At 41.7% G+C, this 72,089-nt stretch overlaps 2 protein-coding genes across 2 annotated transcripts; both read right to left on the bottom strand.

Annotated features, from left to right (window-relative positions):
• Positions 1–14,843: 14,843 nt before the first annotated feature.
• On the bottom strand, positions 14,844–17,699 carry OLFML3 (olfactomedin like 3). Its single transcript, XM_036832253.1, has 3 exons — positions 17,431–17,699; positions 16,444–16,729; positions 14,844–16,132 (listed from the first exon to the last, which is right to left on the bottom strand). The coding sequence occupies exons 1-3, from the start codon at positions 17,542–17,544 to the stop codon at positions 15,312–15,314; spliced, it is 1,221 nt and encodes a 406-aa protein (XP_036688148.1). The 5' UTR covers positions 17,545–17,699; the 3' UTR covers positions 14,844–15,311.
• Positions 17,700–19,607: 1,908 nt separating this feature from the next.
• HIPK1 (homeodomain interacting protein kinase 1) lies at positions 19,608–58,997 on the bottom strand. Its single transcript, XM_036850454.1, is given in 16 exon segments — positions 19,608–24,400; positions 25,483–25,613; positions 27,283–27,524; positions 29,112–29,318; positions 29,811–29,993; positions 31,047–31,189; positions 33,828–33,962; positions 34,908–35,029; positions 38,865–39,090; positions 39,956–40,118; positions 40,463–40,647; positions 41,371–41,457; positions 42,237–42,356; positions 50,566–50,689; positions 57,921–58,969; positions 58,971–58,997. Coding segments are annotated over 16 exon segments (3,633 nt in total). The 3' UTR covers positions 19,608–23,911.
• Positions 58,998–72,089: the final 13,092 nt, after the last annotated feature.

Genomic DNA, 72,089 nt, shown 5'->3' with positions numbered 1-72,089 from the left:
TATGTTGGGAATTTTTTAAAAGCATTTTCCAAAACATTATTTCCACATATTGTCAATGATATAAAGATAGAGGAAAACAAAAATATGTACAAAAGAGGACTGGAGAGTTATGTTGTCGTGTGGTAGGTATATGGATAATTTTTTTTTCTTCTTTGTACTTCTCAATTTCTCCACAATTAACATGTATTATATTTTAATCAGGTGTAAAAAGCAATAAATTGTCCATCTTTCTAAAACACAGACACATAGTTTTACCTAATACACATATTTGTAGAGCAAACATCTTATCGTTTTGTCCGCTGAGAAAAGCCAGAGTTGGAAAGGGCAGAAGACACAGGGCAGGTGATGGATCAATGAAAGAATTACTGGTCGGTCGGTCTGGCTACATAATTTGTAGGGCCCAGTACAAAACGAAAGCGAGGGGGCTCCTTTTTCAAAATTAAGAATTTCAAGACAGCAATAGCAGAGCCTTAAACCAAACATGGGGCACTCTGTGACTGCAGGGGTCACACGCCCAGGAAACTGGCCCCGGTCATTAGCCTGGAGCAGGACACAATGGCGCAGCAGGTGAGGGCTTGCAGGTGGGCAGCAAGCCAGGAGGAGGTCCCACTGCTTCCTCACCTGTTGCTGAACGGATTTCATTCTTCATGAGTCCAGCTTCTCAGCGATCAACCTCTGGAACAGTGGCATACTTCATCACATACTTGCAAATCAGAAGCCAGCGAAGATGACTTGAACCCTGGATCATAACCTCTTTTTTTTTTTTTTTTTTTGAAGGTAACTGCTTATTTATTCCATTTTAAGGATACCAGAGGGACTTCCCTGGTGGCACAGTGGTTAAGAATCCGGTTAAGAATCCGACTGCCAATGCAGGGGACACAGGTTCGAGCCCTGGTCCGGAAAGATTCCACATGCCACAGAGCAACTAAGCGCATGCGCCACAACTACTGAGCCTGTGCTCTAAAGCCCGTGAGCCACAACTACTGAGCCCGTGAGCCACAACTACTGAGCCCGTGAGCCACAACTACTGAGCCCGTGAGCCACAACTACTGAGCCCGTGAGCCACAACTACTGAGCCCGTGAGCCACAACTACTGAGCCCGTGAGCCACAACTACTGAGCCCGTGAGCCACAACTACTGAGCCTGTGTGCCACAACTACTGAGCCCACGTGCCACAACTACTGAAGCCAGCACACCTAGTGCCCGTGCTCCGCAACAAGAGAAGCCAACACAATGAGAAGCCACCGCAACGAGAAGCCTGCACACCGCAACAGAGAGCAGCCCCCGCTCGCCTCAACTAGAGAAAGACCCGCACAGCAACGAAGACCCAACGCAGTCAAAAATAAAATATAAATAAACAAATTCATTAAAAAAAAAAAAGCATACCAGAAAGATGCCAAGCCGTCTTCTACCCTGAAATTAATGACAGTGCCTACTGAGAATAGAAAGTGGAATTTTTTAAATCAGCAATTTCTGATTGTTTTCTCTCCAGAATCATCAAGAACCCCTATTTGCACAGTTTCATGGTCTTTTTCTGGTCCAAGTCCACCCCCTTTTTTTTTCCCAATCCCTTTATTTTGAGAGCAGAGAGAAAATTCATTAACAAATTCACTACAGAGCATTATTCATTCCACATGTCTCACTCAGAGGTTTCTAATAACAGGAGTTACAGTAAATCACCTCTGAGTTGTGATCTCATGAATCTAACGAGGTGCACAGAGCAGCATCCCTGCTAATGACCAAGCGAAGGCAAGGTTGGAAGAAAGCGTGTTGATTCCCCTTCTGGGGCGGGGCGGGGGTGGGGCGGGGGAGCGGGCGGCGGGCAAACTCATTGGATTAAATTATGTGCAAAGCAAATCTCTCCCTCTGCAGTCAGTTGCAGCAGCCGCCCGCTGCAGAAATGCAAACAAATCAGATTCAAACCACAGCCAGACACCTGCCTGAGACAGAGCTTGTGAAAAATGGATGGGGAGCTGCTCAGGCAGAAAAGCACACACTAACTTCTTCCTCTAACTTCTCCAGGAGACTTCGCCAGGTCAGAGGTGGGTGGGGCGGGGCTTCAGTTCTACCCCTCGCCCCAGTGGCCAGAAGAACCCCTCTCATTTTCTAAGATATGGCACGTGGAGCTTTGACCCATGGCCAGCCATTCCAAGGCCTTTGAACCTCTTCCCTCATAACTTTTCTTCTTTTTTATCTTGCTGAAAACTGGAGCAAAATCTGAATGTTGGAAAATATTATGAGGAGCATCTATTCCACTCCTCTAACACTTGCATCCTCTGTAAAACCCCACCCAACATTCATCCAGACTTTGCTTGAACACCTCCAGAAACGGGGAGCTCACTACCACCACAGGTAACGCAAAACATTCTGGCAAAGGGCTGACTGTTCTTCCCTTTGTTAAGTGGAGCTCCCTCTCTTTGTGTAACTTACCTCACCTCTATTGAGAGCCTTGTTCTACATTTTAGGGCCGGATAAAACAACTATTATGACGACCTTTATGATGTTTGAAGAGAGTGTTCTTACTTCCCATAGGTCTTCTTTTCAGTGGGTGTTAACTACACCAGTTCCCACTGATCTTGGCCTGTGACAGCCTCTTGGAGCCTCAATTTTTTTGCTTGTAAAATGGAGATAATAACATCAACTTTTCAGGATTGTGGTTGGGATTAACAAAGAATGCATGCAAAGCATCTCACAGGAGGCTAGCACACAGTAAGTGCCTAACAAATAGTAGCAGCTCTAATTATCCTCTTCACCTAGGACCGAAAAGAACATTGCTTCTCGGACCTGACCACAGCAGAGCGGCCGGACTGTTTCCCCTCCTCTCCTGCTAACGCTGTGCTTCTCTTCATTCGGCCTAAGGAGTATCATCTTCGCGGGCAGCCATACCACACACACAGCACCTACTAACATAAACCTTATATCAACCAAAACCCTGAAGTCTTTTTGCTTTAAGCCTATCATGCAATTAAAGGTGGTTGTGAAATAGGAAGATGCCTGTCAAGTGCACAGAGTAAAGGATCAAAAAAAAAAGCGAGGAGCTGTGAGCTGTTAGCAGTGGACAAACATCGTCCAGGCGGAGGAGGATAAGGGGACGCTGGCCATGAGGCGACCCGCTGTGGACCCCGGCAGTTTCAGCTGGCCCTCACTTCCCAGCCATGTATCTCCGCCATCGCTCTCTGCCTTCATGCCAAATTCCCTTTAGCGCTGGCTATTTCCCCTCTTCTTCCTTCTCAAACTCGGAGCTGCTTCCCAGCCCGTCACCCTCACCTTCTCACCAAGGCGGGGATCCTTTCTAAAGCCAACTCTCTCCATGTCACTCGGTATCTCGTCTCCTTGCTCCTCTCCGAGAAGCCTTGTCCCTTCTCCTCCCCACACGTCTGTCCTCATCCTAAATAGGCTGGTTCTCTCTCTCCATCACACCGTCAGCCTCTGCCCGGACGCCTATCTTTCCCTTTCTGGAAGCAAACACTGAGGAGAATCAGGAATGGAGCAGCTACACCACACACACTGCTCACTTTGAGGAGTCCTAGCGCCCGGTGAAGCTGAAGACGGACGTACCGTGACGCACAGCTTGCTCCGCTTCCGGGCTCTGTCGAGGACCCTCGCGCGTGGGCACAGGGAGGCCTGAGCAAGGATGCCCCACGCTGTGTGTAAGAGTGAGAAGTGGAAACAACCCGCAGGAGGGGAGGGTCATGGCTTATGAATCCAGCGGTAGTTAAAATGAAGGAACCAGAGCTCTATGATCATCCTGGGCAGTCTCCAAAATAATGCTGGGGTTTTAAAAGATTGCATACATGTATTTATAGGAGATACCTTTTAGGCGAATTTTAAACCATACAGAAGAATTCTACAAGCTGCATTGGTACAGATATGTGCAATAAACATGTTGTTTTAAATGCAAGGGGATGATCCTACTGAAGGATGGTAATTACCTGTGAGGAGGGAAAGAGGCCAGTGAGGATGGCAAAGGGGAGGGTTAGCCAAATCTGTAAGCTTATATGTCTTTTTTTTTTTTTTTAAAGAAAGAAAGAAAGGTCTACAGCAAGCATCAGAAATGTTAACATTTTAAGTCTGAGCGGTGGTTCATGGTTGCCAATTATATTATTTTCTGTACATTCAAAATATTTCATAATTAAAAATACATTTAAAAAAAAAATCTTCCCCCCACCCTGCTTCTCTTTCTCCCTCCCGCCTCCTGCCCACCCCGGCTGCCTGTGGAGCACCCAGTTTCTTCAGTGAGCAGCTTTGTTTCATGGCCTCCCCTCCCCTCGCTGACTTGTGCTCCACGGCGAAAGCCTCCCAGCCCTGCTCCAGCTCTTTCCCTCGTCTTCCCGACCTCTCTGCATGTTTGAGGGTCCTGCCTGCCTCCTCCTTCTTGGTCCATCCTCCTCTCTCGGATTTAAAGATGAGGACTTTTCCTAGTTCTACTCAGTCTCTCTCCTACACTGGCTTCTCTTCATTCTCCCAGCCCCTGAGTATGCGGTGATGCCGCCTTGAACCTCAGAACTTTTCCATCTGTGCTGTCTCCCTCGTTAGTCTCATCCACTTTCATGCCATCACCTCAGTGACAAAGGTCAAGGGCATGACCTTTGGTACAAGAGCCAGACAGACTTTGATACAAGTTCTGGCTCTACCGCTTTCTAGGTGTGTGACCTTGGACAAATTGTGTATTTCAACCTCAGTTTCCTCATCTGTAAAATGGAGACATCAGTCCTAATCTGCAGGGTTGTTGTCCTGTTAGCTCAATAAATGTTAGCAATTACTTGCACAGCTTCAACAAGTTTACCTCGACTCAAAAGAGCTCCCTCAGCAATATGGCCTGATCGGGGTTTTTTAACTTTTATTTCCCTGTGCACCCCTAGGAGCAATTTACATTCTCATGAAACTAACCTAGTAGCTCTTTCCTGAATGCACTTGTACCTGACCATCTCCACACCTGGGGTCGTGCCAGTCCCCCTCCTGGAGCACCCTCTCAGTCCAGCCCTTCCTCTGAGGCCACCTCAAATGCTACCACTTGATGGCGCCTCTTCAAAGCCCCCTCCCTGGAGTATGACCGTTTCCTCCCTGGAATTCTCATGAAGCACCCCTCTCTTAAGGCACTTATCCTAAACTCCTCAGGCAGTGGGTAGTAGAGGGAAACCCATGCCTGTCTTATCACCCTACCCTTGGCCGCCTCCCACTGCCCCACCCCAACTAAGTAGCCAGTTTCTGAGGCACAGAAGTCATTACCATGTCTTCTCAGCCCCCAGCACAAAGCCTGGCTCTCATTAAATGCGTTGGGAATCATTGTTTTGAAGGCTGAAACCGCTGCATTTGTGCCGTGTAGGGTGAGTGCCAAAGGCTCCGTAAACAGTGCTGCTGTTTATTATTTCTGTGGGTAGCAGGGCCCGGAGGTGAGTGCCCTGCAGAGGCTGCAGCCCAAGGCGAAGGTGAATTCGAGGGAGAATCCAGTGAGACTTGCTCCAGGGCACGCAAAGCTGGCAACAAGCTCCTGTTCCCAGGAGGCTTGCAAAGAAAACTGTGTGCAAAAAAAAGGAGAACTGACCTGGGTTCTGGTGGCTGGCCGTCCCATGAGGGAAGCTGCTGCTTCGGGGAGAGCTTACCCCTGTGCAAACTCCCAGTGTCCGGGGCACTCGCCTCTCAAGCTCATGCAGAACGAGCCTGGAAGGAGAGGACAGCCCTGGACCCTCCTTCCTCACTTTGTGCCTTCCTGCCTTTTCCTCTCCCTGTTCTCAGACATCCTCAGACATCCACTGAACCCGAGAAGTAGGTACCAAAGCTATGAAGAGGAAGTCACTGTCTCCGTTCTCAAGGGGCTGAATCCCACCAGAAAGGGAGCGTTTCACAGTCTAGTCTGGGGAGATGGGTCCATTAACAAACAATGACATAGAGCGAGACATAATGACATGGGTGCTGGAGCCGGGAGAAACCCTGGGGCAAGGAGGTCAGTTGGGAGCCTCCTGCAGTGGTCCAGCTGAGTGATGATGACAGCGGTGGCAATGGTGTGCAGAGCGGTCCTGATGGGTGTCCCTCCAGCCAGGCTGAGGACCCTCCAGAAGCTGACCATCCCCCACTGCAGGAAAGGCTTGGGTAGAAGGTCCTGCTATAGCACAAGCCCTACCGCACTGCAGTGTGGTTCCTATTGATTCATCTTTTTAACCACCAGTCCAGGAGCTGTGAAGACATGTCCATGACTGTCTTATTCACTGTTGTGAAGAAGCACTTAGCACATAGTAAATACTTCACCAATATCCATTACATTTTTCATTAATCAATTGTCTGTCCAAGTTGACTTTGACGTTGAAGGGTCCCCACAGATGCTGCCTCTCACACAGGCTCCTTTCAGACTTCAACATCCCTCAGTGACCTTCCCAGACGCGGATGTGCGTCTCACCCCCAGATTTGCTTCCTGCTCTATAACTAGGCATTGGGTCTCATTCTACACAGTCATGGTGTTCTGACTTTGCAGTCTGAACACCATCTCTGACTTTGCATTTTCTGCCTGCTGATGACCACTCACAGCGATTCAATCCCATAACAGGGTCCAGGTTCCATAGGCGTCATATCCCCTTTTTGAGTCTGATATACCTACAAGTTCCTTTTGTTTGTAATCATCAACTTTCCTAATGATGACTTTTCATTTGTGCAGCATCCCTTTGCTCCTTCTTGTTGGACGGGCTCCTCAGCCTGTCCCATTCCTTGGCTGCCCGAAACCCAGCACATACACAAGACGCTCTACATTGACTCTTAACTGAGTAATCTGAGCAGTGAGTACTTGTGTGGCTTTGTGATTTACAAAACACTTTCACATGCATTATCTCATTTTAGTCATCACACTGCCCCTGTGAGGAAGATGTGAATATTGTTGTTCTCTTACAGATGAGGAAACTGAGATCACACAGGCAGAAAAGAGCTGAACTACAACTTGAACCTCAGATGTCTGCTCTGTGCCCTGCCACTGCCCTGTCCTCAGGGAGAGGGTAAGCCAGGCTGATCTTTTCCAGACCATGAATCAGTAAGTCTTGAGCTGCCTCCCTTGCCCTCGTTAAAAACTCACAGAACATAAAATCCCAATTTGTGGCTGATAATTTGTCTGCAGTTTACAGGCTTTCAAATGAATACTGAAGTCTGTTTAAATGAGATTACTCCTACCTCAATTTAAAATCCAGTGATAGGGGGCTTCCCAGGTGGCGCAGTGGTTGAGGATCTGCCTGCCAATGCGGGGGATATGGGTTCGAGCCCTGGTCTGGGAGGATCCCACATGCCGCGGAGCGGCTAGGCCCGTGAGCCACAACTGCTGAGCCTGCGCATTTGGAGCCTGTGCTCCGCAGCCGGAGAGGCCGCGATAGTGAGGGGCCCGCGCACCGCGATGAGGAGTGGCCCCCACTTGCCGCAACTGGAGAAAGCCCTCGCACAGCAACGAAGACCCAACACAGCAAAAATAAATAAATAAATTAATTAATTAATTAATTAAAAAAAATAGTGCTCCTTTAAAAAAAAAAAAAAAAATCCAGTGATAGGGACTTTCCTGGCGGTCCAGTGGTTAGGACTCTGCGCTTTCACTGCTGTGGGCCCAAGTTCAATCCCTGATCGGGAACTAAGATTCTGCAAGCCGCGAGGTGCGGCCAAAAAAAAAAAAAAAAAAAAATCCACTGATAAAACAAACATTTCCCCTATGTCTCCCCTTACCTACTTAATTATTAAGCTGGTGTTTCTAGTTTACATCTTTAAAGCTTCCCCTAGATAGCTAAACAGTATACAACAGTAAAAAGTATTTCACCTCCATCAGGACTAAGGAGGGCTGGAAAGGACAGAGAGAGGAAGAGAAGGGAATTTCTAGGTCATAATCAGGAATGAGAGGAGAAATCTACATCTGTGTGTTTACCTCCCCTCTGCTGGGAGGGAAAAATGCTCAAGAATCCAAGTCATTGGGTAGAGATTCCAGGGGGTAGAAAGCATTGAATCCTCAGTCACTGCCAGCATAAAACATGCACCTGCTTCACAAGTCACTGAGTAAACTGATCACACCATGCTAGAAGGCTCTGGAAGCGTACGGTGAGTTAGAAAATACTTGCATGACTTGAGGGTCCTAGACCAGATGACATTAAGGCCTCTTCCAGATTAAAATAGGCTATGCTTCTAGTCTGTGGAATACTCTGCCACACTCTTTGTGATGCCAGTAAAGGCACCTGGCCTGTGTGCCAGCTTTACATCTTTCAAAGCCCTTTAACTCTTGTTCTGTCCCAGCCTGAGTGGACAGCCAATTAGAAACAGTGAGGGAGATTTCTCAGAGTGGATCCAAAGGCTACAAGGTAAACTGACAGGTGACAGTGTGGGAGGAGAGAGGAGACACACAAAGAAGGAAAGGACCATAGCCACATCCTATACAGCATAATTGGTTCTGAAGGCATCAGGGCACAGAGGCACAGTACAGTAATTGATGTTGATAACCCTGAGTCATCGAGAGGTTAAATCATAGACATGTCACTGCGAGCTGACTGCTCAGCTCATTTACAAAATATCTGTTGGACACCCAGTATGTGCCTAACTCTGTCTGTATCCCCAGCATAGAAAGATGAATAAGGTATGGTCCCTGCCCTCAAAAGGCTCTCTGGACTTCTCTTTCTTCAATTGTAAAATGAGGGAGCTAAACTCAGTGATTCCTAAGATTCCTTCCTGGAGGTCCTAAAAGCTTTATGCATTACGACTTGAACTTCCACGGTCCTACGAGATGGTAATCCAGGTGACATAATCCTATTTTGCAAATGAGCACTGAGACTCAGAGAGGTTAGCCTCTGACTCAAGGTCACACAGTTAATGAGGAGCAAAGCCGGGACACTCAGCCACATGAACCAGTCACACTGAAATAGAAAGGTCTTCTTCCTCCCACCCCTGTGCTCTCTCCACACTGTCTTCCTTCCTCCAAAAGGGCAAGCAGACTAGATGGAGAACAGCTCATGCACTTGACAGCTGCCTGGATGTACAGGCCTGGAATACAATATTCAGCAGCCACAAAACAAAAATCATGTGCAATTGGACAGTAATAAATATCTGTAAAACCAAGTGCAACCAAAACGGCATCGAAGGATCTGGTAAAGTCAAGAGCAAGATCAACAGCAAGATAAATCCAAAAAGTCAGTAGCGATGGCTACTAGGGACACATGCTGAGCAACTAGAATATCTCTGCGAGAGAAAACGTGGTAGAAGGAAAGGCAGCTTGGGAGCACTATATTTTAAAAAAAAGGAAAGAAAGAAAACCAAACACACACATCACTGCTGGTGGAGTTGGTACAGGCACAGAGAAAAGGTGGGGATGTTCCCACCCAGCCTGCTTTCTTCCCTCACCCCTGGCACAGGACACCTGTCAACCCCGCTGTTACTGATAATGTACAGATTATGGTGGGAGACAGGTGTCCTGCCTTCTTGTAGACAATGTACAAGTGGAGAGAGAAGGCTGCCAGAGAGCCACTGGATCAAGACAGAGGGTTGATCACCAAACAGAGATGATCAGCAGCGTACTGTCCAATAGGAGACAGCAATCACAGTCCTGGGAATGAGCGTGTAGTGAGCAACTTTATTGCTCTGGATGCTCTGCTAGGTATTTTATACACACTAGTGCACCCATCCCTCACAACAAGTCTTTGACGCTCAGACTCTCAGAGAATTGGTTTGCCCGGGATTACCTGGCCAGCGAATGTCTGAGCAACGATTTGAACTCAGCTTGTGTTCAGAGCTCCAGCTCTTCCCGCTCCTCCACACGGCCTCCAAGACTAGGTTCTGACCCCACTACACTTATTAGCTCTGCAACCTTAGACGAATCATTAAATCTCTTATAATCCTCGGGTTCCTGAGAATTGCCTGTCTCACAGAATTGTTGTAAGGATCCGAGGAGATAAAAAGCATGAGCATTTCTTAATCTGAAAAGACTCCTGCAATCAAGATGATATTGATAACAATAACAATAATAATACTTACTGAGCACCTACTATGTGCCAGACACCAGTTTACTGCTTTACAGGGATTACCTCGCTTAATTCTCACAGCAATCTGGGGAATTGGTATTCTCTACATCATACATAGATGAAGAAACCGAGGCTCACAGAGAAGTAACTTGGTAGCAAGTGGCAGGGCCAGGGTGGGAACAGACTTAACTACTCCACAACCCCTGCTGTGAACCAGATGCTGAACAACAAAGGTCTTCCCACTGCCTTCCTTCCATAGTTTTATTGCCTTCCTCCCCCATGGCCACAGGGCTTAGCTGTGCTGGCCTACTTTGAGACGTTCCCCTTAGATGTAAGAGCTAGAAATGGTCACTGTGGGAAGGCCAACACGTTCTGCAGTTGAAGAGAGACTGCTTTCTGTTTTTATCTGTAGCTTGCCTTTGTCCAGCTGAATTGAAAAATGCCACCAAGAACATTTACTGCTTGCTGGTCTGAGTTAGGCCCTGAGTTAGGAGACAAATCTGCCCAGAGTTCCAAGGGTTCACAGTCTCCTGGGGGAGCACGATACAAGTATTTATTGAGTCCCGTCTCTGAGCCAGGCTCTGGGTTAGGCTCTGGGGACACAAAGAAGAGCAAGACGCAACACACTGTGGTACCGGCTCCAACTGGGATGCACACAGGGTAAATCAGGGCCCAGAGGAAAGGTCCCTGACCCTGCCAGGTGGGATTGAGAACAGCCAGAAAAGCCTCCCAGAGGAGGTGGGGCTTGAGAGCTACATTCTGATTGCCTGCACTGCTAAAGAGTTGGCATATACCATCTCTAATCCTCACAGCAACAATCCTGTTTGGCAGATATTATTACCTTATAGGTAAGGTATTAAGTAACTTGCTCAAGGTATCAGAGCAGTAAGTAGCAGAGGCAGACTCTCACCCCAGGAGCTCTGACTCCAAGCTTGCCAGACCGTAAAGTTATGTCAGGTTGCCTCAGAGGACAGTGTGCTACAAGCTGCAATGGAGAAAGAAACACCACACCACGAGGGGCCAGAACAGGAGAGGGTAACCGAGCTGCCATCTGTGAGGTGTCGTGGAGGAGGAATGGTGTGGCGGGCCGTGGTACAATGATTCAGGACAGGCCCGCACAGATTCTTCATTATTCTAGTGAGTCCTCTAGGTCATGGGCAGGGAGGAACACTCTAAAGGCTGAAGGCCATGTACCCAACCGTCCAGTGGATGGGGTGATTTTTTTGGTGGGAAGGTAAGGTGTAGATGAGGAGTTGGATTTGGGTTGTAGGAAACAGAAACCTACTCATATTAACTTGAGCAAAAAAAATAAACACAAACAAACAAGAAAAGGGAGTATTTAGTTTAAGGATTCAGGCATTTTGTGGAACCCAAGGGCTAGCAATGTACTGGGACCACAGGAGAGCTGGTTTGAGATCAGACATGCACACTGGCCCTGATCAGTCACCCCTCACTCGTCTCCTGTCTCTGCTTCTGTCTGGTGTCTCCTCATCCTTTTCCCTCTGCAGTCTGACTCTCACTCTCTCTCCGTAGCAGGGCAAAAGATGCTTCCAGACACTCTCTCAGACCTAACATCTCTGATCTGCAATTCTAAATCCCCAGGAGAGAGAATCTGATTTGTTCCCCTTGGGCCACACGGCTATGGATGGGAAGGAAGGGTGTCCATTCTCAGAGAAGGTGGAGCTGGGGAGGCTGGAGGTCATGACCCCAGAGGTCAGGCTGGAGTGTTCTGGAGATGTGTCCAACTCCAGATATCGTCAGACCCATGTTGTGGAGAGAGGGTGCTGAGAGGTCTTCGTTTTTACTTTCTCCTTCTGCCCTTTAAAGTAACACACTGGCTTCCACATTTATAATTCTTCTGTGGAGTTATTAAATCCATAAATAAAGATTTAATCTTTTAAGCTCTGCATTGTTGAGAGCAGAAGTTAAAGGGCAGGCAGAGGAAAGCTTACCAGCCTTGGTGGCCAGGGGTAGCAAAGGAAGACGCGTCCAGGCTGCTGGGGCAGAGGAGCAGGAGAGGCTGCAGCTGCAGAGAGGGGCTAAGGGCGGAAGGACGGCCCCTGCCCTCTGGCTGAAGGACGAAAGAGGCCCTCCTGGAGCAGAGGCCGCATTGCTGAGGCAGCCATAGAGAGGCTAAAGAGACCGATCCTGCAGGCTGGGAGAAATACCAGAACAGTCTCAAGAGCTCTCAAAATGGGCATGTTTTGACCTAAAGCAGGGAGAAAAATGAGGAGCAGTAGAAGGGGATGCTTCCAGGCGTCTCGGGGAAGGGCACCTGTACAAGGAGAGGGATGAGAAGGAATCCAGAAAATCTGAGACTGGAGGAGGAGGAAGAGGGAAAGGCCTCTGGTTCCTGTTTAGCTCAGAGCCCGATTCCAGAGGAAGCACTGACAGCTGAATCAACAACTTCATTCCTTATATATCTCTGCCCCTCTCCCTCCACCACCATCTGGGGCTCTGACAACCTTGGCTCAGGTTCCTTGATGAAAATGACAAGGTGAACACGTTCGTTTCTCTCATGGGCAGACACAAAGACCAACACCAGGGAGGAAAGGCTATTGAGAACAAGGAGGAGAGCTGGGAAGTTAGGGCGGGAAATTCTGAGGGCAGAGTAGGGGGTAAAGGGAGGCCTCTCAACCCTGCCTTGTGATAGAGAGGCAATGCCTGGACCAAAGATCTGGCAGACAGCTGTCCCCACAGCAGCGGCCCTTCCTGCTTCCTGACGCTATTCCCTACAACCCCATCCCTGGCTGTTTACTGTCTTAGGGCTGGGTGTTGCGGGCAGACGTGGAACTTCTCTTTGGACCCTTAGCGCCTTTTTACCCCATAGGGCCTCTGCTTCCCACTGTCCGCCCACTGTCAACTCAAACCAGAGGTCATAACCTGTTTCTGTCAAGTGACATGTTATGGAGGGTCTGAGAAGGAGCAGTGAGGCTGCTTTTTGATGATAGGATTCAGCCACGGAGGCTCTCTCCTTGAGCAGCAGATAATTAAGCTTAATGAATTTGGACAGTTCACTGGATCTGCCCACACAGTTCCACTCACCTTCTAAAACGCTTCCAAAATAGCACTAGTTATTGTACACAAGCCAAAAAGAAAAACAAAAAGGAAAAAGTAGTAAGTGACAAGGCCCCAGAGATTTCTGCCCTTTCAGAAAAGTCTGAGTGAACTTTTCCAAAGAAATTTTAAGCAAGAAAACAAACAAACAAACAAAAAAAAACCCCTGCGGTTTTCCCTCATTGAGGAACCAAGGGAAAAAAAGATGCCACAAAGACAGGCACACACGTTGTGAGGTGGAAGGACCCGGTGTTAGCACTCACTCCTCACACTGATGTCATCTACACACAGAGTCTCCGGAGCTATTCCCTCCTCAGGGTCGTCAAAAAGCCGTTTCTGGCAACTGGTGCTGGATCAAGATGCCTCTACAGACGGGCCCTCACCCTCTCACCCAGTGGTGTCACACTAAGGAGACGAGCTCCCCCCATGTGTGCACGCACCCACACACCCCTCCTCGGGGCCTGGCCCCCTCTTGCCCGGGCCTCCACCAAGAGCTCCCTCCCTCCTCCACGCCCTCCTCAGCGAACCACGCGCTGCTAGAGCCAGATGTTCCGTGGGCAGACCCCTCTGTGGGCTGACAGGCGGTGATTACTGCTGCCAGCCCCATATTAGAGAGAACTGAATGGGAGCGAGCCTCCACCCGCCCAGGCTCCCCACAATAGCGCCTTTGTGAGGTGCTTCACTGCCTTTCATTTCCCCTGCCTCGCCAACCTACGTCAGGAGCAGCTCCGCCTGGGGAGGGAAGAAAAGAAGACAAAAGGAGGATCACAGGGCCCTGACTGGTCCACCCTACCCTGGGGGTGGGGGAGAGGGTGGGGGGAGAAGACCGGGTCCCTTTCCTCTCCCTGCCAAGGGGTAAATAACCAGGAGGACTCCCAGGGCTGCTTGAGGTCAACTTCACAGTCTAAGCAGTGGATCTTGTCCCTCAGATGGCCTTGCTCCAGAGTGTCGGACATGAGGATGAGGCTGGAGCAGGGCCTGGTACAGAGCTCAGCAGATGCCTAGAGACTGGAGTCCAAAACCGGGGTCCCCTCCTCCTGTCCTTTCTCCCTTCTCCCTTCCCCAGATGGCCTTCTGCAATTGCAGCCCAGAGGCCAGAGTGCTAGGCAGGAAAGGGTTAAGTTTCCGGGACTTCTGGACAGACTTCAGCCAGGTTCCAGGACTGGGGTAGGTACGTGGGGGTGAGGAGGGTGGCGAGAGGGATGTGTTGGGAAACTGGGAAGACTAACATCTGAGACGTGGTCACTGCCCCCCCTCCTCGCCCAAACCGCAGACGCCGTGGCAGCAGGAAAATCAGAGCGGTTCAGACCAAGCGCGATTGTGCAACCTGGCCCTGGCGATGAGCTTGATGCTGGAGATGGGAGTGGGGTTCGGTCCTGGGGGCAGAGGCCACTTCAGAGGTGAGACTTAAAGTTCTTACAGAACCCACACTCATTCAGGGCTCTGGTTTCCGCATTCGACTTCAGTGTGACTAAAACCCATTGTCTGCATCAAAACCTCGGAGAATTGGAATTGGAAGCTGTGCCCCTGGGCCCCAGTCTCGAGGCCGGAGGCGCGGTGCCGCTGGTGGTTCTGGGAGGGCTGCTGCGGAGGACGGTGGGCACCCCGGGGGCTTTCGCCCAGCCTCTGGAAGTGCTGGGATTCTGCCACCTCCCCAGGCACCTCCCAGTGAAGTCTGTAACTGGAGAAGCCCCTCTCACTCGGCAAGGGAGCCCAACCAAGTCCCTAATGCGGCTTAAGGAGCGGGGATGGGGCAGAGGAGAAGATGGACGATCACGGGGAGAAATCTGATCTGAGGGCTACCCCAAACAAACACAGGCAAGGAGCAGTGGATTTTCCTTTTAATGCAAAACGCTGCAGTACAGAACGAGTCCCATCCTCTAGGGCACTGAAGGGAGAAGGGAGAGAGGGCAGAGTCTAACGTCATGTCCTCCTAGCCCTCTCTCCCCTGACTCACACTGAGGCAAGAAATATTCTGTTGCCTGTTCACTGGGGTCACCCCCATATGTATAAGGGTCAGAGCTCTGGAGCTGGCTCATCTTTCACCGGCCTGAAATCTGTTGACATGGGGCAAGAGAGGAATGAACATTTAGGGCTGTCTCTCTTTTAGCTCTAAAAGGATTCCTTGAGATCTGGAGTCCCATGTGAAATGAAGGGGCAATGAGAATTTGGCTTCCATTGGCTGAAAATATGAGATGTGAATCACAACTTGCCCGGAATGAGGAGCAGGAAATTTAGTCGGGATATAAATGTATGGAGGTGAAAGAGATTCAAAAAACAAGACTAGCTCCCTCAAACTTCTTCCTCTTTCTTCCTCATCTCCAGCTTATAGACAATCTGGTAGCCATCATCCCAGGCGTAAAGCTGGCGCTCGCGGGGGTTATAGCGGAGGCTGGCGTGGGCACCATATCGACGGGGGAAATAAGGGAGTGCTGCCCTTTCGGGGGTCAGGGTGCCACTGGCATCAAAGGAGCACTGGATGCGGGCCCGACTGGCAGGGCGGGTATTATAAACAACGTATAGCGTCCCACAGATGACAAAGGCAGCCTCAGCATTCTCTCTGGGACATGGTGTGTCCCACTGCTGCTCTGTGTCCAGCGTCTGTGGGTCTAACTTGGCCAGACACAAGTGCCTCTCGTCCTCCTGGGTGGCATAGACAGCCCAAAGGCCCTCCTCATCAGCCGCCAGGTCTATGTACGTGTCTGCCGTCAGCCCGTACGGGGGGATCAAACCCTCTGCTGGGAATACTGAACTGTCCACCACTGTTCGGTTTGCCAGGTGGAATTTGATGAGCTGCAAAGTGTTCTCCAACTCACCGCCCCCTCCAGGTCTTCCAGGGGGCCTCCGGGCATAGTAAAGAAAGCCACCATATACCAGCTGGCCCGTGCCTACCCAGGGGAAGGGCACCCGGACTCGGGAAGCTTTCCGGGCAGCCATGGCAAGGGTGAAGTCACGCAGCCTTGGGAAGACAAAGGCTGTGTCATTCTGGGTCCCATCTAACACGTAGATCTTCTCTGCTGGCCCCAGTGGATCCTTGGTCCACAGACCAGCTGGGCCACCAAACCGCTTCAGGATCTTCATTGATCTCACCTGAGAGATTGTGTAGCCACAGTCTGGTGGGAAAGGAGAAAAGCACAGGACAAGGAAAAACAGGCAAGAGTTAGATGCTCACTGCAGGAACCCCCCAGGGTGGGCTATTTGGAGAACAGTGGGCCTTTGCCCAGTGGACGCCTCCACTCTTATGGAGGATTGGGAAAAAGAGCACCACAGAGGCCTGGGTCCCCAGAAACTCTCCTTAATGAACCTGATATTACAGAGATTTCCCTAAAACAGATTCTAGAAGATAGAGCCAAATGGACTGGAATAAGGAGAAAAAAGGGAAAGAACCAAGGAAGAATACAGGGGTCTGTTTCAGATCACTTACCTGTCACCATATCATACTTCTCATTTCTTCTGCCCTTGCCTTTGGCCCCAGGGCCTCCAGTCACCTTCTCATCAACCTCTACACAGGGTAGGGCTGGGTTCTGGGTCTCTAGATAGTCCACCTCCCGCTCCAGACGGTCCACTCTCCCCGACATGGTGTCAGCCTCAGTTCTGAGTGCCTCCCGCTCCTTCTCGGCCACCTCCAACAGCGGCAGCATCTTGTTCTTGAAATCCCGCAGCTCAGCAGCGTGCCGACTACTCTGGTCCTGGCACTGGGCCAGCCGTTCCTAAAGGGATGGGGCAGCAGGAAGGAGGGCCAAAGGGTTACAACTCCCAGGCAGGGAGAGGCCCAACCAGGGAGTCAGGAATGGGAAAAAGCAAAACTCAGCCAGGCATCAGCGTCCCCTTCAACCTCCACAGAGAGAAAACCAAATGTTCAAGATGCTGAATGTGCAAAGAGCTCAGCTAAGATCCATCTAGGCCCCAGTCCCGTCTTTGCATCCTCCAGCCGTGCTGTGAGCAGTGCCACTGAGTTCTCCGAGCCTCTAGGGCAGTCTAAGTGCATGAGGGTGAGAAGGGATCTCTGCTCCATTATACGATCCTCCTCTTGGGAATTAGGATGTTACAGACTCCAAGCTGTTAAAAAGGCAGAAAGTTGCAGATCCTCTGAGAACTTCCAACTTTCAATAGAATCATCAGCACGTCCTGAGATGCATCCCCACAATTCTAGCTCTCATTTCCACTCTCTTCCCTTATCCCATCTAATCCCAGGGGTGAAACACAAAGGTCTCTTTGCTTTGGAATTGCTTTATGTATGTGGGAAAAGAGGACTTGCAATTTTGAGGATCCTCTTATTAAAAGACGGAGTTTTCTGTAGGTTCTTACAAGAGCCCTAATTTGTCATCCCCCCATCCCTGACAAACTGGGTGAATCAACAGGAGATGTGGAATCCTTCCAGGCTGGGCCAGAAGAGAAAGGAGACACCTACCTCTAAGGCAGCTAGTCGGCGTTCCATGTACTCCACAAGGTGGTGCTGCTGTCCTTGAAGGGGTCCCGACCAAGACAAAAGGAACAAGATAAGGAGCGGGGTGCGGGGCCCCATGGCTGCGGGAGAGTAGGGCCAGGGTAGACCAAGTGTGTAGTCGTGTGCACACGGCCTCTTCCACTCAAGCTGGCGGGTTAGCTTTGGAGGCCGGGCTGGGGGCGGTGCCTTCTCTCTTGCAGGATCTCGGGGCTCTCTCACTACTCTGGAATGCTTTCACAGTCTCTTTACGGGCCCCACCCCCTCCTTTCCGCCTGGATTGATCAAACACAGATGGCCCTAGTGCAGAGCAGCCAGAAGGCTTAACCACCTCCCGCCTAGGCCGTGGGCTCCCCAGGAGAGGAGAAGGAGATTGGAAACCCTAGGGCAAAGGCCTTCTGGGCAGTCACTCAGGAAAAGGAGCTAGCAGGGGGAGGCAGAGGCCCCGGAGGAAACTCAGCAAACTCTATTTCTGCTTTAGAATGCTTCTAATGCTGACTTAAGAACCATCCTTCGTTAATCCTTTCCTTTCCCAGCAATAACAGCATGGATTGTTTTCTGCCTTTAGTGGAAGCTGGAAGCAGGGGAGATGAGGTTTGAGGGGAAGGGGTGGGAAAAAAGGCCCCAGTGGTCAAGTCTGTAGTACCTTCTTCTACAGCTCACTGGCGCCATCTTGTGCTAAGCACCTGGTGTCATCTCAGAATTAATAGGGAAACCAAGTTCACCTCCAGTGGAAAATTTGCCGCAAAGCAAGCCAAGTAGATTGAATTTACAGGGGTTTTCATGATTAAAATGCAGCTTTCCCCACGGACTATCCAATTACTTATGGGGCTATCCCAATCTCTCTATGATTTAGTCTAAGAAAGAGAATGTATCTGAGATTAAAACTAAAAAACAAAAACCAAAAAACCCCAAACAGGTCACTGAGAAATTAGTAAATTAATTCTTGATTATCTGGAAGTGAGACTGACTGCAGTCTGTCTATATACAGTCTTCCTTTGCCTGAAAGCTTCTAGGCATATTCTCTTACCCAAACTGGGGAGTGTTCAGTGAGTTCACACTAATTTTACATTCATTTATTTAGGAAAAAAAAAATCTGAAAAATATATATGTTGCAGTCTAAATCAAAATAAATGTACTCTGACTTCCCTACTGATGGGAGAGAACAGACTATTGATAACTTCTCTTGGTTATGACCCAAAAGGGTGTTTCTAAATGTTTCTCATTTCCATATCCCAACTATGACTACAGGAGCCCAAAATGAATTAATGGCCACTGTAAGATAGACTTGTCCTGAAACACATGCGTCAAAAGGAGTCAAATGAGCATAGCATTTATTCAGAGCCCCGCAGTGATGAATCTAGACAAATCTCTAATTCTTTATCAGGAGAAATTTTACTCTAATCACTCACTTAAGAGAAATCTGAGGCAAAGTCCTCCTCTAAAAAAAAAAAAAAAAAAAAACTATTCCTTGGACTTGAGGACATGGGGAGGGGGAAGGGTACGCTGGGACGAAGTGAGAGAGTGGTGTGGACATACATACACTACCAAATGTAAAATAGACAGCTAGTGGAAAGCAGCCGCATAGCACAGAGAGATGTGACCACCTAGAGGGGTGGGATAGGGAGGGTGGGAGGGAGACGCAAGAGGGAGGAGATATGGGGATATATGTATATGTACAGCTGATTCACTTTATTATAAAGCAGAAACTAACACACCATTGTAAAGCAATTATATTCCAATAAAGATGTTATAAAAAGAAAAAAAAAAGATTCTTCTAACAGTGCAGCTTTCTGAAAGGAGGGGAAAATAGCATCATCTTGTGGTTACTCTTATTTGCATTCTGGTACTTTAGATGTTTGGTGGAACAAGCTAGGAAGCAAAGTTTAATTAGCCTGTGTCAGAAGTTTCTGCATCTTTCAAAGGGCCAGATCCAGATGATCTTAAGTTAGGGCCCTGGACACTCCATTCTTGGGAAGTATTCCCTACCGACCCCTATTTATTTCTGGTGTGGAGACTTGTATGAAGAATGAAGTTGTCTCTAACACTCTACTGGCATTCAGATGCAATGTACTTAGCCACTCCAAAGATGCCAATTGTTGATCCCCTTTGTACCCCTATAAGAGAAGTCAAAAACAGCCACATGAATCAGAAAATTTACCCATTTTATTGATGCATTGCAATTGCTCTACATTTTACCATATTATGTAGAAAATACTGAAAATACAAGCTACTTTGTAAAACCAAAGACAAACATTGAATCCAAAGATAAACTATGTTTTACACAATGGACCCTTTTCCCGTAGTTAGTATTAAATTTTAAATATCTATTTCTTTTTGTTAAAATGATTATTTTACATACTCCCTAAGTACATCTGCATTACAAACATAGCTCAGTAATTCTCAGAAACTGTTTCTAGAGGCTTGTCATAAAAGGAAGCGCACAACCAGAAAAGGGAGAAAGCAAAAAAAGTTTAAATCGCACACAATAACTAGCATATCAAATACATTTAATAAACTTGGAATTCCATTGCAATATCAAGGATTCAAAGCAGAAATACTAACGTTACATATAATGTACATAAAATGTACTGCTACATGTAGTGAGATTATTTTTCAAGCTGAATCAAAACCACATATTATATAAAGTTTAGCAACAAACAACCATGTAGACATGCTGCACCATCCATCAGTTAAAAAAAAAAAATTGAAACAGGAAGCAGGCTTGGGTCATTCCTGTCACTGAGAGGCAATTTCATTTCCTATCCTAACCAGTGGGTTTTTGCATAATAATGCTGAATAAAACACACACTACTGCGCTTGCCTGGCTAAGGGCAGTCAAGTTTAGCCCCTCTAGTGGAGGACGATGGATGGTCAGAACTGTTTAAATGGAGTTCTCATTCCTGGGGCTGGGATTTTAGCTGAGCACTGACCGTAGTATCACTTCCTGGAAGATATTTAAAACTCCGGAGTGATCAAGTGTCCTGATGAGCCTAGAGTGGCTGTACCTAACCCTTCCCATTTTCTCTCTCACCCTGAAGGGGAGAAGCTGGAAATACAAGTTCTGAGAGGACTTAAAGCCTTAAGCTGGTCTGAGGTCAGGCCACTGTGACCTGGGCCAGCTGCTCACTTTATTCCTGGAGCTTCCCCCATCCTGTCAGGGCCAGCAATGTTAAGCCCCAGAGACAGAATCTAAAGCCACACTGAGCACATACACATTCAGCAGACACAGGTGGATTTTTATCTTGGTAAATCTGAAATGCCAATTTGCAAAACTAAGACTGAAGATCTCTACAATTCTTAAAGCCACACACTGCTAGTAAGGTGATTATGGTAACAGTATAAGCTCTTGGTATTGTCTTCTCCCCGTGAAGACTCCTATCTTAAGTGGTATCCACTTACTGGACTGGGGCTGGGGGGTAGGGTGCGCAGGAGTGGAGTGTTTTCTTCCTGCATCTCATTTCTTACAAAAACAACAAATCTTATCCCTTGTAAAGATAAGGAACAAAAAATATTTCCATTAGAAACTAGATCTGCCTTTGGGCAAGAAAATGAGAATGCGCTTGGCAAAAAGAGACACAAAGATTGCACACACTGACCAGAAAACTGTATAACACTAGTGACAGAAACTATACAAACTGCTTGGGTATCTTGATCAATATAGTGCTGAAAACACAAAATAATGATAAAAAAAAAAAGTAGAAAACACCAACATGTTCCTGGTAGGCTGTACTGACTATCTGCCCCATCCTGAAAGCCCTTCCTCCTTACAATGAAGAAATTCCAAATACCCTGACAGCTCCTCGGTGTTCAACCTGGTACAGAGCTTGCCGACCAGGCTCCGTGAAATCTCCCATCTCCATCCTGCACCTCCTTGACACCATCTCTACAAAGAACCAGTCCTAGACTTATCCCTCAAATACATAAGCTTCAGTTCAGATGGAACATGTCTACATCTTAGGGTTAACCTTCTTCCCCCAAATCTTTAATGGGCAGGAACTTTGCCATCCCCAGTACTCTCTACTTGACCCAGATCCGTGTAGGAGCTGAGAGTACAAGGACAATTTCACAGTTTGAAGGGCCCCAAGAATAAGTTGTTAAAAAGAAACCTCAAAAGGCCGATGGCTCAACAGGCTTTGGTTCCTTCTAAATATTCTTCACCGGCTAAGAAACCTTTCTTTGAGTTCCCTGTCACCAGCGGCTTCACAAAACTCCTCCTCGTAGTATTGGGGACGCGGGAAGCAATACAACAGGCTCTTTGGTATAAACACATCTGTTACATGTTTTTTTCAACAAGCAAACATTTTACTAGGAATATCAACTATTTGCAGGAAGGACTGCCACATGGGAAAAGGAAAAAATAAATCTCATCTAAAAGTGATTGCACATACTTAAAAAAAAAAAAAGAAAGAAAAAAGAAAAAAAATGCATATTTAATATTGGCTTGACTCCTCTCACCTGCTTCCCGAATTCTCACAGAAGCAAGGTAGCAATGCACAGTGAGAGAGCCACATGGGGGAAAATGCTTCAGTGAGAACTCGGCTGAGAATCCAAAATGGAAAGGGGTAGAGGTGGCGGTAAAAAAGAGAAGCTGCTGTTTTTATTTTTCAGTGTCGGCAGGGAAACTGAGAACAATGCATATACACAACACAGCTGTTAATCCTGTTCTGATAAATCCCAGTGAACAGCTTAGGGTCCACGGGGGCTTGCTGGTCCGTCCTAAGGCAAGCTCACTGTAAACTCTATTAACCACTACATTATCATATAAGGCACTACAATAAGGGAAGGAGGAGAAAGGGAAGGAAGAGACACACACTGAACAACTCCTCACCAGACACACCTGTGCAAAACAATTCCAAGGGTCTCCTCTCCTTGCAGGCAATGCCCCTGCTCACTCAGCACTACAGTAATATGCTCTAATATAATTGCAATTAGTTCACATACATTCCAACAAGTATCAGTTCATTTTGGTTTAAATACAATGGAGACATCAATTCTATCTCCGGGGTAACACTGGAGGATCAGAAACACACTAAATACACAATTCAAGTGTAATCACTACACATCTGATTACAAATAACATTTTGGGTTAGCAGGAAAAATTGCTTGTTATATTCTTCTAATCAATATGTACATATTTAATTATGCAAAATATTAAAACACCACCATTACAAAACTTCTAAAATATTTTTAAATTCAGTAATAAATTTTTAAAATATTTTTTGCAATTCCTACATGCACTTATTATATAAGTCTTAATAAGAGAGCATTCAATTTGCTGCTGGCATACAAAGAAAGCTACTTTAAAGTATAAAAGCTATACACAACGTTTCTTATCTGGTTTCAGATCCTTTAGCTTTCTCCCCAAATAAATCACATAGAATGAAGGGAGAGCTGAGGCAAAGAGAGAAAGAGGTGTATTACTGAAAATTCATACTAATATTCAGGCAAAGCTCATCAATGCCAACAACCTTTAGGCAAAGCTCATCAATGCCAGTATCGCATAATACAAAGAGATTTTGCATATAATAAAACAACTACCACCATACAATAATAACCACCTTAATGGCTTTTCCAATAATAAAATTTAAGCTAAATCAGAGAGAGAAGGACTTTTTAAAAATAATTTAAAAAGAATGCACAGGGCTTCATTTAGAAAGAATACCTGGTGCTTTCACGGTAGGTATGGATTCTCTCACACTAAGTTACCAGCAAATGGTGAGCTGCCTTTTTAACACTACTTTAATAATAAACACAGGAGCAACTGAGAGAATCCCAACAGTAACAGAGAGTAGTATGTAACCAGCTTTGCAAAAATAACAATTTCCCACTAAATATAACATGACATGAAAACAAAATTAAAACACTGTAAGCTTAAATGTCCCATTAGCAAAGGTAAAATTTTGAGGAGAAATGCGAGATAGTAAAATACAGACTTGTGCAAGCTGCTCTTAAGATAAGCAATTAATTAAGTCTTGGTTTTTAAACAAGCAGAAAGTAATGATTTTTCTTTTCTTGTTACCAGATTTCAAGTCCTTCTATCAGCATTTTTCCTCTGACCAGCAATTACAATAAAATAAAGTTAAATAAAGAGGAACTTCATGTGTTTTTAAAAGCATTTACAGAAATCAAGTCAGAGAGAGAAAATATTTTTCAAAGGTTAACTTCAGAATGATCTCTCTTCCTTGGTAACTGCAGACGATGGGCATCTGAACTCTTCCAAATACCAAAAATGCTGTCACAAAAATAAAGAATTAAAAAATAGGGCAGACTTTGGGAGACTACAACAATGCAGTCAACACTGAGACAGGTTCCCCAGAGAAAAGCCTTCTGCTTCAGTGGGCCCCTGCAGAGCAAGTTGCTGGCTAAGGAGTTTCAGGAGAGGGTGAGGGAGGAGCTCATCACAGCCCATTAAGAACTCTGACCACTCCTCCCTCATACTCACCAACTACAAGTAAGAATACTGGCTGATCTTGGTAGGGCTCAGTGGGTATCCAGTGTAAATGGTTGAGCCTCGGGAAGACCCAATGTAAGACTGGGTGGCAAATTGGTGTTGGTACTGAGCAGGGGCCACGCTGGCAGAAGTGAGGAGACTGGGCCCAACACTGACAGGGACCTGGTGCACCAGAGTGCTAGGGTGGGTGGTATACGCTGCAGCATGCCTTGAGGAGCCCTGCGGGGAGAAGAGATGAGCAATGGAGCTGGTGGAGCCCAGTGCAGCAGCAGAAGTGGGGGCAGCATACGTATACAGGTGAGGCTGGCTTGGCAGGTGAGCAGGGGCTGGGGCCAGGTGTGGGTGCCCGGTCGAATGTAGTGGGCTGCCATGCTGGAAGGCGTAAGGGGCTTGGGAGAGCGGGGCCACAAACGCCTGCTGCCTGCGGGGGGCAGGGTTGCTGCTTCTCTCCTGCGAGGTTGGAGCTGACGATGACTGCTGGTTCTGGAAGGAGGAAGAAGGGAGTGAGGAATCTTGAGGTCACTCTGGTTCAGGGCACCAAAGGCCAATTTGAGAGTTGAGGTTCTAACGCATACTGCTTCTGGGCTGCCATAGCACAGAATCTCCCAGACTGGCAATGCTGTCAGGAGTCAGCCATCCATCCCTCTGCCTCCTGGCAGAACAGATCCTAACCCAGCCCAGACAGCAGCAGTTTGCTCTCAAGTATGACAGAGGAAAGGGGGAAATCAAGAGTTCATAGGGTTACTCACTCCTGCAAGTAAATAACTGTCGACTCAACTCACCCTATTCTGGCGTCAGTGACTTTGAATTTTTCCTAACCTTTCTTCCTTGCCATTGTTTTCTTTTGCTCTCCTCTAAGTTCTTCATATCCCTCTTGAATTGTGGAGCCCAAGACACATGCACTAACTCGAACTTACATTTGCACTTGCACGTGCTCTCTCTCTCTCTACACACACAACCACAGTTACACCCTCATATTTACACTTTCTCACTACTAGTAGACATCATACAAGCACCAGAATTTCAGCTGAGGAAAAAGTGAACACAAAGAGAACAGTGACCCTCCCCACCCCATCAGAGGATCAGACGGGGAGAAAAAAGCCCCAAATCCCAGACTCAAGCACCATGTAAGACTAGAACCAGTTGATTAAGTATCCAGAAAGCTTTTTCACTGTCTCTTGCTTCAAGTAAACAGTGTAAGGCTCAGGTTATTTATGACCCAGGAGATAAAGGAAGAGAATCTGGTCTCAATGCATGTGGTGGTGCAGAACCAGGCAAGAACTAAAGCATCCTAGGCACTTTCTAAATTCCACACATTTCTCTAATCTTCCAGGATAGACTAGGGAGGTCTGATGGAAAACCTGGAACGTACATTCTGAACCCATTTACAGAGGGAATGAAGAGACACAGCACATACAGATATGACACAGGCCATGGACACCAAATTGTTTGACACAGAAGGGGCTTCATTTGGCTTTATTCAGCAGTCCAGCCAGAAGCAGGGTTCTCCAGAGAGTAACAACAGCGGGGGCCCCAAACAGAAGGCAGCAGCGCCTCGTGCTTACCTGGCTAAGGTTGAGTGGCTGTGCTGCGCTGGCCCCCCCGCGCTGAGCCCGATATCCTGTGGGGGTGGCACAGCATCCAGACGACTGCCCGCTCACTGAAGCCACTGGCTTGCTCTTACTGCTCAGGAGACCTAAGAAAGGGTCAGGCTCTAGTTACGAGCAGACATGGACTCAGTATCACTGAGCTAAACCTCAGATGGCATCATCTTAATCAGTCCATGTTTGTATGAGGGTTCCAACAGTTAAGGTTTCATGTGTATCTTATTTCCTCAATTACATTTACACTAGAAGAACAAAAACTGTATTATCCATTTCTTTTCTGTCTTTCTACAAAGCTCCATAAAGGATCTTCAAAAGGTTCACTTCAGTAAATATTATCTAATCTCCAGTAATGTGAAAGGTACTATTAGAAATATAAACACAAGTAAGACACAGTCCCTGCTCTCAAGGAGCCTAGAGTTTATGTAGGAAGGGATTAAATGACAATGTGAAGCTGAGTAAGATCTTGGTAATATTTAGGAACATTTAGGTGTCCGAGGGGTTTAAAGAAAGACAAGATTATATCTTGTTGGGCATTCACTGTCTTCAAATTCTAAGAAACTGCAGAAAGTGCAGCTGAATATAAGCACGATCAATTTTCAAAATTTTGCTTCCTTCTGTGGTCCCACTAGGAAAACTGCAGCATTTATTCAGTGACTTGTGGAGCAACCTATTTTCTTTGGACCCAATAGTGGACAGAGCTCCTAATAATCTTTCTCAGTAGCCTGGCATCAGGAAGTTTTGCCCTGTCTGCAATGGACAGTTGTCTACTTCTCAGTAGGAGAACCACACGTCACCCTCAAACTAGAACACTGTTTATGTCTTCAGCAGTATTATAATTCATGGTAAAACACTAATTTATAAAAGTACGAAGAGATGGCTATATCGATGCCAAAATTTCACAGTCCTCGCCTTTGGTGTATAGAGTTGCCACTGGAAAAGAGCTGCCTAGACAAGGACTACATTTTTCCGGGCCCCCTTGCCTCTAGGTGGGGCCATGTGATGAGTTTTCACTATTTCCGGGGCTAAAGAGGTTAAAAACCGTGTGTGCCTCCTCCATACTTTACTTCTCCTTCTGACTGGATGCCGAGGATTCCAAGGCTCTGATCCTTAACTCGCTGCCAGGCCTACCAACCAAGAGCACTTGCACTGGGAACTCATGTGACTAAGAAATAAATTTCTATTATGTTTAGCCACGAAAACTGGGGCTTGTTACTGCAGTTAGCATTTCATTACCCAATAACTGAACCAGGGAACCTAAACCCAGCAGCTCACAGAGCAAAACAGATGGAGGTAATTTGGTTGATAATACAACCCACAAAAGCATCACTGCTTTGCCACTGGGCGAGAAAAGATCTAAAGTACATATTGTTTTCCAAAAAAACTTTTGCAATCACTTTTAACATTATCAGTTCCCGTTCATTTCTGGATTGTCAAAGCTGAATCACCTGTGGCAAAAAAAACCTGCCTGTTAATTCTCCCTGTCATCTAACGTAAGTCGTATCTACCTTCTCCCATCAACAGTGAGTGTATTACTGAGACTACAAACTCATTTTTATATTGATCCAAGCAAAATAAACACAGGAAGATAAACTGATGGCCAAAAATAATTTCACATCACAAGGAACTGATTTCTGAACTAGGTAATTTTTAGGAAAATCTACGCCACTGGTCTGTACCATTGGCAAAAGTAGATTATAGCAAAATACTAAAGATACACACATCAAAGGATAATTCAACTCCAGCTGTGAAGAAACTCACCTGAGGCCTGGGTTGCTACAGTGCAGTCACCAAGCTGAGTTTTCAGTGGAGGTACAATGATGGTGCGAGTGCCAGTGCCATCCCCCACGACTCTGCCGGGACCCTCCGGAAGGGGTCCACTATTGCCCCGGAGAGCACTCAGGGTATCAGTGGAATATGGGCTGCTCAAGGAAGAGTCAGAGTCCGGAGAATCATTGACAGTGACATAACTGATGACATTAGACCTTGCCTTCAGGCCAGAGCTGAGGAGAAAAAAATACATGAAAATTCAACCCTCTTTTAGCAATGTTTCTTTGCTGGTCTCTGGTCTTCCCATAATAAAAATGATGATAATCATGATGATAGTAATAATAACAACAGTAGCAGCAACAAATTTCTGAGTGCTTATTATGCATCAGGCACTATTCTTACACTCTACACATATCTCACTGAATCCTCACAACACTTCCATGAAGTAGGTACTTTATCCCTGTTTTGCAGATAAGGCAACTGAGGCAGAGGGAGATGGAGATTAAGAAACTTGACCAAGGTCACACAAGTGATAAGTGGTGAAGACAGGATTCAGATCCAGGACAGAATGACTCCAAAGTACACACCTCTAGCAACTATTCTATGTTGCCTCTCAGCCATTCCCATTCGCAGTTATTTCAACAGTATTCTTCAAACACCACTTTATTTTCATATCACCCTGCTAGACTATAAATGGTTCCTTACTGTATCTAATCAAACTTCTCACTATAGGTGTTTTTAAAAAACGTTTCTTCACAAACTGATCCCTACCTTACTAACTTTACCTTTTCCTTAATTTTTACTAGGCTTGCCTCCGGTCAAAGCAATCCTGCTGGTTATATAATTTTTGTCAGTACTAGGCCACTTCTCTTCACTGGAAAGTTTACTTTTTTCTTCCCCAAATCAGTTCAATGACCACTTTCAAAACTTAGTTTCAAGTCTATTTACCATTTGTAAATAGCCATTTGTAAATACCATTTGTAAATAGCCCTTTTGAAGTATTTCATTCTAAATTTACTCTTTCAAATTCATTTAAACTTCATTTACACGTGACTCTGTTAAGTCTCCTAAGTTACTTTCATGCGTGAATCCTTCCTCCTCAGGTAAAAGTAGAGTTATTGCCTCTTCTATATGCCTAACACCAAAAACGCAATGAAGATGAACACAGGATGATCAAGGCAACTGACTATGTTCACACCAAGAGAGGTGTGTATCACAGTTCTTAAATGTATCCAATCTCTCTTCGTTAACTGCCCAATTAAGGACTTAGATTAAGGTGCTGGGATAAGAGGAAATAATCTGGTACTTAAATTCTTAAGCTGAATGACCATATAGCAGAGGGGGGAAAAGAAGGTAGCCCTACTTAAAGTTCTACCTCTTCCAAAGAGGTCTGTTCAGATTAAAAAATTACACGAATTTCGTATAATCTCATATCTACCAACTTGTTCCAATTGTTTTTTACATGCTTCTGTTACAGTATATGTTTTCAGACTCTAAAGTTCCTTAAAGGCAGGGGATCATGTCTGTAGTATATAATGTGCATTCCAAGCCAGAATAGCCTGACAACATAATCTATACCTTCCATCTAATGTATCTGAACGACTAATTTAACTGATGAACATGTATAATATTACAGAAAACTTGACAATGCTCAGTTATGGAAACTTGAGTGTTCTGGCTCACTCATCCAAGGCCATGCTTCCTAAATACCCCTTTTTAGTCCTTCCTTTCATAGCCAAAATTGAGCCACTTGTGTGAAGCCAACAGACTAAGACCAAGGGCAAGAGCCACAGAGCTAGGGAACCATTCACCTGTCTTACCTATTGGGCTTATATTTGTTGTCCTCTTCCTCATCAGTGTCACTGCGGATAGTGATGACACTCACAGGAGGGCTGGGAGTATCTGGAATGATGATTGGCTGATGCTGATCTTGTACAGGGACTAGGGAATTATAAGAAGATGTGGTACGGAGGGGGCTGCTCCCAACCAGAGAATAGACTTGAGACGGCAGAGCATCCAGAGAGGACCTGTAGGAAAAGGTCACAAGAAAGATCATTCAGTGCTTGGTCCCCAAAACTAGATATCTTTTCCCCAGAACTCTTTCCAATTTGCTGTTTGATTCCTTCTTACCGAATCATTAAGCCAATACACTTAACTATAAAAGTACCGATAAAAAATAAACTAACCACTTTAGCCAGGGTTTCCAGGACAAGAACACCAAAATTAGAATATAGATTTTATTTTTGTATGCCCTTTACCCCATGGTTAAATTTCACTCTGTGAAGTGGGCAGAAAAATAAAAACATCAGCCAAAAGAAGGCTGGATTCAAAGTGGCAGCAGAGAGAAAGGATTAGCATAACCAGAACACCTGTGTATGCATGCCCGAAGGTTAGCTCTTTTCAATTTGGCAGCTTCTTGCTGCTTCATACCAAAAGTGTCTATACTCCAACACTCTAAATGCCAGGTGACATACCTTTCAAACCGGCAGTTTTAATTATCAGCCCTAACAGAAACTTACTTAGAAGAGACTGGAGCAGACTGCTTATTCTTCTTTGAAGGGAGGGAACTGGATTGTTGCTGTCTGACAACATGGGCAACGCCAACATTAAGGGGCTGAGCAGTGGCCAATGTCACATGGTTAGTCAGCAAGGATGGCTGCTGCATAATAGTGCTGTACTGGTTGCCATGAGAGTGGGCATTCCTGTATCATCAGAAAGAGAAGCACGAATGCTGAAAACACTGGGAAGTCAGGACCAAATAGATAATAAAAGCAATTAAAACAACCAGGGGCGAGCTTCCCTGGTGGCGCAGTGGTTGAGAATCTGCCTGCCAATGCAGGGGACATGGGTTCGAGCCCTGGTCTGGGAGGATCCCACGTGCCGCGGAGCAGCTAGGCCCGTGAGCCACAATTACTGAGCCTGCGCGTCTGGAGCCTGTGCTCCGCAACAAGAGAGGCTGCGATGGTGAGAGGCCCACGCACCGCGATGAAGAGTGGCCCCCACTTGCCACAACTAGAGAAAGCCCTCGCACAGAAACGAAGACCCAATACAGCCATAAATAAATAAATAAAACTAAAAAAAAAAAAAAAAGGTAGAAAAAAAAACAACCAGGGGCTTCCCTGGTGGCGCAGTGGTTGGGAGTCTGCCTGCCGGTGCAGGGAGCATGGGTTCGAGCCCTGGTCTGGGGGGATCCCACATGCCGCGGAGCAACTGGGCCCATGAGCCACAATTGCTGAGCCTGCGCGTCTGGAGCCTGTGCTCCACAGCAGGAGAGGCTGCGATAGTGGGAGGCCCGCGCACCGCGATGAAGAGTGGCCCCCGCTTGCCGCAACTGGAGAAAGCCCTCGCACAGAAATGAAGACCAACACAGCCATAAATAAATAAAAATAAATAAATTTAAACAAACAAACAAACAAACAAAAAAAACCAAATAAAGCTGTGTTTTATTTTTATAGTTGGGCACCTGGATTATAAGGCTTTAGGGGTTTTCACTGTATGGTTTCTTATTGCATAAGACTTTCTTTAAATCTGAAGTAAATAATTCCTGAACTTAGAACCTACTGTTTTCCTGTATTCAAAGTTTTCTTATAACTCCGTCTCCTAGCCCAATATGGATTCTTTTCTTTAAGGATTTCACACAGAGATAAATCTCTCCTTTCCTTGACCTTCTTCCTGTCTCACCAAATCCTCAAGTGCTCCTTCCCTAAGGGATCTGCCCTTGCAGATTCTCCCAGAGAGGAACACAGGGCACTTGCCTCCAGTCTGTGAGCTGCTGGCCACTGCCCATGGCCTCGGGAATCACTGCAGTGGGCTGGACTGAGTTGTGTAGAGCTACCCCAGGCAACTGTTGCCAAGTTGAAGGCAGGAGAATTTGTTGGGTTCCTCCAGGCCAAGCCTGCTGTAAGGAAACAAACACAAAAAGATCCAGACTTGACTCATTCTTGGCTTTTTCTTCTGTTTTTTAGATGAAAGAAAAATTCATATCTTAAAAGAAGTTTCTTGTAGATTGTTAACTTGCAGAGATTAAAAAAAGAAAGGTCAGAGGGGCTCAAGGTTACAAGTCTTATGAACAGGGAAAAAGAACATGTTGCTTTCTCTTGGCCACCTCCATCACCTGACCACCAGGGTATTAAAGAAAAGAAGATCCCTGTGGTTAAGAGTTTCTATTATACTGCAGAGTAAAGGAGTCTGAAAGTTCAGAAGTAAGCTCTAGTTAAATGCTGGAGTAACATTTTTGCAAAGAGTCTTAAAACATCCCAAGAAAGAGTTAAGACAACTCCCTTGAGATTAAAAATAGGAATTTAAAAATTTGAGTGCCAATCAGATAAAAGACATCATCAGGTCAATTCAACCCATAAAACAAAGAGGAGAATTGTTCCTTTTTAAAAGGGTAGTACTTGGAAAATGGAGCCAGATGTGGATGACCAAAGGCCAAAATCCTTTGGCAAACAAGCTTAATGCCAGTAAGAGAAAGCTAACTTCATCATTTATAGCCATATGATAGCATTTTTAAAAAATGCAATAAGAAAAATATTTAAGAAATAGATGCAGAGAGTACCATATTTTGTTTTTAGTAGTTTCCTAAATATGCATCATTTGTAGAAACATAACTCGACATAAAAACTAATCACTAAAGGAAAATACATTGTTTGTAGTTTTTAACAAGCCATGCCACTTGCAATAAATAGCAACAAATATGTTTTCTGTACTTCTTACGGAAATTGTGGCATTTCCTAGAAAAATGGGAACAGATTTGAAAGTCTGCTTTTTAAACCTGAATTCCACAGTACAATCACCTACAATGCTTGGGTACATATGGTTCTGTTTCTTGAATTCCAAACTGCAAGGCCATCAACACACTGTTTTAAAAATATTTCTGCAAGTAACAGATCCACTTGTTACAAATACCGGTTCCAAACAAGAAGCCTTTAAATCAGAGAAACTGCAAACATGTCTGCTACCATAAGCAGAATTCAAAACAAAACAAAACAAAACAAAACAAAAAATAAGAGAAGTATGTTAAGTCACACCATGCGTCTTTCCATAAGCCAACACCTGCACAAGACAAAGCATGTAGTTTAATACAAAGCAAGAAATAACATTTCAACGTGAGGCAGAAATCTGGCGTTCCAAGCGACGAACTGTTTTGACAGAGGAAGAACAAAAATATGCAAAGCTTAGCAAATGGCTAGTGCAAACTTAAGAGAAGCAGCAAAGGAGAAATGTCAACTAACATTCCCAACCTCAAAACTATAGGTGTGCAAGTTAAAACCAGTGGCTTGGAACAATCAAGTTGGAAATATATCTGACTCCCTCACACTCAGGGCTTATGCTTATGATGTAATTAATTGGGTGGTGACAAAGACTCTTAAATTGAAAACCAAAGAAATTCCAGCAACTAAAGTATGTATTCTGAAAGTGTTTTTCACTCACACGAGTCCTTGAGAAACAACAAAATAAATTTAAAGCCACTCTGAAAGATGGAGAAATATCAGGGGTCAACAGTATCAATTAGGTTTTCGAATGCTTATCTAATTTTAAATTTTAAATGATAAAATGCTGGATGTCAAATAAATAATTCTAACTCCCCCAAATAAACCAAACACATCCAAAAATCACTATTAAGGTTACAAATGCTGAAATATACCTCAAAGTCCTATTTGTTTGTTTTCCTATCTCTAAAACCCATACTACATTTGCTGCTATTATTTAATAAATTTTCCCCATGACTTTTGATAACAAAGATATTCTTGCATAAAGTTTTTCAGTCATATTCTCACCTTTGTATAAAGACCTATTTGTAAAATAATTAATTTCTCCAAAACCCCTATAAACGAGTTCACCTTTGATTTCAACCAACAAATGAAATATGATCTAAAAAGGCTCTAAAGGGAAGATGTTTAAATGGAAGATATTAGCTGCCACTGATCATAAGTGGCAAAGAGTTATCTTCATGTGTTCATAGAGGGAAAGTTAATGTCAACTAATAAGGAAATAAAGTAAGAGCATCTTAAACATTTCTACATACACAAAAGTTTTAGAAGCTTAAAACAGTCAGTAAAGAAGGAAGCTAACTTGCCAAGGAGTTCCAATTTTGGCCATCCGGTACCTGTAGCAGAGCCAAACTAAAGGCCATTTCCTTCATTCTCAAGGTTCAGAGGGTAAAAGACAGGGCAGAGAAACAGATAACAGTGTTGAAGCTCTTCTGAGGCTACACCAAGAGCTTTTATCACACTAGGCTGGCAAAGAAGAATCAAGGGGTCTGACCCCTTTCAGAGCCACACTGAACATCAGAGTCAAACAGTGCTTCAGCAAATGTTGGGGAGGAAAACAATGAGACATTAAAGATGTAGCAAGAACACAGCCACAAGATGGCACATGCTTCCATGCCCTCTGCAAAGACTAAGTTAAAAAAATTTTTTTTGAAAAATGAGAAAACCAGAAGAAAACAGAACAAAAACAAACAGGAAAAAGTAAAAAAAAAGAAAGAAACCAAAGAAACTCCGTTAGTAACACAATCAAGTGAGGGCAATTACCAGTACAGCAGCAGTCTGTTCAACCAGCGCCGGCCGGCCGGCTGCGCAGCTCAGAGTAAAGGGCACCGCATACTGCGGTGTGATGGTGGCTACTTGAGGGTGGAGAGTTGCTACCATTAGTGGTGTACAGCTTCCCTGAAATGTAGATTAGGCAGGTGAGTGAAACAAACACGGAGGCAGGTTATCTGGATTCAGAAGGGTTTTCATTCCCCCCAAGTTATTACCAACAATAAGCAGTAATTTCATATCACTTAAAATGCATGTACCAAACACAACTTTCCCCTTCAACTCCGCACAGCATTGGCCCACTAGGTCAAATGTCAATGGCCTAAAGCAAAAAAGTATAGGAATCCTTCTTGGGCCGGATTCAGAGGATCAGTTCTAAAAAACTCAGTTAACAAAGGCATGTATTAAGAATTCTTCCTCTTCCTACTCACAAAATCAGGGTTTTGGATTTCAGATTTGCTGTGTGTCATGGGCCACAAACATTTATACACAGAATTAAAAATATAGTATTTGTTGCTTATATGAATATTTCATGAGTTTCTTGACCATCTTAGCTGCATTTTGCATGGCAGGGATAAAGTTTTAAACCTTTCTACAGCCTAGTTAAACACAAGGAATGAAGGAATGTAATACTCGAACAGGCATCCTGATATAACCCAGCCTCTCAACTGTGATGAAATTCTCAAAGAGTGAGTAATGGGGACACTAAGAGAGCAAAAGGGGAACCTTTTACTTTTAGAATCAAAGTGTTGTTATATGTGTACTACACCTTTAAGAGCATCAAGATAAAAAATTAACTTCATCCCACAAAATTAAATTTATTCAGTAGACAATTTCTCAAAGTCTGGATATTTATGTCTCCAAGTCTAAGGAAGTCACTGGCAGAGTTGCAATTGTGTTAGGAATGAGTATGTCATTCCATTATAGATGTTTCATTTTAAGTCCACTGAATCGTGACCAAGAAAGATCTTACAGTCAAAGCAAATACCATTTTCTAGGACAAAATATCTGATTCTCAACAGTGCTTCAGAGAACTTCAGCACTATTGAGTATCCAAGCTGCTCTGTCTTTTACCTGTGTAAGAACTCCCGACTGTATCTGTAGTGGCTGAGCAGCTGGTGCCTGGGGTACAATCGGCACAGCATTATCCATCCTCACAGGGAATCCAGAATGCTTTGTTGTTGCTTGTAGTCCAGCTGTAAAAAGTAACATCACAGTTATATTGCTTTGCTAGGTCTGGGGGTACTGCTTGTTTGGGGTTTTTTCGGTTTGTTTTAGCTTTTCGGTTCGAAAAATCCACCACCCAAGGTTTTCGTTCTAGACACTTAAGACAAAGGCGTTTCACCGAAGTCTGCGAAGTTAAGAAAAGGGAGACTTGATTCCCTTCAGGTTGGATTAATGGAAAGATGCCTGACAGAAGGAGGGCTGGCTTCAGGAAATTCAAAATTTTTTTTTTTATCCAACAAAGCTTAAAACACAACACTCATCCCACTCCCATTAACAGGAGAGGCAAAAACAAACAAACAAAAAACCTTCACTTAGTAAGTTATGTTCAGCTTTTAATCCTAGAGGGGAAAAAAAACCTTAAGCATTTAAAAAGTGTAATCTATTAAAAGCAAAGACTTTATAACTTTTGGTTAATTAGATAAGAAATATTATGAAAAGCTCAATAATTTATTATCTTAGTTACCCTTTTGTTTAGAATATTTTAAGGGGATGTTTTCACCCAACTCCTCAAAAATATATAACCTAGTTCACAAATTAGTCATATATTTTATCTTTAACCAGTATGTGAACTGAAGGAATTATGCCTAGGATAAAAATATTTTAAAAGTAGACATTGTGGTTTACAGAAACACTTTTTTGTACTTATTTTAGAAATCTGCTCTCGTCACTGACAGCTTTCTAAGACTCTTCTCTAGCTAATGGAAAGCTAGGAAAATTAAGAATTTTTTGCTGCCTTTAGAACAGTGACCACATCTCTTTATCATTTTATTCATTATCCTCTGGGCACAAATGTTGAATAAATGTTTCCTACAATCAGGAGATTGTTTCCTACAATCTCATTCTGGGGAAAAGAGGGGCTCAAGATAGTTCTCCCTTTTGCCAAGACTTGAGAAGAGAACCTTCAAAGCTTTCGTTTAAACCTACCCTATCAAAGCTTTCAACGTAAAGAATTTAAGTTTCTATAATGCCTCTGATTCACTGATGCCTGCGTTTTGTTAAGTGAGGATACAGCCATTTTAATTAGAATATTCCTTCAGTGACACTTTCTAGGCTATCATCAACTAATTTCTCTGAATATTACTATGGAGGTATCAAACGAGCATAACTCATAAACTCTAATATTGTTGTTTTCAGCAAGTTAAGTCTTCCAATTTTGCATTTCAGTAATTTAAGTAATTTAGTAACTAATTGTCACATAGGAAAACATAATCCAGAAATGTACAAAGTAAACGAGACGAGTAAAATCAGAATTACAACACTCTAATAATAACTTTTTTAAAAGTGCTACTTACATAAAAAGAAAAGGAAACAAATCCAGGTATCCAGATTAAAAAAAAAAAAAAAAAAATTGCCAGCCATTCTTCCTAAGGCAATGCTATCTAATCAGAAAGCTAAGTAACATCAAGGATTCTTGTCTATATTTCCATGGCTAATTACAAGACAACATTATTGCAATAGCCTCCTACGGCAAAATTTAGGAAGAAATGTTCACTACAGAAGCTCATCTTAGTGTCCCAGGATGATGAAATAAAAGAGGACAAAATTACAGAATTATAGTTTCCACTGAGCAAAATGTCTATCTATTTTGTTCAACTGGAATACTATAGAAAGTAGTATTTATATACTGACCCACAAATGTGACTCTAAATAAGTATTAGATTGCCATAGTAATTTAGGCTAAGCCACAGCAGTCAAGCTAGTTTAAAACTAGCTTTTTCAGGGAACCCCAAGTGGAAACAAAGAATTAACAAAAGGCAACACTTTGGGAAGGTTCTCCCTGAACCCTGAACTAAAAGGATTAAAGTTTTGTTTTTATTTGTTTTGTTTTTGTTGAACATAGCCCTTTAAATTAAAAAAACCATGAAAGTATGGCAAGAAGAGTAAAAGCTGTCAAATGGATGAGGGTCTATTCTCCTCTAAGTGCAGGCATCTTGTGAAAGAGCAGATGGTGAAAAAAAGTAGGCAACCTGGTACAGAGGCCTGCTGGGCAGAAACCAGCATATGGCTGTGGTTGACAAATGAACTGACAACTCCCTACAGCCCTTTGAGTTTAGACACTGAAAGGCAGTACAGAGTATAACACTTCAAGATGTACAAGCTATGGGCCCACTGCCTGGGTTCAAATCATGGCCCTACCGCTGACTGGGCATAAAAACTGGGCAAATGAGGGAATCACGATCAGTTTTCTCACCTATAAATTGGGCATAATGACATTACCCACTTCCCAGGGTTGTTTGTGAGTATGAATTAATACATGTAAAAGCACTTAGAACATTATCTGGCATATAGTAAGTAATACATATCAGTTTTCATTACTGTCATCACTTTAATTTTAAAACTTCCTTTCATTTGTAAATTTTAAAATTTGCTCTATCTAGCTCCTCAGGTTATTTAGACTTCCTAAATAGGAAAAAAATTTCCAAAGCTTATACTTACCTAATTATACCAAAAGGGGTTAAACCACTTTTTCCCTCTACCTCTTCTCCTTACATTTTGTTTTGTTAAAGGAACTAAAAGTTCTTCTGCCTCATCTCTTAAATATCATCTGAGAAGAAGCAGAAAACTTCAGTCGCACATCTGAAAACTGTTCCAATGAAACTCACTTTGGGAAAGGTGAAGGGGAGAGGGGTGGCTATTTGCTAAGTTCAGTAGAAGAATCACTCAACATATGACAACCCAAAGTATAGAATTTACTATTATGAAGCATACGCAAAAAATGATTGGGTAAATTAGGCTAAATTTGCATTTACGCGTTTTGAATCTGCTCCTCCGTTCTCCCTGTGGTTTCTCCCTGATTTACATTGCTATCGCTCTCCTGTCCTCCCAGTAATCTCTCAGTCTCCCCAAGCCCCTCTTTTCCTTCTGCTTGCTCTGACTCTGTCAGAAACCAAAGAAACAAAAGAGTCACAGTCAATAAGTAACTGAACTAAAAAGATAAAAATGCTAACTGCTTCTATGTGAACTGCTATGAGAAGCCTGAATCCTGGTTTATTCCCAGAGGGCACTGACATTGACTTTCTATTGGGAAAGTCAAGATGTCATCAGAATATATCCTTAAAATAATTTATTTAACCTTTTAAATAGCTCACCAGATCAATAAACATGGAACAACAATGAGAAAATGAGGAAGGATGGAAATGTGAAAATTAAAATCTTATCGCAACACATCAGGTGAGAGCCCCCTTCTTCAGCTATTCTATTCCTCTATTGATAGGAGTTTGCAGGAACAATATAATTCATAAGCTGAAGCAGATAATCTTAATGGCTTACCCACACAAATACCTCAGCTTGTAGAATTTTTCAGTTCAATAATGATCCTTACTTTTGAATGTAACTTAAGAGGTTTCTACATTCTTCAACATGATTTTTACATTTTTTAATAAAATTACCTTTTATTTGGAATACTAATTTTATTTTATAATGGAATGATACAGGGAATAATATTCAATATATAGCAGTTCTGTTTCCAACAAGTTTTTTCAAGATGTATATACTCTGCACATTGAGAGATACGTGTTTATGCTAGATATAGGACATCAGTACAAGGTCTCAATGGGCAAGAAAACTGGTTATCAGGCAGTTCAAATAAGGAAACATTAATTGAATGCCTACATGTCAGACAGCATCATAATTAGACAAATAACCAACGTAAAAAAGGTCAACCTACTTCAGTTATCTTCATAATCAAAGACTGAGTTTAAACTTGTCAAAGATCAAAACTAAACAACTAGATACTTACTTAGGATCTGCCTAAAGCAGGTAGGTCTGATATATACCATATGATATAGGAGTTTCCCCACTTACTTTGAAAAGCAGGTGGACATACTATAAATGTTTGTTGGAATGGATCTGTCTGAGTGCAAATCTGGGTGGTTCCAGGCTGCAAGGAAACACCCTGCTGGGCAACTCCAGGAACTGGTGCTGCAGATGATGGGTACAAAGCCGACTGGTAGTTTAGCAGTGAGACATCTGAATTAGCCAGAGAAAGAGTAGCAGCTGCTGCAGTAGAACTGGAAGCTAGAACACTGGCCTAAAAACAAAAGGATACTGGTATAAACATTTTTACATACATAGATTCTATCCAGAAAAACTAAGAACTAAGTTTTAAAATGTAATGTTAACTGTCTTTGAAATAACTCTCTGCTTAAGAAATTCTTCCTATCTCTTAAATTTAAGGTAGATTATAAAGCTGAAAAAGAAAACAAAGAATAAAAAAACAGTCCTGCTCTGGTTGAGGCTATATAAATAAACCCCTACCTCTTCTTTCTTTGCAAAAAGTTACTGGATGTGAGATCCCACCAAATCTCATATGATCTTCCATTTAGAAAGTAGACCTAGCTAAGAAATTAGGAAACTTACATCTTCAGAAACAAACTTAAATGTAAATATCACTGTTTGGCAAACAAATGCAAAACCACTCTTAAAGTTAATTATTGGAATTCATAGAAACAAAGAGTAGATCAGTAGTTGGTGGAGCAGGGTAGGAGATGGCTGGGGAGGTGGTCAAAGGGTACAAACTTCCAGTTATCAGATGAGTAAGTTCTGAGGACCTAATATACAGCATAGAAAAAAATGATTGGAAACACCTTTCGATACATGTAATGAGAGCTATCTAACAAAAAGAGAGTCATTTGGCTGAAGTCAGTACAATCAACAGCAGTAAGTAGTACAGAAGCCAGGTTCCACTTATTTGGCTATGCTAAGACTACGACGGCATGGATTAGGCCTTTGTATTTAATTTTTGTCAGCACATGATGTGTAGGTATTATCAGTCTGAAAATTCTTACGAAGCAACAAGACCACCAAAGCAAAGACTGGTTTCTTTACCTCACCCTGTACTCTTACTAGTTTTTATCCCACTTAGGTCTGAGTTTCCAAAATCATTTACTGAATACCTGATTGTGCACTGTATTGAGTTGGTTGCTGAAGCTCATGGTTAGATTTGTGCTTGTATTTGGGGCAACATGCGTGGTGAAGGGACTCTTGATCTGACTCACTGTATCATACATGTGAACCCTCCGTTTGCAGATCTCCATGTTCTGAAAACAAGACTTAACACTGAAAAAAGAGATTAAAAATTCAATGAAATAAATGCTGAGATTTAAACAGATAGCAAATAACTCAAGATAAATACAGATCAATGGTTTTTTCCCCCTGAGTACTTTCAGAGAAAATGAACCAAGAGTTTTTATAACCATAAAAAGGAAAAATACACATCTAATTTTTTTTTTACACATCTAATTTTTAATCTCATGATTTTTCAATGAGAAGGAAAAGCATCACTAAGCCAAATATGCAAGTATCAAAGTCACTGCTCTTGTGATACTTCCATTCAGCTGTAAGATGGTAACTCAACAGAAAACCACATCATGGCAAAATGCCCCAGACCATACTATACTCACTGATTGCTATGTGGAAAATCCAGAAGATGAGTCATTGTCACAAACTGATGGTTAAGAGTTTTCAGAGGAGTAATTCTCTTATCCGCATCAATTGTTAGCATTTTTTTTAACAGATCAATGTATTCTCTTCGATCCGCCTTCTCTGCCAACATATCTGTCCCCTCTAAGTCTGTGGACATGTTCACCTTATAAGGAAAATTTAGAAATATTATACTTCATCACTCAACCTTTAATGTTGACATTTAACATGTGCACTATGTACACATATTTATATATATAATATTCATATGTATAATACATATGTGTGTGTGTATATATATATATATATATATATATATATAGCTCAAGAGAAAAACCTGAGGAAATTTTTTCACAAATGGAAGCTCTTCTTATACTGTCTAATTAAAATCTTCAATTTGGTACAATTTGTTGGTAGAATAAAGCTGAATAAGCTCTTTTCATTCAAAATCCAGATCAAAGAAGTTAAGCAAAAATGATTGCTATTACTTAAATATAGTTTCTATTGCTGAAAAGATTAAATGACATAGTTTGTGTTTAAACAGAGTTTGGAACAAAAGCACTAAATAAATGTTAGCTCTTATGTAAGTATTTATTTAGTAGAAAAACTGGACAAGAAAGGAACCTTCGTAAATAATATTTCAAAATACTGACATGCAAAAGACTAGTTAAGCAAAAGCAAAGGAAAAATATATAATTCTAAAAATATCCTTTGCTAGGATTCAAACATTCTTTTAATATGTGGAAGAATATTAATGTATTTATGTAAAAAATGAAAACATATATTAGACGATAACAAATTGAATCTATCCTTGATATAACCAATGGAAGTGTATCTCTGATTAAAGAGATACATAAATGTCTGGCTTTCTGAAACTTTCCATACTTACCTGAGCCATATCATCTAAACAATTAAAAATGTACTTTCGAGCTTCTTTTGATTTGATCCCAGTCTCCAATTCATGTTCTTCAGGTGTCTACAAAATACAGATTTTTAAAAAATTCCATCTGTATGTTTTCACCTTTTATTCTAAATTAAAGTCAGAATACAGAGATACAAGTGTTGTCACCTTGCCAACCAGAGATCACAAACGTGAAAGTAATTTACAACAAGAAAATCTTCCGGTAGAGAGATGGGACCTTGATACCTGGCCACCCTTTCAACAATGATAAAATAAGTGTGCAAGCAATGATGTAGCACAGTTCCTGAAGAATGTCAGTTAAGAAGAGACATTACCATTTTTCTCTAAAAGCTACTTTCAAATGAAACAATATTTCAAATACTAACTATTCAATAGGCTCAGAGACAGAGTCACTGGGTTAATCAAATTACTCAGACATCTATTTGTTTTAAGAAAATATGTAAGGTCTTAATATGGGCAGTTATAAAATTGTGTTGTTTTGTCATATTTTTGAGAATTCTCTAAAAAACAGCCACTACTAAATTACTCTAGTTCTTCCTATCACTTAATGATAAGCACTACTCTCCATACCCCCTTCTTAGCTGCTGATTCAGATATATAAAATAACCTCAGCCAATTGAACTGGCATTTAATGTTTTGTTTTTTTAACTAAGGATAAGGCCATACGGGTACAATGATATAATTTTTCAAAGTATTTGCTCCTGCAAATGAACATTCCCACTGTCCCTCCCTTTGCCCCCCTCCACCTCAAGAATTTAATAACTAAACTTTGAATTCAAATTGGAATTAAGGAGTACAGGAATGAATAGTATAGTATAGCAAGGGAGTCAGACCTTAAGCCTCCACAGTGGGTACCCCAAATTAGGATCTCTGTTGAAAAACCTGGTTGTTTTTGTTCCGGCACTGAGAAGATATTCAGCTGGCAGGCCTTGTGTTTGTGAAATGTAACGAATCTGAAATGTCAAAACCATCAAAACATTGATTTGGAGTGAAAAGGTAAATTATTAAAAACTTTTACACTAAAATATTATAAATATTAGCTCTAGTCAAAAAAAGAGAAAGGTACTGCAAAGAAATTAACTATTTGATCAATACAAATGAAATTTATCTAGATAAATATATATGCTAACCCACTCACAGATAATTCCCAAATATTTATTCAGTAACTTCCTTGTTACTATACCTGTTATTTACAAGGAAAACTCAGTTTTGAAAATTTTCTATGTGACCTTTTTTGGTTTTTTGTAGATTTCTGATACAGAGTTCAAAAAACTTTAAGAGATTTCTAGGACAGAATAGTTTCCAACAAACTGTTTCATGGATTACCAAGGTTTTGTTTGTTTGTTGATACATTATCAAATTTAAGAGATTAGGAAAAAATTTCCATAAACCTCTTCCTTCCTTGGCTACCCTAGCTCTTGTCAATTGTCCCCACTCTAAATTGCTCATACCATAAAATTAAACAATTTAGTTTCTCTATCCCCACATCAATAAAGGGCAGGTACTATGTTCATTCATTCAATTTTTATTTTTATTTTTAGTTGCATTAGGTCTTCATTGCTGTGCACAGGCCTTCTCTAGTTGTGGCAAGCAGGGGCTACTCTTTGCTGCAGTGCACGGGCTTCTCATTGCGGTGGTTTCTCTTGTTGTGGAGCACAGGCTCTAGGCACACAGACTTCACTAGCTGTAGCACGCAGGCTCAGTAGTTGTGGCTCGTGGGCTTAGTTTCTCCGTGGCCTAGAGAAATGTGGGACCTTCCCGGACCAGGGATTGAACCCGTGTCCCCTGTATTGGCAGGCGATTCTTAACCACTGTGCCACCAGGGAAGTCCCCATTCAATATTTATTGAACACCTACTTTGAACTAGACCAGCAGTTCTCAAAGTGTGGTCTGGGGAACACTGAGGGGTTCCCAAGATCCTTTTAGGGAGTCTATGAAATATAAACTATTTTCATAATAATACTAAGAAGTTATTTGCCTTTTTCATTTCTTTCTCATGGGTATAGAGATTTCCAGAGGTGATGTGTGATAATGTCATTGCTCTGATGGCTAATGAGACATGTGCCTGTATATTCTTGTGTTTTAAAAGTTTCCCAGTTTTGGGACTTCCCTGGTGGCACAGTGGATAATACTCTGCACTCCCAATGCAGGGGGCCCAGGTTTGACCCCTGGTCAGGGAACTAGATCCCACATGCATGCCACAACTCAGAGTTTGCATGCCACAACTAAGGAGCCCATGTGTCACAACTAAGGAGCCCGTGTGCCGCAACTAAGGAGCCCGCCTGCCGCAACCAAGACCCAGTACAACCAAATAAATAAATAAATATTTAAAAAAATAAAAATAAAAGTTTCCCAGTTTTATTGTTCACATTTGTTTGCTTTCACAATTCTTCCTATCCAAAAAAGCAATTTGCTTCTTTCCTGACCTACTGAAAGTAAACCAAGAGGTAATTTTTTTAACCATCCCCCCTCCACATAAGAATGGCTATATTTAATGACGAAATTAGAAAGAAATTTTTAAGCAAGGAAATCTTACTTCTCACCTCTCCTCCCCCAGAATTTCAGTTTTAATTTCTAATGCAATATATATTAATAGATATAAGCTATATAAACAGGGCTCTTTGGGGTCCTCAACAATTTTTTAAAAGTGTAAAGCAGAGGTCAGCAAACTATGGCCTACAGGCCAAATCTGGCCTGCCGTCACAAGACAATTTTAGAAAATAGCAGGATATTACTCTGAATCTGTGGGAGCTACCTAACTGGAAGCCAAAATACAGCATTGGCAAAATAGAAAAAAAAAATTAATTGTGGATGAGAACATTTTAAATGTGAACTTCTTTTCCATACAAAAAGGGTGAAACATTTAAAATCCAGGATAAAATCTGTACAATGAAATACTATGCAGACATTTTAAATGATAGGGTAGAAGTATATTTATCGACATTGTAAAGAAAGATATTTCATAATATACTAAGTGAAAAAGCAGATTACAAATTAAATATGACCTCACTTAAAAAAAATTACACTTCACTGATTCTAAGAGGCACATTTTTTCACATTAACATCTTTGAAATTAGGATATGTCTTAAAACTGATGGCCATGATAAATCATGGTTTAATTGGAAGCATTCTTTCTTAGAGGTACAGAAAAGTAGTGCATCTCTCAATCAACGGTGTCTTAGATTTGATGAAACACAGTATATGTATTCCTCTATGTCCATAAGTTTATATATGAAACATAACTATATGTAGCACATATTCATTCATTCTTTCAGTAAGTACTTATTGAGCCAGGCAGTGGTGATTGTTAAAATAGACATGGTTCTTGCTCTCATAGACCTTGCAGTCAAGTGAGGGAAACAGACACTGAATGCATAATTCAAACTGAATTGGCATCCTGAAGAAAATAAATAGGCTTCTATAAAAATACATAACAAAGGAACCTGACCTAGACTGGGGACTGGTGAGGAAAACATCCTTGAAGAAGTGACACGTTAGCTAATTAATGAGTAGGGACTGACTAAACGAAATGAATGGGTGATAGAGAAGCATTCGAGATTAAGAGAACAGTATGTGTGAGGGCCTGTGCTAGAAGGAAACATTCTTAACCAGGGCTGAAATGATGCCAGTGGGGCTAGTGCAAGAAAAGCAAGAAGAAATGGTGTAAGATCAAATCTAGAAAGGAAGAGAGGAAGAGGAGAACAACCCAGGTAGAGGCTCAGAGGCCATATTAAGGATTTAGCCCTTAATTCTAAATCATGGGAAACCACTAAAGAGCAGGGGAGTGGCATGATCAAATTTGTGTTCTGAAAAAAAATCACTCTGGAAAAAATACTAGAGGGAGGCCAGAGTAGATAAAAGGGAGGTTGTCTAGTAGCCCATGTAAGTGATGAAGACAGCCTGGATGAGGGTAATAGCAATAGGAAAAAATGAGTATAATCAAGAGGCATTAGGACATACATGGTCAGGAGATACATGCATGTCCATACATGCATGTGCGTGCGTGTGTGCGCTCTCTCTCTCTCTCACACACACACACACACTGCAAAACTACATTTCCCTTTATAGAATTTATCTCAATTGTACTATATAATTATTTGTGTGATTATTTACTTAATGTCTATTTCCCACCACCAAACTATAGCCTCCATGAGGACAAGGACAATGTTTTATTCAGCACTGTATCCCCAGTAACCAGAGTACCTATGACAGTAGTCAATAAATACATAAAGAAAATTAACAAATTAAATATATAAATAAATACAAAATATACCAAAACATAACAGGTTACCTTTGAGGGGCAGAACCACTAAAGGTTGAAATTTTTGTCTCTTGGCTTACTGCATCTTTTCTAATTTCTCTACAATAATGCACTTATAAAATTAAAACATTAAAAATTTTTAATATTATAGAATGAAAAGAGTTAAACTGTGAAAGTAGAATGGGAACTATCATACAGATACTGCTTTTCACATAGCTTAAAATAAATCAACAACAAAGGCCCCACCTTTATGCAAACAAAGTATTATTGTCATTTGTTATTTTAAACAATTGAAATGTTTCCAACAAAGTTGAAGCCATTAACTAATATCTAGAGAGGGTATACACATTTGACTTCAAGACTCACAAACATCTGCTGTAAAATCTCAGCTATCGCATCTACAAAAAATCCACAGCTGATACCATACTTAATAGTGAAAGACTGCTTTCCCCCTAAAATCACAAGCAAGACGAGAACATCCACTCTTGCTATTTCTTTCCAACACTGTACTAGTGTGGTTCAATGCAAAGCAGTTAGGCAAGGGGAAAAAAAGGAATCCAGATTGGAAAGGAAGATGTAAAATTATCTTTATTTGTGATGACATGATGACATGATCTTGTAGTTAGAAAATTATAAGGAATCCAAAACTATTAGAACTAGAGTTCAATTAGAAAACTATCAGAAAAAGAGTTCAAGAAGGGTGCAGAATACAAGATTACAAAACTCACTGCATTTCTATACACTAGTAAAGAACAACTGAAAGTAAAATTAAGGGATTTCCCTGGTGGCACAGTGGTTAAGAATCCACCTGCCAATGCAGGGGACATGGGTTTGAGCTGTGGTCCGGGAAGATCCCACATGCCGCAGAGCAACGAAGCCCGTGTACCACAACTACTGAGCCTGTGCTCTAGAGCCTGCAAGCCACAACTCCTGAGCCCGCATGCCACAACTACTGAAGACCGCATGCCTAGAGCTCGTACTCCGCAACAAGAGAAGCCACCACAATGAGAAGCCCGCACACTGCAACGAAGAGTAGCCCCCACTCGCCGCAACTAGAGAAAGCCCATGCGCAGCAACGAAGACCCATTGCAGAGATAAATAAATAAATAAATTTTAAAAAGAAGGATCTTTAAAATAAAATTAAGAAAATAATTCTACTCACTATAGCATCAAAAAAAAAATACTTAGAAATAAAATTAACAAAAGAAGTATAAAACTTGAACTCTGAAAATTATAAAACACTGCTAAAGAAAACCTAAATAAATCTGATCATGTTTATGGATCAGAAGCCAATATTGTTAAGATGGCAATACTTCCTAAAGTGATCTACAGGTTCAAACAATCCCTATTAAAAACAAATCAATAATTTTTGGGGGGCAGAAATAGAAAAATCCCTAAAATTTATATGGAATTTCAAGGGACCCCAAATAGCCAGAACAATCTTGAAAAAGAATAAAGTCCTGGTTTCAAAACTGACTACCACCAGAGAAAGACAAATACATATGATATCACTTATATGTGGAATCTAAAATATGATACAAATGAACTTATTTACAAAACAGAAATAGACTCATTGACATAGAAAACAAACTTACAGTTACCAAAGGGGAATGGGAGGGGAGGGATAAATTAGGAGTCTGGGATTAACAGATACACACTACAGATAACTATATTCATTATCTTATAATAACCTATAATGGAAAAGAATCTGAAAAAAGAATACACACACACACACACACCGGAATCACTTTGCTGTATACCTGAAACTAACACAACATTGTAAATCAACTATACTTCAATTGAAAAAAAAAAGAAAGAAAAAAACTTACTACCAAACTATAGTAATCAAAACAGTGTGGTACTGGCATAAGTATAGATATAGGAGTATAGATCAATGGAACAGAATTGACAATCCAGACATAAATCATTATACTTACTTATGGTCAACCGATTTTTGACAAGGATGCCAAGACAATTCTTGGGGAAAGAACAGTCTTTTAGCAAATAGTACTGGGATAACTGAACACCCACATGTAAAAGATAGAAACTGGACCCTTTCCTTACAACATATTCAAAAATTAACTTAAAATGACTCAAAAACCTAAATGTAAGAGCTAAAACTATAAAACTCTTAGAAGAAAACATAGGAGAAAAGGTTCATGACACTTGATTTGGCAATGATTTCTTGGATATGATACAAGTATAAGCAACAAAAGAAAAAATAAGCAAATTGGACTTCATCAAAATTTAAAACTTTTGTGCAAATACTCTAAACCGAGTGAAAAGGGAACCCCATGGAATGGGAGAGAGTATCTGCAAATCACTTACCTGATAAGGGATTAATAATAAGAATACAGAAAGAACTCCTACAACTCAACAACAACAACAACAACAACAAAATTCAAAAACGGGCAGTGGACTTGAATAGACTTCTCCAAAGAAGATATACAGATGCCCAATAAGCACATAAAACGATGCTCAACATCACTAATCATTAGAGAAATATAAATCAAAACCACAATGAGCTATCACTACATATCCATAAGGATGGCTATCATTTTTTTTTAAAAAGAAAGAAAATAACCAGCGTTGGCAAGGATGAAGGATGTAGGGAAACTGCAACTCTTGTACATTGTTGGTAGGAATGTAAAATGGTATAACCACTGTGGAAAACAGTTTGTTGGTTCCTCAGAAAGTTAAACATAGAATTAGCATATGACCCAGCAATTCTACTTCTAGCTTTATACCCAAAGGAACGGAAAACAGGGACTTAAACCCTGGTACACCAATATTCATAGCACCATTATTCACGACAGCCAAAAGGTGGTAACACCCCAAGTGTCCATCAACAGATGAGCACATAAAAAAACGTGGCATACATATATATATACACACACACACACACACACATATATATACATATATACATACACACACACAATGAAACATTGATCAGCCATAAAAAGTGGTGATACAGGCAACAGCATGGATTAAAAACATCATGCTAAGTAAAAGAAGCCCAGCACAAAAGACCACATATTGTATGTGATGAATATGCTATGCTAGAATAGGCAAATCTATACAGATGGAAAGTAGATTACTGGCTCCCAGAGTGGTGGTGGGGTGGTTAGGGAAGAATGGGTACTGACTGCTAGTAAGTACTGGGTTTCATTTTAGAGTCATGAAAATGTTCTAAACTGATTGTGGCTATGGTTCACAACCCTGTGAACATACTAAAGACCACTGATTTGCACACTTTAAATGGCTGAATTATACGGTATGTGAATTATATCTCAATAAAGTTTTTAAAAAACTCAGCTGTAAGAACAAGGATCCTGCCACAGGAACCTTTTTGTATAAGCAAAGATGCATCAAGATAAAGTATTCCCAATCCTGCTCTACAACAGCAACACCCTATTTATTCATTATTAAGCATGGGAAAAAAACAACTTTCTCCTACAACCCAGTTTCGCATCTGTGCACCAGGCAAAAATTCTCAAAACTACCATATCATTTCTTTACAAGGTAACCTCCCATTGTACCTTAGCTTCTAAATCTAATTTTATTTGGTTCCACTTCCTAGGAATATTTACAATGCAATCTGTTTTCTAAGGTTGAAGAGATGCCACAAAACAGTTGGCCTAGGAATGGCACTTTACAGGCTATAATTGCTAGGAGCGAGGTTTCTTAATCGGGGGGTCCACGAATTCCCTAACTTTGTATATAAAACATTGTGAGCATATTTTTCTGAGAAGATCCATAGCTTCATCAGATTCTCAAGAGTCTAAAACCCAAAGAGGAGAATCAATGGATTGGTTCAAGTAACTGTGGTTTTGCATCATTTAATCTCCCTCACACTTTTTTGTGGTTGTTGTTAAAATAAGGAAGGTGGTTCATGTCTCACAAGGTGAATGAAAGACTGAAAAATTACAAAGCTCAATGTAACTGGTTACTTATCATACGAACAAATCATTTTTTATGTCTCACTCAGAGACAAATCCAAAGAGTCAAATTTTTGGAAGTTGGTAAATGTTACATCTACTCTAAAATGGACTGAGGAGTCAAAATTCCAGGTTGAATAGGGAAAAACACTATTTTGCTCTTTTCTCTTTTAATGGTTCAAAATAACCATTCATTTCTCAAAAAAACTAAAAAAAAACCTGATGTACCTACTGTGTCCCAGATGCAATGTCAGTAGCTGAGGATACACTGGTAGAATCAAACAGTCTCTGCCCTCAAAGAGCTTACAGCATAGTAGCTAGAACCATTTTTTTGAAAGAACAAAAAATGAGAATTCACAATTTACTTCCATGGCAAAACTTTTTTCCTTAGGACCAGTTTCTTAGGAAGTGGTAGCATATCTTCTAAAGCTTGTCTGTTTTGAAACATAGATAATTTGTTACAATACTTTTCAACTCATAAGATTTCCCTCCTAAATCCTATGTTACAGAGACCTAATACACATCACAACTTCTAGGGTCCAATGTGTTTCGGTATGCAGAGAGTAATTACTTCAGTGTGTGTCATGTATAAAAAGGAATAAATAGCACTGAATGAGCCAAAGTTTGCTCTTAAAATTCCAACTTCACATCCTTACTCTACTTTCATATCCTAATTCACAAGACACATTGGCTGACAAGCTAAGTCTCTAATAAATCATTACAGATCTGGAAAAGTAGCAATCTAAAGTAATATAAAATAAAATGCTTTTTAAAGTTTAGAATTGCAAATATAACTTCAGACTAAGAAGCAGGTAGAGAAAATTCCATTCTTTAAAAAATTATTTTTAATTGGACTATTCTTTCCCTACAATCTAAATACTTCACTAGTACTTCTATTCCTCTAGAACCTTTCACCAGTAACTACTTGCTTTCTATTGCCATCCAAATAAACACTCTTACCTGATCATATTCTGAAGCACCAGGATAAAGAGGCCACCCCAGGAACAGCTCAGCTATCACACAGCCCAATGACCACATATCAATAGCTTCACAAAATGGTAATCCAAGAATAATTTCAGGGGCTCTAGCAAAAACAAAAATAGCAGATTAAAAAAATTACACATTATTTTGGGAAACTAACTATGTCGATTAAGTCTTGTTTTAGTATCAGGTAAAGGTACATTGATTTAATGAAACTGAAAACAACCTTTGGTATAAAATCCATAATTCGAAACTCTTGGCCCCAGATGTGTGTTGAAATTCAGAGCTTTTTTAATTTCAGAAAGGTACTACCCATGCATAAACTACATACTTCATAATAATCCCAATGGAGTTTAGGGAAGCATCCCATAATCAAACACATTAATGCTTCTGCAACAAAACATATGAGCAATCACACTAAGCCAGACAAATACTTTAAACAGCCTTACATTGATTCAAGTCAGGTCTTGCCAATAAATAAGTTTATACCAAACTTAGAAAAAGATTTTTAGCTTTGAAAGCTTTCTGAATTTAGAAATTACAGATAAGGGATTATGGACTTATTCTTTTTATTCTTAGAAACTTTTTAATTACAGAAAAATCAATTAAATGGCCTGATCAATAAATACCCCTTTATGACAGAAATGCCTTCTGTAGAGACACAGTGGTTCACATCCTAATTCCATTATTTAACAGCTGTAGGCAATTAATCTTTCTGAGCCTCAGGTTCTTTTTTTTTTTTTAACATCTTTATTGGAGTGTAATTGCTTTACAATGGTGTGCTAGTTTCTGCTGTATAACAAAGTGAATCAGCTATACATATACATATATTCCCATATCTCCTCCCTCTTGCATCTCCCTCCCGCCCTCCCTATCCCACCCCTCTAGGTGGTCACAAAGCACTGAGCTGATCTTCCTGTGCTATGCGGCTGATTCCCACTATGAGCCTCAGGTTCTTCATTCATAAAATGGAGATGAGTACCTCCTACTACATAAGGTTGTGGTAAGGTTAAAATAAATAAGTAAAAAATAATGATGATGATGATAATGATGTCGTTCAAATATTAAAGCTCTTGACCAGCGCTTGGCACATGGTTAGCATTATGTAAGTGTTAGAGAAAACAATGACTATTATTATTATACCATCATTCTTTTAAAACTTTGAACTCTCTGTGTGCTTTCAGAAATATTCATTTCCGCTAATGCTCCACATGAGAAACCCAACCCTACGAAACCTTAAAGAGAAAACTATGGTAATACTATAAACTAAGAGCTCTCTATATATGAATATATCCAAGGCAAAATTATTATCCCCTCTATATTATACTTAGAGAGGAGGAAACAGAGGCAAATAGATTAAGTAATTTGCCCAAAATCACACAGTTAATAAGTGGCAGAGCTAGAATTTGAATCCTGGTAGCCTACCTCTGAAGTTGAGTACATTATACTGTCTCTAAATAAGTAAAAGTTAAATACATACCCATCTATACTCATCTATTTGGCATGGTGGTATACATGGTATTTTTCAAATTGTAACTAAAATTAAGAGATAAATGGATTCAAAAGGGGGATGATAATAATAGGTAATATATTGATAATAATAGATGACACTTATATAGTACTTAGTATGTGTCATGCACTGAGTTCTTTATAAATGTGGGGTTCACTTAATTCTTACAACAATCCTATGAAAGCAGATATTATCACTATTAAGTAATCAATTATAAGATACACATTTTTCACATTTTAACATCTCTGAAATTAAGAAGATTCCTGCAAATAATGGTATATTTTAGTTTAATGGCAGTGTCTTTACTTTCTTATTGGTACATAAATAATATTATATTTCATCTTATAATCAATGGCACCTTAGATTCTACGTAAGAAAGTATTATTTCCATTTTACAGATGTAGAAACTGGGCACTGGCAGGTTAAGTAACTTGCCCAAGGCTGGAGCCCAGGCAGTCTGGATCCAAGGTCTGAGCTCTGAAACACTTTATCATCTCCAAATAATTTCCTTTCCTTCTTACAAGTCACAGAACTTGAATCTGTAAGGACACTCCAGATCCAGATCCCTCATTAATCAGGAGCTAAATGGAAAAGCAGAACTCTCCATTAGGAACCATCTAATAGGCCATGTCTCCTCATGAAGTGCCTAGGTTTCCCAAATTTTATTCTTAAGCAGTATGTGCTTATTGTTGCATTGTGTGTATGGGGGAGGGGGGGCAGACAAAGACTGAGTGGGGAGGGTATAAAGATATTTCCCTAAATAAGAATATCCTCCCAGAGTAATTTTCTAAGTAGCCCCTAGAAAATGATAAATTAGAGGACTCCATAGGGTCTAAAAACTTCCCTGATCCTTGCACAAAAACAGCAGAAGATCCAGGCCTGCTGGGACTTACACTATTTGACAGCTAAGGGTGGAACCACTAATACCATCAGTTTTTGGGCTATTTGATGTGAACTGTGGTTTTGTTAGCCAAAGAAAACAAAAAAGTGATATTCCTGTTGCAGGTGACTAGAGCCCCATATTACTGATGGAATTTCAGAGTTCAATTAAATACAACCACTGTGGCATGTTTGATAGCATTAATAAACTAGAGGGTAAGAGTACCCAGAAACATAAAAGCCTTTCTAAAATTGAAACGGAACAAAATTTTTACTTTCACTGAGCAGACTGATTAATTTCTAAGTTCATGACAGTGCCAAAAATAGCTGGCAGGGAGAATACAAATGGCTTTGTGCCAAAATAAAAACTGGGCTTAGAACATTCCTAAACATCAACTGAAGAGCAGCAGATTGATTTTGCCATTCCCACTATACCAGGAATACATTTTAAAATCCAAAAGGCAGGTCACAGGGAGGGGCCAGGCCACCCAATAACTTACTTCTTTAAAAAGGTAGCCGTAAGATGTGATAACTGTTAGGCTTCTAAGGCTTAAAGTTTAAGGGAAATTAAGAAAAACACCAATTCCATCCCCCAAGCCCCACTAAACAAAAAAACCCTGAAGACTGACTGCAATCAGTTTTTCCATTTGGTCTCGCTCTGCTTCTGGAGTAACAAAAGCAGCTAAGTATTTCAAGTAAAAGCTCACCCAAAACAGTTAACTCTACCACATCTACCATGCAAAAAGGTTAAGTATCAAAAGAAAAAAAAAGGAAAGCAGTAAAAATAAAGTAAAATAAAATAAGGCTGCTCAGTCTATTGAGGACTTCTCACTTTCATTAGAGCCTAAAAATGTTAGACTTACGTAAACTCCAGGAAGCAAAAAGACTTAAGTTATCTTCTTTTACTGAACATCATTTAGAGCAGGTTCACCTCTAAAGACTGAACGTTTTCACCTCTGAATTCAGATCAAAACTCTTGATAATATTTTCATTACTATATCATCTTTCCCCTTGGCCTCCAACATTTCTCAATCCCTCAATATAAACTATACACTGAAATTCTTGTTCTACTTCATCTATATAATAAGTTAATTACTCTTCTAGGTCCCTTTCCAGCTCTGACATCCTAACAACTGGGCAGTAAAAAAGATTACCTATTAAAGCACAGGAAAAAGGAAAACAAAACTAGCAGTCTTCCCTTTAGTAGGAAAATGGCATTAATTGTACTTTGGACATGGTGACTCTCCTCTTTGAAGATACATCCCATCCTTCGAGAACAAATACTAAACAGGCTTTCATTGCTATAACCAGGAGGTAGAAATAGCAATCCTTGCGTTTTGATTTCCCAACTTCAAACTCCTTTAAATTGAAAAATTCCACCTAAGTCATAAAGCTCTATTTCACTGGAACCCAGAGCAAGCTGAGGTTGGAATCACTTAATAGCACAAATCATTCTCTGCTCATCTTCATGAACACTCTTGTTTCTTCCCATCCATCTCAGAGGCATCAAACCAAATAAGAGATGTTACATAAAGTCTAACTTCCTACATCTGCGGCTTAGGTGTTAACTGTGGTTACAGTGTCAGATGAAACTGGATTGTTTGTTTGTCTAGGATAAACTGAAAATATGTTTTCCTTATCTAGATCTTGTCCTTCCGTACATAACAAAGTGATCTCAGCTTTAAGGCCAGCTAGCCTGTTCAGAATGGAAAAGCACTGAGCTTATAAGCATGACAAACCTTTGTGCCTAAAACTCAAGCCCCAAAGACAGCAACTTTTCTTGGAATTAGTCTACATTTACATTTACAGTGGGCTAGGAAATAAAGTACTTTATTTTTACTGCCTGAGTCATTTAGCCATGCCCATGGCCAACAGAGACAGCATGGTGGCAAAAATTTATGTCAACTGATAGTACTTTGGCATGTTATCAGCAAGATGAAGCAATGTAAACAATGCAATGTAAAAAGGAGGGTAAGAGGAAGGCTGGCTCTGGAGCCAGAACGCTTCAATGGTCAAAAGGATTTCAGAAAGGTTTTCTGAAAGACAAGAGGGTGAGGATTTAATGGACTCTAATAAAGCAACAATGCAACATGCACAGGACCACTGTGGATAAAATTTATATAAAGAAGTAATGCCTGAGCTGCTATTCCACTTGCCTTAGGCTCATCATCAAGTATTACTGTGATAGAGTTTTAGAAAACTATAAAAAGAAAAGATAAAAATAGATTAGGGTGGATTGGAAGACAATGTTGTTAAGACGTCAATACCGCGCAAAGTGATTTGCAGACTCAGTGCAATCCCTATAAACACCAATGAGGTTTTTTTCAGAAATAGAAAAGTCCATCCTAAAACTCATATAGAATTTCAGGAGACTCCAAAAAAGCCAAAACAATCTTGAAAGAAAATAAAACTAGAGGTCTCACACTTCCTGATTTCAAAACTTATTACAAAGCTACAAGTAATCAAAAAAGCATGGCACTGGCATAAAGACAGACATTTAGAACAATGGAACAGAAGGGAGAGCCCTGAAATGAACCCTCATATATATGGCCAAAGGATTCTGACAAGAGTGTCAAGACCATTCAATGGAGAAAAGACACTCTTTTCAGCAAATGGTGCTGGGAAAACTGAATATCCACATGCAAAAGAATGAAATTGGACCCATACTTTATACCATACAAAAATTAACTCAAAATGGATCAAAAACCTAAATATAAGAGCTAAAGCTATTTGAAGAAAACATGGGGGAAAGCTTCATGACATTGGTTTGACGATTTCTTGAATATACCAAAAGTATAAGCAACAACAAAAAAGACAAATAGGACTTCATGAAAATTTAAAACTTTTGTGCAAACAACACTATCAATATAGTGAAAAGACAACCCCACGGAATGGGAGAAAATATCTGCAAATCATATATCTGACCAGGGATTAATACTCAGAATATATAAAGAACTCCTACAACTCAGCAACAAAAAACAATCCAATTCAAAGACGGACAAAGGACTTAAGACATTTCTCCAGAGAAGACATACAGATAGCCAATAAGCACATGAAATGATGCTCACCATCACTAATCATTAGGGAAATGCAAATCAAAACTATATGAGATATCATTTCACATACATAAGGATGGCTATTATCCAAAAAAAAAAAGAGAGAGAGAGAGAGAAAGAAAATAACAAGTGTTGGTGTATTGGTGAGGATATGGAGAAATTGGAATCCTCATGCATTGCTGGTGGGAATATAAAATTGTGCAGTGGCTGAGAAAAACAGTTTGGTGGTTCCTCAAAAAGTTAAAGAATTACCATATGACCCAGCAACTCTACTTCTAGTTTTATACCCAAAAGAATTGAAAACAGGGACTCAAACACTTGAATGCCAATGTTCATTACATCATTATTCACAATAGCCAAAAATGTGGAAACAACCCAAGTGTCCATCAACAGATGAATAGATAAATAAAATGTGGTATATACATGCAATAGAATATTATTCAGTCCTGAAAAGGAATGAAATTCTGATACATGCTACAGAATTTCAGAGATTAACCTTGAAAACATTATGCTAAGTGAAGTAAGTCAGACCCAAAAGGAGAAATATTGTATGATTCCACTTATATGCAATATCTAGAATAGGCAATTTCATAGAGACAGAAAGTCAAATAGAGGTAACAGGGGTAGGGGGTAGGAGGGTGGAGTAGTTACTGCTTAATGGTTACAGAGTTTCTGTTTTGGGTGATAAAAAAAATTTGGAAATAGATAGTGGTGAAGGCTATACAACACTATGAAGATACTTCACAACACTGAATGGTACAAGTTAAAATGGTAAACTTCATGTTAGGTAGGTTTTATCACAATTAGAAAAACAAAAATATGTAGATGGCATATTTTCTGAGTCCCTATACAGGTTAAAATGTCCTTACATTATTTTCACACATAATATAAAATTCTCAGTTCAGAATTTCTATTTCCTCAAAATTTATTATAGGCATTTGGTATGTTGGACACATCTCTTGATAAAACTTATTTTGTGGGTTATCTTTTTTTATTGTTTCACTTCGTGATTGGGTGAGTGTACAATCTGTGTTTAATGCATGACCATTAAAATAAATATAAGATTCCTTAAAATTAATAACTAGACAGATAAATGACATACTGAGAAATAAAAGCTCATTTAAAGACTTTCCCGTCTTCTCCCTTTCAGTAATGCTCCTTGGTTACAGTACAGACAAAATTCTATATACCAGCATTTAAGTTCTGTCCCAATAATTATTATATATTGAAAAGATAGCTTTATTAGAAGTATCAATATGGAAATATAAATCACTGAAGTATAAGGTGTTTGGGTCAAGGCCATTTTAGGATAACCAAATAAGTTCATATGCAAATAAGTTCAAAGGACTATGGAGAATATTAAAACGAGAAGAGACCTTAGCAATCATCTAATCCAATTCTCTCTATTATGCAAGAAAGAAAATGTAAAATAATAAAACGTTGCTAGAGTTAAACTTGGAATTATTCCCAAGGCATCTCACCTGCCAAGATAGGAACCTGGGAAAAATAGCAGCATATGCCCAAATTCCTCATATATAAGTAAACATCTTATATATTTAAAACACTTTAAAATGGGAAAATTAGGTATAATGGTAGTAAAGAAGGAACCAGATGCTACTATAATTCAACTAGGAACAACCTTCAGAATCAGACTGAATTAATCTTTCTAGAGTTAATATTTCAGAAATAAAATAATGTTACGTATAGGAATGCCACACACATGGAATATTAAATACTAAATATATTTAGGATAATACTAAAATATATTATCCTATTCTGTGTTGAAATCTGTAAATAAATTCATTGTTATACGTAGCCCTTTGTAATGTATGTTAAATATAAAGACAGATCTCTAGTCGAAGACATGCTTTTTAGCATTTGCCACTTGCCTGTAGTAACGTGACTGTAAGTAGGTTGAGCACACAGCTTTGGAAACGTGACTAGCAGAACCAAAGTCAATGACCTTCACTCGGTAGGGTTGGCGCACTGGATCGACCAGCATTATGTTTTCAGGCTTAAGGTCAGCGTGAATTAGACCAAGGCTCTTGAGCTTCATCAGGGCTGTGGCCACCTGCTGCAAGATTGGTCTGATGTACTTGAGTGGCAGTGGGCTAAACTTATTCTGCTTTAGAAAATCATATAAGTTCTGCTCCAGCATCTCGAACACAAGGCAGGTATGATTCTTATGCTGAAAGCACTCATAAGAACGAACAAAATTATACTCATCGGCATTTTCACTGCTTAGGCGGGAAAGGATGCTCACTTCAATCTGTCCTTGTCTGGCATAGGAGGGGTGGTTCTTCAAGATTTTAATAGCCACAATTTCCTTGGTGCTCCGCTTCCAGCATTTAGCCACCTGTCCAAATGTTCCCCGGCCTAAGAACTCCAAGACTTCATAGCTGTTTGTCATAGAGCAAAGGATCTCATGCTGGACCAGCTGGTAATCCCCTTCTCCACTGGAACTGCTACTCTTCGTGGTCACAGTGGTGGTCGTGGCAGCGGCACCCACCACAGTCCTGTTTTGCAGCATGAGAGGGGGATGTTCTTCTATGATTTGCACGCTACCGTTGCTGTCAACTTCCTCACTTTTTCTTTTCAATCCACATTTTTGATATGGCTCAAGCAAAGAAACGTTGCTTCTGTGAGTCAGGGTCTGGCTGCTTTGGAAGGTGGATGTAGCAGCACTGGCAGAGCTATCAGCAGCTGTTACAACAATATGCTCCACTGCAGGAGCTGGGAGGAGGAGGCCCTGGTCGTAAGCAGGGATGTTGAAATTTGCTACCTGGTGAGAAGAGTTGGCTTGCCCTTGTGTGGCTGGGAGGGTTTTGCTGTGGGTATAGTATTTGTCGTTGCTGCTCTGTCCAGAAACATCCCAACCAGAAGGCTCTATTTTCAGTTTCTTTGCACTGCAGAAGGCACTCGACGACACTGATGGGGGGGGAAAACACCTGCAGCTGTGATGCCATACCTACATCAAGAAAGAGGAAGAATTAGGCCCTCAATTTTATACAACCCCTCAATTAGTATATCGGAAAACTTTCAGTTTAGAAAAAACAAGTAAACGTATATCTGGCTGAGGTTTTATTTTATACATTTTTCAAAACATGTTTCCTATTATAGAAAGATAAACTTTTTGGTCAATTACACATCCTGAATCACTTTTTTGAGACTCAGCAATAATAGGACATATTGTTAAAAGAGTATGAACATCTAAGATGGTTTATAAAATAAAAACAACAACAACAATAGCTTAGATGATTGATCACTTAGTATGTGCCAAGTGGTAGTCTAAGCACTTCATACACATAACTCGTTTAATTCTCACCACAACCTTTTGAAAAACATACTATCATTATTTCCATTCTACAGATGAGGAAACTAAGACACAGACTGGCTAAAATAATTTGCCAGAAATAACAAAGCTCTTAAGTGGCAGCACTAGAATTCAAACCCAAGCTCTTTGGCCCCAGAGTTCATTCCACAGCTGTCTTCATTCCTGCCCTGCTTAGCTTTTTAATCAATTATTTAAATGTAGACATAGATGACATGCTTATAAAATTCATAGATGAACCAAATTTGGGCAGGATACTCAATATTGCTAAGTAACGGGTCCAAAAAGATCACAAAGAGCAGAAACCATAAGGTAAATCTAGCTGATGACATTTAACACAAATATTGACTTCCTACTTAGGTCCAAAATCTGGCTAGCACAAAGCACAAGGATAAGAGATACAAGGTTTCGCAGGATCATATATGAAAAACACTTTGTTAGCAAGAGAAACACTATGTAATAATGTTCCCCTCCCCTCAAAAGCTAATTCAATCTTAAACCATATTCACAGAAAAAGTAGTGTCCAGAATGTGGCAAAGTGAAGGCAACCCACTCTACTCAGATCACAAAAGTGTCTAGCTCTGTCCACTACATTGTAAAAGGACCATTTACAACGTAAACTGACCAGAAGAAACTGACCAGAAGAAAGTAATCAGGATGAGGCAAAGCCCAGATGGGATCTCCTGAAGAACCTCAGGAAGTCATCCTTAGAAAAATATGGGGAAAGGTAATAAGAACTGCCCACCTTTCTGCCCCTGAATGTCCCATAGACACCTCAAGCTCAATAAGCCCAAAGACTAATCCCAAAGCTAATATTTTCAGAATAAAGTCCAAACATTTGACCTAGCATACAAGCCATTTCACATTTATCTTCTTCCTTCTGAATCACATAACCCTCAGATGCCTCGGGGCTCCACACTAATCCCTCTTCTCTTACTCCACACTAATCCCGCTTCTCTTGCTCCACATTCCCTCTTTTCACTACTTCCCAGCATTAGTCATCTGCGAAAAAATAACAAATTTCCCTCTCTAACCCAGACTTCTCTCTTGAACTCCAAATCCTTTTTTTCAAATAACCACTCCACACTTCAACTTGGATATCTTAGAGACATCTCAAATTCAAGATGTCCAGAATTAAACTTCTGGGCCTCCACCCCACGCCCAGTTTTTTACCTCAATTATGAGACACCACCATGCATCTAACACCTCAAGCCAAAAAATCAGGAAGGCAATGAGTCTCAGTTTCCTCATCTATAAAATGGTGAATTAAATGATTTAATACACACAACGTGCTTAGTGCCAAAAACTCACTTAATATTATTATCCTGACTCATTCCCCTCCCTTGTTTCCCTCCCTTAATCCTCATATCTAACCTAAAATAAATCTTATCTACTTCCTAAGCGTATTTCAGATCAGCCATTTTTTCTCTACCCTTATTGGAACCTTTCTAGTTCAAACTGCCAGAGGCCTCCAAACTCATCCTGAATGCACTCAGGGTACCTTTGCTTTTAAACTATGTATTATATATTGGAGGAATGCTCTTTGTTAACCATCTCCCTCCTTCTGCCTCCAGGGTCTTTCACTGCTTTAGGGATAAAATCCAAAATCCTCAACTTGCCTTAAAAAGCTCCCCCCAAATCTGGCTGCTGTCTTCCAAAATCTCCCCACCTCGATTCCTCCACCACTCCAGCCATACTGCCCCTTCTTTCAGTTCTTGGGAGGCCCTCTATGTTGGAGACTTTCTGCTAGGAAAACTGTTTCTTCTCTCTCACACTCACACACTCACACACACACACACACTCCCCACAATCACCACCACCACTGCATTCCCACAACACCCTGTACCTATCTTATAACATTATTTATTTAATGTTACATTCCCGGATACTGTAAAAGTTCCATGAGAGCAGGTACCATATCTGTCTTGTTCTTTTGCTTATATCACCAGAACCTATCACAGACTCTGGCAATATACAGACACTCAGTATTTGCTGGGTGATTTGACCACTGCCTACCAACTTCATTTCTACTCCCTACTACTCGTGTTAAACTGCAGGATTCTCAAATGCTTCTTTTGTTTTGGTTTTTTGACGTCCCTCTCTTTTATCTGTGCAGTCCTTGAGATATGGGGAAAGTCTCCACTTTAGTACTCACAGTGTAATTTTATTAGTCATAAGAGAATAAACACACACAACTAGAAAGGAAGGAAACATGACAAGGGATGTTACAGAACATAAAAAAACAAAGTATACATTTCTTTGTGCTTGAATGCAACTAAAAACCATCTGCACTGGACCAGATAGCTGGAAGGAAGAACAAACCCTCAACTTTCAATTTCTAAAATGCTGTCTGGATTTACTTTAAACAAGAGTTTCTATAATTTATATGAACCTTGAAGAGAAAAAAAAGTATAAATTAAAAGAATGTTATTGCGGGACTTCACTGGTGGCGCAGTGGATAAGACTAAGCGCTCCCAATGCAAGGGATCCGGGTTCGATCCCTGGTCAGGGAACTAGATCCCACATGCATGCCACAACGAAGAGTTCACGTGCCACAACTAAGAAGCCCACGTGCCGCAACTAAGGAGCTCTGGAGCCGCAACTAAGACCTGGAGCAACCAAAATAAATAAATAAATATTAAAAAAACAAAAAAGAATGTTATTGCAATTTAACTCCTAGGTTACAAATTTACAAATCATCTTATTCTACCTATATCACTGACATAATACCAAACTATAATAAGAGAAAAACTGAAATCAAGTAATGCCTTTACAAAATTTACCTATTAATAAATGCAAAAATATTTCTTGTCATAATACCAAACCAATTTCTGAACAACGAAAAGGAAGCAAATTTTTGAAATTTGTTTTCCATCGTATATTTGTTGAGTTCCTACTTTTAACAATCTATCAAAATACATAAGCACAACCTTCACGTACCTAAAAGTATTTAGTAAAAAATTTGAATACTATACAAAATTTGCAGTTTGTAGCTATGTATATGTATAGGAATATGGGGGCTTAAAGTAATAATACTGAAAAGAATTCATGAAATGTAACTCCAAGTTTTTAAAAGTATGATGATCATAACTGGACACTTTTCAAAAGTACTCTGTTTACCAGAGGAATGTTAATGACAACCTTTCACCCAATGAACAAAATAACAGATACTGATGGCTTCAAATTCACACTGAGCACTGCAAAAAGCACAAGTTCTAGGAAACTGTTCCAACAGTTTAAGTATATAAATAAATATAATAATTCTTACTCAGTAAGACAAACTTAAGTCCACCCATCGCGAAATAACAACCCAGAATTTCACTGGCCTTCCCCGCAGCAAGGGTGTGTGGTACTGAAGTCAATGTCATGCCACCAGGACTCTTACAGTGTGGTTGAGACTCAGCCTGACCTCAACAAGCACTAGGTGAGAACAAAATACAGAATCAAAATTGCCTAGAAAAATCTATACTCTTATTTATATAACACTCTGAAATTCAGCTAAAAACAGCCATTTCTAAAACACAAAATAAAGATACTATGTCCCACAAAATTTGCTTTTCTTTTTTTTTTTTTTTTTTGCAGGGGGTGGTGGGGGGGTGAGAGGCAGTTTTCTCCCTAGGCTGAGACTTCCCAAACAAAACCATGGAATAGAATTAACATCTGTGGAAAATTTACAATGCACCACACTCCGTTAAGCACATTACACTATTTTCAATTCACATGAGAACAGCTCCCAATAAATTAAAAGCTAACTTCCTGAAAATGTTTCCCCTCTTGACTCTAGCAATAAACGAGTCTTTTCATTTCAAACCTGACTTTCCAAGGATTTAACCGTCTAAAAATAATGACAAACTTCCCCACTGCATTAATCCCAAACTAGAACAAAAGGCAAAAGGCTACTGGTACTTGTACTTATTGCTAAAAAGACAACTGAGTCTTGCTAGACTCCAAGGCTTTCAAAAACAGTCAAATTAACAGCTTCCCCACTCCCTGCCATGGGCACATCTATTTCACAACATTTACTGGGTGCCCCACCCTCTGGGCACTACAGTTAGATAATCTTACCATAAAGAATTCAAATATTATAACTATGAATGAAATAGTTGAGTATGACAATGGAGGTAATCATTTATGTGTTTTGTCCTTAGTCTTGACTAACTTCCACCTTTTCCCAGACATACCAATAATAAATTCCTAATGCTTTTGCTTGGAGTCATCTTTGTCTTTTTGATTCAATTTAACAATTGGTGATCTAAATAACCTACCATCAGTACTGCATATTGATTTCTTCCTCTAGCACTTGTCCTCAGCTGACATGTACACAGATGTACATATTCTCCAGCACACTGATATATAAAGAGTATTCATATCATTAAAGTGGGTAAATAAGAATACACATTCTGGAAAAAGATAAGATTGCGAAGAAAACTCTTTCACTGGAACACCAAGTATCTCCCACCTACTGCACAATCCTGCACTACTTAGTCCAACAGCCTAACTTTCCCCAAATGGTACTCTCTAGCCCTCTTTTTAAGGTCCCTTCTCAATTCATTCTTCACCTTACAACTGAAGCTTCTAAAAATGCATATCTATCCCTCATTTAAAACTTTAGGATAGGGACTTCCCTGGTGGCGCACTGGTTAAGAATCCGCCTGCCAATGTAGGGGACACGGGTTCGAGCCCTGGTCCAGGAAGATCCGACATGCCACAGAGCAACTAAGCCCCTGCACCACAACTACTGAGCCTGCGCTCTAGAGCCCACGAGCCACAACTACTGAAGCCCAACACCTAGAGCCCGTGCTCCATAACAAGGAGAAGCCACAGTGATGAGAAGCCTGTGCACCACAACAAAGAGTAGCCCTCGCTCGCCGCAACTAGAGAAAGCCCGCGTGCAGCAACGAAGACCCGACGCAGCCAAAAATAAATTAAAAAATAAAATAAAATAACAAAATAAAATAAAAACTTTAGGATAAAGTCCAAAATCTCTACTTTGGATTGTCAGGCTTTATAAGATCTGGACCCTGATTATTTTTGTAGCCTCGTTTCACTGACTCTTTCCCTCAGGCACTCTCTTTTCCAGTAATTCGAAATGCTTCTGGGTCTAGAGTAGGCCTTTATTTCTCCTGCCCCAGTTCCTTCATACATAACATTCTCTCTCTGAACTTCATTTTACCCTGTCTTCTCTTCTTTTAACTACTACTTATCCTTTTAGCCTTTACTTAAAGCTCACTTTTTCAATGTGGCATAGGCTGTTGGTCTGGACCACAATCTACTTTCTCCTTCATCCCAGGCACAAGGCTAGACTACATTTACCAGTCCCTCCCTCCAGTAAAAAGTGACGTATGAGCCTTTAGTGTTCCATTCCCTTTCCACCAGGAGGAACCCATGGAGATCCAGTTTCTGCCCTGAGACAACACTCAAGGGTTGGGAGAGCAGCAAGATGGAAAGAACATGGGTACCTGAATGATCATGTAGAGCAGAGCAACCTGCCCAGCAGGAATGCTCACTTCAACCTGGAACATTTACTTTAGGTTGTTACATGAGAGAAAAACAAATTTCCTTCAGCAAGATTGTTTAGTCAGCCCTACGCACTGACAAATACATTCAGGATAGCCTTCTCCAGACCACTAGGTTAGATTTCCTGATAAAGGCTCCCACAGCATCCTCTACTACAGAAGTAGTAGCACTTACCACACTTGTACTTATTTATTTCATTTATTCATTGAACAAACGTATTTTGAGCATCTAGTATGTCTGCTGGCACTGTTCTAGATCCCAGGGATAACAGTGGTTCCAGATGGACAAGATCCCTTATCTCCTGGAGTTTACTTTCTACTGGGGAGATAAACACCTCTCCCCCAAGAAAATGGCAGCTAGTGATAAATGTTATGATGAAAACAAACACAATGACATGACAGAGATGGTGGGAGGGGGAGAGATACTCTTTGGTGGTCAGGGAAGGCACTGTAGGATGGTGGCACGTAAAGCTGAGACCTAATTGACAAGAAGAAACCATCCCAGTGAGAGAACAGTTAGTGCCAAGATACATTCTTGGCCTATTTGAAGAAGAGACCAGAATGGATGGAACGGAACAAGGGAAAAAATAGTAGAAGCAGAACCCAAAAAAGGCAGACAAGGGCCAGAATACATACTGACTTGCGGTCACTCTGGATTTTTATTCTAAGTATGACTATTTGTAACTACTTATTTAAAAGTTGACTTCTCTTCTAAACTGCAAGTTCCATGAGGGCAATTCCCAACAGCTGAGTAGGTATCTTCTTCTTTTGTACCACCGGCATCAATCACAATGGCTGGCATACAGCGTGTGTCAAATGTTTGCTAAATGAATGACTATAAAGAGATCACATTACTGCTCCATATATAAATGTAAGAGGATCTCAGAAGTCATTCTGACTAAATTAGAGAAATACTCACATGAGATAGAAATTATAGTCTGTTGTCTACAAGAGAATACTTATTCTAAGTATAGTGATACAGAAGGAAAAAATAAGCTTGAAACCCTGAGGACAGCATTTGAATCAAAGTTCCCCACCCCCTTTCCTGTAGCACTTCCTTCACATGGAACCATGTGAAAGAGCCAGTTCCTCAACTTGTATGCAAAAATAGGGTGTGGAAGGTGGTAGCTGACAAAGAAGGAGCTCTACAATTCTATGTAATTTACAGCCATTTAAACTAATTTTGTAATATTTTGGTAAACTGGCTGAGTGGCGTTTTCCTTCTAGGCAGGATATTTTTTCCTAAATTTCAATTGCTCTCTTAGATTTATTTGGAATGACGAATCTATAGCAACAGAACAAAAGAAAAGTGTTTTTCATATTTGGTAAAATGGTACTATCTTAGTATGTGCACAGGACAGTCTATAACGTCTATAAAGTTTAGAATAAAGAAAACTATACCTCGGAGTTTCTATCATAAGAAAAATGACAAATTAACAAAAATGACAAATTAGCAAATCAATATGAAACATAAACACTAAGATAGGACCCTGTTTAGATCAGCCAGAAAAGGCCTATGGAAAATAGTACTCAACTAAGGTAACGACAGTTTGGCAGACAGAAGGTAGAAGGAGGTCTTAGATGAATGAGATAACTTTTGCCAGTATGCCAGGGGATATAGAAAAATGAAAAACCATTTAGAGTAATGCATTTGATTGGAGGAGAAGACACTGGCAAAAAAAGTACAGGGATTCTTACGGCTAAAATGGACCTTAAAAGACTTTCTAAAACCCTGTAATTCCAAGATTAGAAAAAGTAGACCCAAGAAAGCCAAACAAGTTTTACACAGAGCTAATGAGTAGTAATGCTGGCAAAGAATTCAGGTTTTCTGATTCTTTTTCATTAAGTACGGTGGGTAAGCACTGTACAAGGCGCTCTTAAAGAATCCAAAGAAATACACCTAAGTTTCCCTATCTTCAAAGAACTTAAAATGTTGCTTAGGTGATATGACACATAAAAAAGAAAAATATAAAAACAGGATGTAAAAATTTTTTAAGTGCCAAATTATGCTCTACAAAAATACGTAAGGCATTTAGGGAGATGGGAGATTAGGAACAAAAAATTAAAAACAAAAAAGGAAGCGAAAAGCAAATCAGTGATTATTGAAGTTGTACTTGAGAGAAAAATTATTTTGATGACTTGTGTTCAGAATGGCATAAAATTTAAGGGAAGAAACTGGGGAGAAATTAATAACTGTAACTTTTAAAAAAATGGATTGCTTTATATAGTCATGAAAATGAAAATAAAAGGGCCGATCAGGAAGTTCATGTTTGCAAAATTACTTCAAATTACAAAAGAACCAGTTACAATATATAACTAACAACAAGCTGCACAAGTTCCAACTGTAAGAAGTTTATAAGGCAGGTTTGGCTCACTGATTTCTACCAACACAACCACTGACTAAGCTGTGCTTATGAAAACAAAACCAGAGAATAAAAGAATTCTATTTTCCAGAGAACTGTGAATGTTGAGATAATCTTTTTTTTCTTTTAGGAGAAAATTCTGACTTGGTTTTCAATCTCAAGTTACCAACCAACTTGCTCTGCAATCCATAAAACTACAATGTCCAAAGATAGGATAAACTATTCATGAAGATATCGCCCTCAAAAGTCCTACTTACTAATCAGACTCAGTATGTTTACAACATCTCATTCACCATTTTACTGGTAAGATGTTTTACTGGCGTGGCTGCCTCCAGTTCCAGCCACAAGTACTTTACCAAAATATCCTTCAAGCCTGGAACAGTGTCTTAAAGTCAATGATATCTTTCATCATACCATCATACCAGTTTTATAACACGGAACCCTGAGATGATTACAGGTATCTCCAAAATCACCAGCTGAATTAACAACTATTATATGACTCGTTAGTAGATTTTTTGATGTTTTACAGAAAGCTTTAGACCTACATATGAAAAAGAGCTGGTAAAGATTTGCATTCTCTATAATCTTAAAAAAAAAAAAAAAAAAGAACCCACTACAGACCAGGAATCAAAAATAGCTTTACACAAACAAGAGCAAAATTGTAGGTTCTGCTGAGGGCATCAGCCCCTTAATTTAACCCCACTTCATCAGAAGAAGGAAGCCATGCTGCTGTTTTCATCAGTTACTAGGAAACAAGTAAGATAAAGGACAGATTGGGCAGAAGAGTCTATAGCTGAAATTAATATTTTGATGCAATGACTGAAAATTCCCGAAGTGTCACTAAGAAAAAGCATCTAGGGCTGCCTCAAAGAGTATCTACAACTGAGTCAGGGGGTTAAGTGGAGGAAAGACACTGGAGCTTGGGGTGGTTTTTTTTCCCCTTCTCTAGCCCCTCCTCCCTTCCCCCACCTAAACAGGAAAGAAAGCGCGCCGAGCGTAAACACAGGCCAGAGCTCACGGTTTGTCACCACAACAAATTGGAAGTTAGACCAGCGCTCTTGGAGACCGAGCCCCAGGTCTTGGTTGCTAGGCACAAAAAACGGCCTCTTTCCCACAGACCTGTGAACAGCGGGGGGCCTTACCAAGAGTTTTGGTTGTTTCCCCGCCCCCCTCCCTTTTTTTTTTTTTTAAACGAAAGCTTTGGGAAAGTGGCGTCACACAGCAAAAGTTTCCCTTTGAGCCAGACATCCAGATCTGCCTTGCACAGATATACATTAGGTGGGCCGGTCCCACGCAGTCTCCACCATCATTACAATTTACCAACCTAACGATTTTATAAAGAACAGCAGCGGAGAGGATAGGAGGGCTCCCACACCCACCTCCCCGCGGCCGTCCGTTCCAGACACCGCTTCCTGGTCCCCAACAGCACAAACAACCCCAAACCACGGCACTAAGCAGAGCTGTGAAATTCACACGCACAAGCCACACACTGGGAACCGACCACGACAGCCGAGAAAAAACCGGCCGGGTGAGAAGACGCCAGGCGGCCCCCTGTCATCTGAGGACAACAACACGCCCAGGAGAGAAGTGGCAGGACACGGGGGAGTTGCCCCGAAAACAAGCCCGCAGCCTCCCCACTTTCCTGGGAACGCTATCCCCTCCGCGGCCGTCACCGGCCGCGCCGCAGGGCTCGGCCCCGGGTCCCGGGTGGGGGCCGCTGAAGGAGGCGCCCCCCGCAGGCCGGGCGCCCCGGAGAGCCGGTGGCCGGCCCGGCCCCGCCGCGGGAAGCCGATGGGAGGTCGCTCCCTGCCAAGGCCACTGCCCCCCCGCCTCGACTCACCGCCGGTGTGTCTGGTTCTCAGCCGCGAGCTGGGGCTGCCGTGAGGAGGCGGCGGAGGAGACGAGATCCGGGGCCCCGCCGCCGGATCATCATACCCCCCGCGCGAGCCGGCCCGGGCCCCGGCCCCCGCCCCCCGGAGCCGTCCCCGCGCCCGTCCCCCGGGGGGAGCCCCCTCAGCCTCCCCCCCCCGCTCCGCCGCCCGGCCTCTCGCCGCCGCCGCCGCCGCCGCCGCCTCAGCACCGCGCGCTCCCGCCTCAGCCTCCCGCTGCCGTCCGGGGCCACCGCCGGGCCCCTGGCTCCGCAGCCGCCGTTGTCGCCAGACTCGACGAGCTGAGCGCCGAGCGGCCGCCCCCATCCGGCCGGCCCCTCCTCGCGGGAACTAGTCCGCAGCCCCGCGCCATGACACCTACTGAGGCGGAAGTGTCGGAGAGCGGGCGGGTTAGGATGACTTCATAGTACTGGTGGGAGGGGGAGGGGGAGTGGGAGTGGGAGTGGGTGGGCCTCCGTGGGGAGCCAGCGTGGATCGAGTGCGGGGATCGGCTCCCCGCCCCCTCCTCACGGCCGACTCCGCGGTGACTGAAAGGTGCTTGGTGGCGGTGTGGCGGTCCAGCTTTCAAATGTCATCCCCGCCAGTGTGACATCACCACCGCCTAGTGTGACACCCCCAGAGATTGGACAGCGCGCGGGGAGGCAGTGCCTACCGAGGAAGCCCCCTGCTGGTGAGGAATTACCTCAGTTTAGGCTTTAATGTTTCGTTGCCATCTAGGGACGTTCTAGCTGCGTGACAGCGGTGTGTAGGATGCGTAAGCCTCCACACGCATTAGGAGCCCCTGAGCGGGCTCTTCCATTGCCTCCTTGGGAACCTGGGTTTGCATTAGAAGGTGAGAAAGAATAACTGTGCTCTGAACCCAACCCCCTCAAAACCTGCAGTGGGCTAATACTACCATAATTTTCTCTCCTCTACCAGGAGATAGCAAAACCGGGTATTCAGGAAACGGAATGCGTTGGGCACACAACATTCTGAAAAAATAAACACTGCGTGAAAACTAGGTTATCCTAATAGAAAGACAGTTGCCATCTCCCTGGGCCAAGAAATTCTGGAAAAGTTCAGATACACCTCTTGCTGTGTAAAATGCTCTGATTCCTAAAGTGTGGGATATTTGTAGGGAGACGGTAGTATATTTTTTTCCATCCCGCAAGTGCTGGAGGCGACAAGGATCTGAGCCCTAGAAAGTGGCTGTACAGCACCATGGGTATTTATTTGCATATACGCTTTACGGAGAGGGCAGATGTGGCTAAGACAAGATTCTGCTATCAGGTTATATTTCTCAGATGTCATTCATTATACATCCTTGACCTCTTTGGATGGAAGAGAGAATTTTTGTGAAGATGTGCTAAAGTGGTTATGCTACCTTTGGGTGTCTCTCCTGGCTTAACAGCACTGGAGCAGTTCTGTTTTATTGGGAACAGGGAACTTTATTTCCCTAGAGGACCAGGGTTAGCAAGAGTGTTCAATCCCACAGGGCAGGTGTGTTTGCTTATTTTCACAGAAACTTAGAGAACATAAAGTCCTACAATGGACTGACCTGGGAAACCTCAAGACATGGAGAGTTGGTGAACATGCCTGCTTGGAGAGCCATGAAAAAGGCAGAACTTGAGCCCTCGGGTAGAACAGATCCTGCTTGAAAAGCAGGCTTCCAAAACGTTAATTGCTTACCGTGCCTTGGTTCAACCCAACTCCATGACAGGCCTCTAAGCCCCTACTCTCCCACATTATGTCCCTTTCCTCTTTTCAAACATATCTCAAAATTTGCCTTTAGGAAGACTTTCCTCTTTGACTCCCACTTGATTCTGGTTATTCAGTTCTGCATCATCATTTGACTACTTTATTTACTTCTTGTACCTTATTTATTTATACTTGTTGATCTCTATTTTCATTGTTCTTTGGTCATTTCCTCAGTCTGTCTCACTACATTGAGACCTTCTTAAGATCTAGTATTTTCCTCTCTCTGGTATTCATATATCCATCCAACAAACTCTGCCTGCTTGATACCAGGCACTCTCCTAGACACTGAGTCAGATGCAAGATGAATAAGTCATGGTCTTTTCCCTCAGAAAGCTTACAGTACAGTCTAGTGAGGAAAAAAAAAATGCATGGGGACATATATCTAAGATTTGAATGACAGAGTCAGGGAAGATCTTCAGAGAAGGTGATGTTTAAACATGGTATGCTCAAAGAAGTTTCAGAGTTTAGTGTAACTAGAGTTCATTTGTCAATTCAGCAAATATCTATTGAGTATCTTCTGTATGCCAGGTACTGTGTTAGAATTAAGGATAACAAAGAAGAAAAGGGTATGGTCTGTGCCCTGAAGGAGCATACAGTTCAGCAGAGAAGTGGCAGAATGTGGAAACAGTAAGGTAGGCCGAGTCAGATTTTGAAAGGCAATGCAGAGCTAGTGGAGGTTTAATCAGACAGGTAATGTGAAGGAATCCGTGCTTTAAAGAGAGAACTGGTAGCTGTGAGGAGGGTGGCAGGCTGGAGTGGGCAAAGACTGGACAAAGAGAGTCTAATTAGAAAACTGTGATGAGGGTTTGATCAAGCAGGGAACACGGAGAGAAGGGAGAAGATATGCGAACTATTTCCTCCCAAAGTCGGGGCAGCTGGAGAGGGAGATGGAGCTGTTGCCAGTTGGAAGCATTGATGTGTCATCTAGGGTGTGATATCCCTCTAGGGCCTAGATTCAGTGTTGTAGACCAGAAGTCACTCAGGAACTGCAGTGCTTAAGGCCAAGTAGGAGAAGCTGACCAAAAGGCTGTGTCTTGAGAGAAATTGAGTCCAAAAGCTAGGCAAACTATCCAAACAAGTAGTAAATCCAAGGAACCCAGAAGAAAAAGAGAATGCAAGTAGAAGCCAACAGTTCTAAAACTGGGAAAACCAGATGAGAGTAAAGGTCTGAAGTAAAGAATAGGAGGCAGAACGTGGGCAAATCCTTTGAATCAACGAGAGA

The sequence above is a fragment of the Balaenoptera musculus genome, chromosome 1 (genome assembly GCF_009873245.2).
Source record: "Balaenoptera musculus isolate JJ_BM4_2016_0621 chromosome 1, mBalMus1.pri.v3, whole genome shotgun sequence".
Classification (NCBI taxonomy): domain Eukaryota; kingdom Metazoa; phylum Chordata; class Mammalia; order Artiodactyla; family Balaenopteridae; genus Balaenoptera; species Balaenoptera musculus.
The sequence above is the reverse complement of the archived record's forward strand: the minus strand, read 5'-3'. Positions and strand labels throughout refer to the sequence as shown.

Coding starts and splice junctions, on each gene's coding strand:
- OLFML3 (XM_036832253.1), bottom strand. CDS start 17,544: ATGGGGCCCCGCACCCCGCTCCTTATCTTGTTCCTTTTGTCTTGGTCG. Junction 16,730..17,430: donor GCCGACTAGCTGCCTTAGAG/GTAGGTGTCTCC, acceptor CCATCCCTTTAG/GAACGGCTGGCCCAGTGCCA. Junction 16,133..16,443: donor GAAGTATGATATGGTGACAG/GTAAGTGATCTG, acceptor CTTTCCCACCAG/ACTGTGGCTACACAATCTCT.